General features: G+C 41.3%; 1 long non-coding RNA gene across 3 annotated transcripts; it reads right to left on the reverse strand.

Annotated features, from left to right (window-relative positions):
• Positions 1-26,628: 26,628 nt before the first annotated feature.
• Positions 26,629-33,210, reverse strand: LOC130167310 (uncharacterized). 3 transcript variants are annotated; one of them, XR_008827263.1, is made up of 9 exons: positions 32,923-33,210; positions 31,877-32,023; positions 31,452-31,508; positions 31,208-31,368; positions 30,896-31,045; positions 30,424-30,807; positions 30,034-30,321; positions 29,837-29,937; positions 26,629-29,277 (listed from the first exon to the last, which is right to left on the reverse strand). It is a non-coding gene; the product is annotated as an uncharacterized LOC130167310 (long non-coding RNA). The 3 variants fall into 3 exon arrangements; XR_008827262.1 differs by having other exon boundaries at positions 30,039-30,321; positions 30,896-31,368; XR_008827261.1 differs by having other exon boundaries at positions 30,896-31,368.
• Between the last annotated feature and the right edge of the window lie 38,879 nt (positions 33,211-72,089).

Consider the following 72,089-nt stretch of genomic DNA (forward strand, 5'->3'; position numbering starts at 1 on the left):
CCAACACAAGTGCTAGTGTGCTCGATGACACGCTGCCTGCTCTGCGTGTGTGTGGTGGCTACCATGGTTGACCTGCTGCGAAGAAGCACGCATGTGTGTTCACACCGGTTGTGTCTCTACTCTATCTCTCTTCACAGAGTTTGCAGGTTACTGGAATGGAACGCTGCTGACTATTTCACCCTCACGCGAAGCGTAGCCGCCGTATTTCTGGGTAAACAGCGCTGTGCCGGACAGGTGACAGGTCAGCTTACAGTGTCTGTGCTCTGAATGATGCTACTGCAGGAAAAGGAGCAAAAATCCACAAGTTCACCCGGGTGTTGTGTTTACATCAATGCTGACGGGAGCTAGAGTCATTTGACCCGGGTGTGAATGCCGATTGAAGCCTTTTCCATTGATGACAAAAGCCTGATGCTAGTGAGTCTTAGCAAGTTTTTTGACCAGTGGAAAGGGGGCTTCATAAACTTTTTACCTTTTATTCATGCAGATGTTTCTGGTAGAAACTTGTTCCTTACTTAAGCTTGTAATACATGACGAATGTCTTCGTAAACAGCTGTGTAATAAAGCAGCTAATGTACGGAGAGCAGGACATTACTGCAAAATCAGCCTTCAGGCCTCATGCCAGGTACTGAATCAACCTGTCACACCTTATTTAATCATAATGACCAACATGCTGCACATTTCCCACTACATATTAGTGAAGAGGTAGCATTCAGATATGTACCTGACTTTATCATCAGTTGCGGAACAACTTCATTATTTGCTTATTTATTTTGCTTATTTATTTAATAGTTGAGAGGACAGAGCAGCCCCAAGTCTGAGCTCAGTAACTAAGATGCAACACACTTTGGTAACCCCCGTGAGACCATGTAAGTGAAAAGTAAATAAAAACTCATGAGAGTTTTTGTCCGTGCTTGTAACAGTATGAGTAAAGAGTTGAATTATTGAGCCTGACAGTACAGGAACATTCGGGGATGACTTCAGTAAGGAGGAAGCCTCGCAGGAGCTTTTAGAGTCATCAGACTTTTTATAAAATCCCCCGTGTGAAGGACTCACAGATCTGGCTCTAAACCACAGCAGGGTTCAGAGAAGCGCACAGGAACCAGAATTCAGCCTGACAGCACTGGGACGGCCCAGTAATGTACAGCAGCAGTTCTTAAAATACTCCAGCTGTGATGCATTTTGCTGCATCAGGACTCTTGAGAGCAAAACATACAAACAAACTTATTCAGCTCTCTCTTTGTTCACTCCGAACATGCTCATTCACACTGCAACTCAAACCATGTCTGAGGGCTGATGGGTAGCCCTGACAGCTAAAGGAAAGTTCCATTATTTTTGTTTTGTATTTGTATTTTTGACGTCGCGATAACTGTTGAGATCCCATCCATTTCTCTTGCTGAAGTACGACAGATATGTGGATTCAGAGGGCTGAATGTGGGGTGTGGAATGCCCCTTACTTTGTGGAGAGGATAAAACAAGAAACAGCCAAGCCATGGAGGAAACATTGGCAGACATGCCTCCAGTGGAAACCAACCCCATCAATGATCAAGGCTGCAAAATCAGCCACCAGCACTTACAACAGAGCTCATGAGAATTTTAAAGTTTTAGTGGGCTTTGAAATTGACTGTTATTGGTTATATCAACAATGGCAATAAGTGATAATATGTTAAAATGGAAATAAATATCTGTTAATAAGTTCTGTTGCGTTTTCAAGCCACATGTTGTGACACACGTTCCTCCCCAACATTGAGGTAACTCTGGCATAAATGTCTGAAATTGATAATTTGACAGGGGATCCTCCTGAAATGAAAGTCAAAAACAAGCGCTCATACACCTGTAACCTTTCAAGATGTTATGCTGGCAGCTCTCCTCCTCACGGCCTTGACAGGTCTGCATGGAAATCAGTTCAGTCACACTCCAAAGCGCCAGACCGATCTGTTATTGGCCATGACATTCACAGGTTTTGTGCTGAGTGCTTGCCATGTCAAACATGGAGTTACCCCACTCCACATGAAGGAGCTCCACTACAGCCGATCCAAACTAAGAGGCCATTCCAGAAGGTTGTTCTGGCAGTGTGTCACTGTTTCACAGGCTTTGTCAACTTCTCTCCATTGTTTGCCAGAGTTTATTCACAATGACTGAGGCCAACAGTTTGAACCTCATTGAGCATCTTTAAAGCTCACCTGGCATGTTATGTGAGGTCACTGCAACCTTGACCTTTGACCACCAAATTCTAATTAGTTAATCCTTGTGTCCAAATTAATGTTGGCACCAAATTTTAACAAGTTCCCTCAAGGCATTACTGAGACACGATGTTAACGAGGATGGGATGGACAGACGGGAAAGCTGAAGACGTAATGCCTCTGGTTGTCGCTGGTGCAGAGGCATTAAAGGAAAAACAATGTAATGTGGTGAGAGAAAAAAAATTAAGAAATGTATTATTTGTTGTGTTTATTTTCTTGTGTATTGTAATATTTAATGACCAAAGCAGCAAGCACACGCACTGAAAATCTCTATAACTTTATAATTACACTGCTGTCGTGTCTTTATTATCGTGTGCTCCTTTAATTTTAGGCTGTAAGTCTAAAATTAAAGGATCAAGTGATCTCACTTCTATCAACTTGTGTTATAGATGAGTGGGACGCATCAACCAGTCTCCCCTCATCCCGATGAGAGACACAAGCCTACATTTACACTCCTATCAACTGAAAACATTTCAGTGACTATACCCATCAGTATACATCAAAATATTTGGCTGAAACACAAGTAAAATCATACATTGAAATGCATAGACCTGCACATTGGGGGAAAAAAAACAACCACTACACAAGCACATGACATAACACACAATACAGGAGTGTCATGAACCAGCTCAAAATTCACAACAATAGACCGCACAAATATCTAAGGTTTAAAGCCAAATCAAATTTATTTTGACTAACAATAATCAAAACACAGGTTTAAGGTGGAACATGTATGATGCGTATGATCAGTGGTGAGGTGATTGCATGAATGCATGGAAGTGTAATATATGTAGTCAGTGTAATTTAAACCAAGACCAGGCCACAACCAAACGGAGTCCTGCTTGCTGGAAAGAGAGACAAGAGCCCACTCCTTAGGTCAGGACTCTTCAGATGTACATCTGAAAAACAAGGGACACTCATTTGAGTGTCCCGCAATGTACAGCAATGTACAGCAATGTACAGCAATGTACAGCAATGTATAGCAATGTACAGCAATGTATAGCAATGTACAGCAATGTACACACTTTTGCCCGAGAAGGAGAAAACATTTCCTGCCATATTTGAAGGAGCCTTTGAAATGGGATGCGGCAAAAGGGATTTTTGGACATTTTCTTCACTTTTCTTTTTTGATTTGCTGATCATTTTTGCTGTGTTACAGCTGAAGGTATGGATTTCTGCAAGAAAGTGTCTTTTTTGACATATTTTTAAAATCTAATGTCAGTTACTGTTACAGGTCTATTATACACTGGTAACACATTTTGTACCCTCTGGGGTTCCTCGCGTCCAAAAAAGGACACACAAAGAAAATGATATAAAATCATCATATATCAATATTTTTTTCTGCTTTTTTTTGCATACGTCTCTTAAACCACTTCAGTTCTGCTCAAACCTACCAAATGTTTATTAGTTTTCAGGATTTTAACCCTTTAAATGCCAGTTTGAAGACATGTCGCCTCTTGTTTTATTAAAAAAAACAACACAGAATATGAGATATTTCCCACATAATACATGATGGAGGGATGTGACATTGTTTTATATCAGAGTCTTTTATATCAAGACATTTCTCAAAACCAGAATATGATCAGGGTGACTTTTGAACACTGGAAATAAATCATGTACTCATCCCGGCAATAGCCCCCGTGGCACTCAAAATTTTCCTGGAATTTTCTAGTTATTATTGTTATTTCATTTAATGTTTTGTGGTCATGGTGGAAGATGGATGTGTGAGTTTATAAGTAAACTCTAGAATTGAACTATTCAAAAGTTCAGTGGAAAATTACTCTCTTCTCCAGTTTGAAACACAAGAGAAGAAGGGTGACGCCCCTGAAACATGCGCCAGCCCCCAGGGGATAAAACAGTCGTGATCAATTCACACACGGCTCTAAGTCATCAGTTCAAAGCTCAAAGTCCCGGCTCTGTAGCTCTGTAGGTCCAAACTCTTAGTCACAGCTCTAAGCCATTTTTGCACTTGTTCATTTTGTCCGCGTCCTTTATTCTTTCTTTGCCACAAGCTACAAGTGACATCATTTTTGTCTACAAGCGCAATCTTTTATTTTTATAAGCCAAGTCAAGACCAACTGAACCAAAACAATAAAAGTGCCTCAGAGTCATTCTGTAACTTTCAATCATCATCAAGTTTTCCTTCTTGAAGCTTTTTGACAACTTTAGAGTCATCTGGTCAACGCCAGTCTCCTCTAAAGTTATCCAGCCAAAGTGAAGTGTATTTATTTCGCATCAACCCACAAGAGACACCAGCAGATAACGTCTGCACGACCTCCTGCAGAGAAGCCGAGCAGAAATCAAGAGTGCCCGAGACAGAAAGTCTCCTGGCAAACTCCACCAGAGCTGAACCGCTGAGACACCGGCAGAATCCGTCACCGTGATAACGGGACACGGCCTCCAGGAGAATCCACCTAGATCCGGCATCTCTGGGGTTACCACGGCAACCACAGCCACCTGGGTTCCAGCCGAGGGTCTCCAGCTACAGCGCAACTCAGAGTAGGCCGGTCTTAACACTCTGCTCATGGCTGGGTTGATGTTTAAATATAGTAATATTTAATCATCAAACCTAATTCGTAGACGTAGCATCATTAGCTGTATAGCCATAGTGTATAGCATAACACATTCTCTCCCACCATTGCCGTACCTACCGCATCAGCACCTTCAGCTCCACCTCGGGCTCTCAGCTGCATCTCATCACTAATCAAGCCAGTGTATATGATCCTGATCCTTCATCTAGCTGTAATTACCTGCCTGCTCCTCCGCCGACGTGTCCAGCCTGCTCACTAACGGTACCGTTGCTTTCCTTCCAACTCTTACCTGTGTGTGTGTGAGCTTCGCCAACCCGCTCCACTCACCTGCTCCGCAGCGTGGTACCGCCTCCAGGTCCACCCCAAGAGACTACTTACCTGAGTTTAAACCTGAACTATACTGCTGCTCACCTGCTCATCCTCGTTCCTGCAAATAAGTGAAACAAGTCTTACCTGTGGTGTTTTGTGCTGCAACTGGGTCCTACCAACACCAGTTACACCAAAAGTGAAAAGTCAAGGGGACTGAATACTCTCTGAATGCACAGTTGTATATGCCGCTTTTTTCAGATGCACTGTTTTAGATATACTCCCGACCACTTTAAATGAAAACCTCAGGTGTGGCACATTATGATTAAGTGTAAAATGTGACCTCTCTCAATCACATGACCCTTCCCTTGTACGTCATACTGGTCCCTTGAGACTTTCACTCCTTGATAACCACAACAAGGTCATTGTCAATCACTCCCACTGCCATGCTGCCAGACAATAGTGTAAATATATTCCCAAATCACTAAGACACTGAGGTTATATGAGAAATTTAATTTCCTATTTGTTATTAGAAAAAGTTGCACAGTGCAGATGTAAACTCTCGTCTATTTCTACTCCCCCACCCACCCCTTCATCTTCTGCGTCGCCTCTTCACAAACTTCTCTGTGGTTGACTTCTGAAGAGGCAGAACAACAGGAAATAGTACAGACGAGTTAGCAGCGTTCACAGTCAAGTGTGAAAATGAGATTAAGTTTTCTGAGGTGGCAGATAAGAGCGCTTCTCCCAAGACAGGCTTTTTTTTTTTTTTTCATTTTAATTTTTTCTGTTTGTTGCTGCAATGAAAAGGAACTATCTCACATCCTCGCTCAGGAAACCTTCCTCACAGCGGAGGCTTACTGGGTTGCCGACGCCCCCCAAAAGCTGAGGCACTCTAAACAGGGAGGTGTGCTGCCAGGAACTGTGAATTGGGCTGTTTTGTTTCATTGTGCAGATGTAGAGGCTGGAAGACAAATTTATTTATTTATGCTTTTTCTGCGGTTCAGGGTAATTTTCACATCTGAGAGGGTAAATTATTTTAAACAACTTAAAATTTTCGGAGACTCATGGAGCGACACAGAGCCATTGAAGAATATCCATGTTCCCTGCAGAGTCCGGACCTCTGCCATGGGACAGTCTGCAGGTTTTTCTCTCCAACCAAACATTTCATCGGCTGAGTTCACTAATTAGAAGCCTCCCTCCTTTGACTGATAATTAGAGAAATCGGCTGCTGCTGTGTTTGGCTTTGATAAAATTCTGGAAATACTTTGACAGCACAGGACTGAAGAGCAGCAGCTAAACTGAGATAACAAAAATATTTAGCTCAAATCAAAGCCTGGAACATTTAGTTTGTGAATTTGCTGGATTTAGTCAGGTGACAACAAAAGCTTTGAAAGTCAAACTGAGGTTCTGTTCCGAGAGAAGTTTGCTGCATTTGGACAAAGTAGCTTATACATCAAACCTACAATAAAAAGCAGCATTTAACCACCATGTAGTTTAATTAGAATAATCTAAATTTACAAATCCATCAGCCAAATACGAGAGACTGCAATTGAACCACCAACTGAAAAACAGTTGAAAACTAAAATCACCACCTCGCTGTTGTATGTCTACACCAACCAGCCAAGCTGCAGGAAATACAGTCACAATCTCTCCTTCCTGAGTTACAGTGTTGATAAATGGTCAGAAATGTTTTTGCAGAACATTAGTATTATTTCAAAATGTCACATAAGCCCACACAATAACATAACTACATACCAAAGCCTATGAAATAATGGAGCGGCCTTTTTTTCTGGGTTTCTGCCGCCCCCCCAGCCCCCCTCCCTGGCTTAAGCTTTCAGAGTGAATATCCCTTTGTAATTATGCAGGGCCAGCCCAAAACCTACAACATCTGACCGTTACATGTCTCAAAACTGATACTGATATAGTGATGCAGAGCAAAACTAGAGAGATTTTAGTTTTCTCTGTGAAATCTCCAAATTTTCCACCCCAACCCTAAATAAAAAGTTCTAAACACACACATATTAATAAAATTCAAACATATCTGATATACAAGTTACATATATACACGCTGTGAATACAGCTGTTTCACTGAGTTTAGTAAATCTGTGTCAGTACTAGATTCACCTACCAAATGCAGACAAAGACGGTGTAATCACCTGATCGCTTGGCACGCTAAAATCTGCCAAGGGCACAAAATTGTTCAGGGCAGGCACTGTTCACAAGGTCTAAACCGTGTTTTGTGAGGTCACCATGACTGACTGTCTATCTGTCTGTCTGTGTCTGTCAAAAGCCCAAACTAACACAGCCACTATGAATACTTTCTGATATACATCTATACAACTGTCCTCAATCCAAGGCTCAGCTTTGTGTCTTTTAGGTGAATAAAAAGCTTTCAGAAGATAAAAACATCTTTTGTGTTTTCCAGATGTAACACAAGATAAAATAGTCCCTTTCATTTATACTTCAGTTATACTGCAATACACTGCTGCAAGCACATTGGCAGGTGTGTGAGTGTATCTCAGGTATCTGAGAGGGGGGGTGTTTGTTTTTTTTTTTTTTGTTAGAATATTCAGTACTTTGTGGTAAATTAGGCCAGAGTGATCTGGGGAAGTTTTTCAGTAACTTTGATTTATCCATAAACCTGCTACTTCAGTTCATTTTTCACAGGCTGCTGTCTGACAGGCCTTCCAGATGGTTTATGTGCTCATCAAGTGTGAAACTGACACCCACTCAAAACAGCACAGAAACATAGATGGATGGCTGGTTTGCCCTAACAGGACTATTTCTGTTGATTCTTAATATTTGGACCTCTGTTAGAGTTCCTGTTTTATTTTGTAATTACTTCCTTTGTGCATCTTGTGTTTATTTTACTTTCTGTCTCTGTCCTGTTTCCCTCCTTTGTGATTGTCTGCCCCACCCAAATGTGTCTCACCCTTGCCACCCTTTTGTGTATTTATTCCTGTGCTCCCTGTTGTCTGTCAGTTTGTGTATTGTACTCCTTAGATCTGTACTACGAAGCAGGATTTGAGGTTGTCGAGGTAACTTCAGTTTTAACTCTGGATTTTCAGTCCTATGACAGTGGTTCACTTGTTACTGGGGTAAATCACCATGGTAACTTACGCTGAACTCCTAACCTGCTCCGACGCAGGTTAACTTCAGGTTCAGGATCAGATCAAAACCTGTCAACAGCCAAACTACTGACCAATCAGATACCTGGCAAAATGGAGTCATCATTCCTACAGGATCCTGACAGGGACAACAGAGTTTACAATAAAGTGATCAATAATAACAAGCAGTAGCTATAAAAACAATCAGTGGAAATATTTTTTCTGTTTGGGTCTTTGCATCTCCTCCACACCCAACCACTGCAGAGTCAGAGGACTTCTGTTGTACTGAAAGTCTGAGGTGTATAAAGTCAACAGGAATGGAGCCAGCACAGTTCCCTGTGGAGCTCCTGTACCACTCTCCACAAACTCAGATAGAGCATCAGTCAGTCTGTCTGTCAGGTAGTTGGTAATCCTGGAGATGGTGGACATTTCTACCCTAAGCTTTCTCCCTCAGTAGCAGTGGCCGGATGGCGATGAATGCAATGGAGAAATCTAAGAAAGTAGTGGTATCAAGGTGGTGCACTCACAGAACTGAATGTGTTCTGTGATGCCGTCCGTAATACTGTTGATGCCCTTCCCCTCTGCCACTGGACAAGGGCATACTTTGGTGTTAGCAGCACCAGGTTGTGATAAGATCTGCAAAGTGGCTTATTGGATGTAAAACCATGATATTTCACTGAAACATGCAAAAATATTGAAAGATTTTTACAACTAATACTAGAACTAAAGTACCAAATACTATATTAGCCTTGTACATTAACAACTGCTAATATATATTGTGTACACTATAGGTTTTAATTGTATACTTGAATGGTTTTTCTAGTGAGTCCTGCCTTTTGGCCACTCTAGTGCTAATGCAGTGCAACACTACATAATTATTTTCAGGGTTCTTGTCAAGGCAAGATGTTTTATATGTTAGAAACAACATAGTTAAACTAGTACTACTACTTAATTACCTTCTCGTGGTTGTCTGCCTCCTCCATTCAGACTAGTTTCAGGTTACATCCCTGTTTATCCAGAGTCATAGAAAATATGAACCACATGTGTGAGGTTTTATGATGATTGGTGTGTAAAGTCTTGAGTAATGGCTAAAAAGTGTTTTATGAGGTCATAATGACCTCTGACCACAAAATTCTAATCAGTTCATTCTTGAGTCCAAGTGAATGTTCCAAATATGAAGATTTCTCAAGATATTGTGTTCACAAGACCAAAACCGCATTATGTGAGGTCACCGTGACCTTGACCTTTGAGTTACAGTGTTGAATAATGGCCAGAAGTGTTTTTCTAGAACATTATGATGTCACAGTGAAGTTGACATTTGACCATTTGGATATAAAATGTAATTTGTGTTAAATTGTGTCATAATTAGTGTATGAATTTGTGAGATATGGACAAAAACATGTTTTGTGAGGTCACCTTTGACCTTTGACCAACGATATATCTAATTTGTTTGTCCTTGAGTCCGAGTTGACATTGGTGCCTAATTTGAAGAAGTTCCTTCATGGTGTTATGGAGATACTGCGTTCACAAGGCCATACCCGTGGTTTGTGAGGTCACCGCGACCTCGAACTTTGACCTTTGACCATCAAAATCTATTCACTTCATCCTTGAGTCCAACTGAATGTTTGTGCATCAAGGCGTCACTGAGATATCATGTCCACGAGAATGTGACGTACGTTTGTATGGACAACCGGCGTGTTGGTATAATGATCACATCCCAGACGGTTCCACTGCAGACTATGGAGAGCCCCTTGACCTTGGTTAAAAAGTGTATGTATTTCTTGTCATGGCTCAGCACTACAGATGTGACTCAGCTGACAACAGAACATTAGAGAGCAGGTCAGATAAAGCTTCACCGCCTTCTGCTCGGCAAAAACATTCGGCTCAGAAATACATCAAGTAGCACAGGACAGAACAAGTGCTGCAAAATGTGTGTATGTTCTGTCAAGAGTGGCACTTCAATGGCTGTAAAGACTGCGACTGTGTTCTGCTGGTTGGTTTATTCTGATCTCTGCTGCACACATCATTGCTACTTGTCTACACTGGCAATGTCTTCATCACTCTTTTCATCTCTTCATGCACTCTCTGCTGATTCCTCCTTTCTGTCTTGGTTGTTTACAATGTCAGTGATGTAAGACTTCACAGCTACAAAATGCAACTTTTGTTCTTTAGTGCATTGTTAGTCCTGCTCTCCTCCTCCTTGTGGGCTGAGCAAGTTTTCTGTATCAAGACTTGTCACTTATCTTCATTCGCTGTCTCTGTGAGATCATCTAGCACCGTTTATATGCTATGCAGGAAAACACAGCAAATTACCTACAATTTGAGCTGCGCAGCATTACACAGCCAAGGTCCTCTGTCACCGCTCAGCCAACCCTTTCTTCTCCATCAGATAGCCCCAGCCCGCTGAAATATTTACTGTGATGGTGATGGTGGTTGTGAGCAGGATTTTGTTTGCCACACGTTAAGCTTTGTTGTATTTCTTTTAGATATCTCCCACGGTGTTGTTATTGCCATGCCATCTTAAAAGACACATCAATAGTAGTAATAGTTTTATTATTGTATCGTATTACAAGATGCAGATAATGTGAGTAAAAGTGGGTTTAAAAATAATGGAGCTCAAATTAAGAAAAGATAAATGACTATGTAATCTCCTCTGGCTGCTCATTTCAAAGTGGAGAGACCATGGTGGTCTAATACTGAGTCAGGGAAACCATTACAGACCCTACTGGAGGATCTCAGACTAGCATCAAGCTGGTATGAGGTGAAGTGTTCAGTCTATAGGCATTAAAAATGATCATGAAAAAGACTTTGAAAGATCAAATACTGAAAAACAGCAGGTTAAATACTACAGCACACACACTGAAGAGTGACACTGAAAAGCAAAAGGTGTATCTGTTTAAAGAGCAACTTAAAGAAAGTAGTAAAGAAGTCAGTCAATATTAATAACAGCTGTGATCTGATTTCATGTTGCAACTACTTTTCTCCTACTTCCTCTTTTATCCTCTTATTTCAGAGCCTCCTCTTTTTCCCCCTTTCCATGTCTTCTTTCTTTCCTTGTTCTTTCTCATCCACCTGTTTTCACTCTTTATTTTTGTTGTCGCACTTTGTTGTCTCTCCTGTCTCCTCTGATTTCCTCCTGATGCCCATCCTCACTCCATTTACCTAAATATTTCAGAGATGAGTGCTGTTGAAACACTGCAGCCACTCTGGTGACGTGTGTGTGTGTGTGTGTGTGTGTGTGTGTCTGTTCCCTCACCTGCCAGTCCAAGCTGAGCACCTAGAAGCAATATATTCCCAGAGTCCTCAGTCTAAAAAGTCTGCATTTGTAATCTTTGGCAAAACTGTCTCAACATTCCTCCAACAAACATCATTCAGTCTTCACCCCATGTGGCACATTATACATTTCATTTATCCTCAAAATGTTTTTAACTTACTGTTACACTTTCCTATAATCAGTTACCAGTCTTGACATAAACTTACACATTTGAATACTGTGAGCAGTTACAACCAAATCTACATGATACAGACACACATGCACGTCATCTCTGTCTGGTCGTCACGGTAACTTGATAAATTGTGAATAGTTCAGTGGCTGTGAATCTGATGTGTTGAAAAGGTTTGTCTCAATGTTCCAGGACAGGGCTGCACAGATTCAATTTTTTTACAAATAAAAAACTGAATAGTGTGGCGTGCAAAAGTATTCAGCCCCCTTTACTCTAATACCCCTAAATAGAATCCAGTGCAACCAACTGACTTCAGAAGTCACCTAATTAGTAAATCGAGTCCACCTGTGTGTAATCTAATCTCAGTATAAATACAGCTGTTCTGCGAAGGCCTCGGAGGTTTGTCAGAGAACATTAGTGAACAAGAACAGAAGTTTAAAGCAAGGTTAGGTTATAAAAAAATATCCCAAGATTGGGGGGGGGGGGGGCAAACATGTGGAGGAAGGTGCTCTGCTCAGATGAGACCAAAATTGAAGTTTTTGGCCTAAATGCAAAACGCTATGTGTGGCGGAAAACTAACACTGCACATCACCCTGAACACACCATCCCCCACCAGGGACAGGAGAGCTGGTAAGAGTTGATGGGAAGATGGATGGAGCCAAATACAGGGCAATCTTGGAAGAAAACCTGTTAGAGTCTGCAAAAGACTTGAGACTGGGGCGGAGGTTCACCTTCCAGCAGCACAACGACCCTAAACATACAGCCAGAGCTACAGTGGAATGGTTTAGATCAAAGCATATTCATGTGTTAGAATGGCCCAGTCAAAGTCCAGACCTGAATCCAATTGAGAATCTCTGGCAAGACTTGAAAATTGCTGTTCACAGACGCTCTCCATCCAGTCTGACTGAGCTTGAGCTATTTTGCAAAGAAGAATGGGCAAAAATTTCAGTCTCTAGATGTGCAGAGCTGGTAGAGACATACCCCAAAAGACTTGCAGCTGTAACTGCAGCGAAAGGTTGTTCTACAAAGTATTGACTCAGGGGGGCTGAATACTTCAGCACGCCACACTTTTCAGTTTTTTATTTGTAAAAAAATCTGAAAACCATGTATCATTGTCCTTCCACTTCACAATTATGCGCAATATCCCAATAAAAAACATTTACGTTTGTGGTTGTAACGTGACAAAATGTGGAAAAGTTCAAGGGGTATGAATACTTTTGCAAGCCACTGTATAATATGTGCTTTGCACCATTTTTCTCTATTTTCTATAAAAGTATGTGCAATGTAATTGTAAACGATACTACAATACTATAGCAACGTTTAAGTGTTTCCTTCTGAAAAACAGCTAATAATGGGAAATAAATAATTAATGGAAAATAAGTACAAAAATAAATATTGAAGATAAAAAAATACAGTAACATTTAAGTTCATAAAGAACTGGTAAACTGAAGTTTAAAGTGAAATCAAGAAGGCTACTATCACTTTTTTCTTTTGGGTTGTAAACAAAGAAATTGTGAGGGAAAGATCATTTTCAGCAATGAACGTGCACACATGTATTTTCTGACACGGTCAGTCACTGATGACTGAGTGTCAACCGTAACTGTTGCTCCTGGTAACGTAGTTGTATGAGTGCTCAAAGAGCAGCTTTATGACCGGGATCCATGACAAGAGAGCACTTTTTTTTTTCTTTTTTTTTTTACCGCTGGTGGCAGATCTTAGCTTCCTCCAGCACACCGTGCAGAAACAAGCGCCAGGCGTCCATCGTGTGATGGTAGAGACCTTCCACCAGTGTCGGCAGGAGCAAAGAACACGGGATGAAGAGGAGGAGGGAGGAAGGACATTGTAAGTCAGGGGTAAGGAGAAAGAGTTGTATCATGTGTCATGTATGTGTTTGAGTTTACACACATAAATGATTATGAATTGTGAATGTCTGCATGTTTGTGCATGTTCACAGACACGGAGGTTGAGCAGGCGCCATATTACACCAACTACTCCCCCGTCTGTTGGTTCATCTGCAGCGTGTGTGTCAGCAACGGCCTGGATCTCATCATGAACCTCACAATCCTGCGTCCTCATCTTCATGGCTTTCAAACATTATGGTCAGTCTCTGGTAATGCGCGCACACACACACACACACACACACTCTGTGTAGAGGATTTTCAAACACTGACTGAGCATGGACTGTGTGAGGGGACAGAGGTAAACTCGTGTTTGTCGGTGTGTGCAGTACATAGAGAATCTGAAAGAGATCACCTTCTATGTGTTTACCGCCATTCTGATCATCGAAGTCCTGTTAGAGCTTGTGGCCGTTGGCGTCAGGTAACACCAACCAACAGGTAACACACTATAATTAGCTGGAATTCAACTTCTTTATTCACATTTGTGTGTTAGGTGTTGTTACCATGGCATGTGTGTGTTTACATGGCTATCTTTGTGAGGCCAAGCGCGAATTTTTAACCCTTGGAGTGACCATTTTACAAAGTGATATATCCTCACTGTAATGGCCACCAGAGGCGGTTTCTCTCAAAGTTTCAGAGAGGTCCACAGAAAAATACTAAAACAAACAAAAAAATTCAGAAAAATGGTGTGTGTACTTACACACACTTTCTGCTCTCTATCACCCCCTATTGTCTTTCTGCAGTCACTGCACCACAGCTACTACAGTTATAGCCTAGTTATGAGAAATGTTTGTGGTGTTATGGTCAGTCCAACTGCATATTAATGAAGTTTCAGGCCCTGTTTTACTCCTCTGCATTTAGTCAATGTACAAGAGAAGTGTAAACTGTTTCCATGAGCTTACTTGGTGGTTGATGTGGCAGTGTTAGTGTAACGGGTATGGAGAAAACCCAAAAGCAGCACAAGTGAACCAGGTTTTAGTCTTGAAACAGTCTTTATTCAGCAGATTAAAACAGGTACACAGCTAACCCGAGGATGGCAGCAGAGAACTGGATTCAGGTGAGTAGGGCGGAGTGTGGATCCGGACCTTGAGACGGACTCGGTGGGGCTGACGTCACCAGAGGAGGTGAGCTGGTGAGGTGAAGCTGACAAAGGTGGGTCTCTTGGTGGAGCAGGAACAGGCTGAGTGCCAACCAGCCACAGGCAGACGAGGAACAGAAAACAGGCAGGCAATACTCGTAGCGGGGGACAGAAGGCTGGTGGATTTACCGGGGCTGAAACGTGAGGCGAAGGTCATAGGCGGGTCGGGTCGGGTCGATACCAGGTAAGTAGTTCGGGAACAAGTGGTGGCGAGTCAGGCATGAGAGCGAAGACAATCTGGCAAAGCGCAAGTGAACCGGGGATGCAGATATACTGGCTAGATTAGAGATGGAGTGCAGCTGGGGGCCACAGGTGAGGACTGTGAGGCTGATGAGGAGGTGTGGCAGAGTGGAGAGTGAGACAGAGGCAGGGTGAGTGGAAAAACACTGGCTGTGACAGTTAATTACTTTGGTTCAGACTGAAATACAGTACCTAAACAACTATCAAAGCATTCAAGGTCATATGAAAGTAACTTTTTCAAGAAGCAGAGCAGGTCTTGGCAACACTGGCAGTGTAGGATCCAGCGGCTTGAAGGAGCCAGATGCTTGTTTCTGCACAGTGTGCTCGTGGACGCTATCTGCCACCAGCGGTAAAAAAAAAAAAGTGCTCTCTTGTCGTGAACTGGACCCCGGTCATAAAGCTGCTGTCCGCGCACTCCAACATACAACTACGTCACCGGGAGCGACAGTTACGGTTGACACTCAGTCATCAATGACTGACCATGTCTGCGATTAAAAATACGTGTGTGCACGTTCGTTCATCATCCCTCACAATTTCTTTGTTCACAACCCAAAATGAATAAAGAAAAAAGTGATAGTAGCCTTCTTGATTTCACTTTAAATTTCAGTTTACCAGTTCTTTAAGCACTTCATTGTTACTGTATTTTTTATCTTCAATATTTATTTATTTTCTGTTTCTCAGAAGGAAATACTTGAACTTTGCTATATTATTGCAGTATTGTTTGCAGTTGTCTTTTACATTGCACTTACTTACTGAAGCAAAGCACATATTATATATGTGCAAATCTTTTTTTTTTCTTTTCTTTTGACAAGTTGACATATAGTATTTTTAAATAAATGGTGCCCCCCCCCCCCGCCGGCTTAGGATGTTTTTCACTTTAAGCCCCTGCAAATATCACGATGTCTTTTGAGCCTCATAACTCTGCGATCCTTTGAGCTACAGACGTGCCGTTTCTTTTAAGAAGTTCTCAGTTCATTTTGCGCTAATCATAAGCACATAAATATGATTTATTAATGTCTACCAGCATGGTGGCTGCCTACCATTTAGACGTGTAGAACTCTGATTCTCTCTCCATTCCTCCATTATTTGTATTCCTTTAGTCCGTAAGGGTCCACAGATCACAATAATCTAAATAGTTCCTTTATAAAACTATTCCAGGTGGTGAATATCGTCATGAAAAGTCCAAAGGAGACGAACGAGCGATTTTTATCCGCTGCTCTTCCCTCACTGGCTCCATCTTTGCTGTGTTAGCAGCTCTGCTATCATTCGTTAGGTCTCTGGCTACAAAATGGAGGCCTCCCTGAAAGGATGAAATCAGATTTCACTTCAGGAGGGTCAAGGGGAAGAGAGCGAGTGTAACCGAGCTTAAGACGTAATGATGTGTTATAGATAGACGTCTCCCCTGACCAACTGCTGAACTGTCAGCTCTGTTTTAAATGGTTCCAAAAGGTTTTTTAGGCATCAAAATCTTCAGTATGTTTTCTATTATTTCATATTAAAGAGTTAAAGCTCATTTGTCCCACTTTTCCTTTTAGAGATATTAATGAGCGCCAGTGAAAAAATTTACTATAAAGTCCTCCTACTAGTATACTACTAAAAGACTGCCTACCCCCCCACCCCCCAGCCATCACAGTTTTATCATCTTTATCGTTGCCTTTATTTTTTAAACGTCTTTTCAATGCAGTTTTTAAGGAAAATTCCATGTCATATATTGTAAAGTCTTTTTGTGCAATTTTAAGTCAGTCATATAACTATTGAACACATCACAGTAAGTCGGACACTAAACAAAATCTTGACTGTGCATCATTCACAGCACTGCTTTTCATATCACTGCATGCATAAATCCTCTCCGTGCGCTCAGCAGGAAACAGATTTTTCCTCATTATGTGGCTGAGGGGCAAGGAAGGGCTGAGTGAATCAGTGCGCTGCACGCAGCTTTACAAAGGAGTAATGCCACAAATCACAACACTAGAAATATTTTATATTAGGCCAGTAAGTGTGAAATAAATCTTCAGTTCATTATGGAACTGTGGACATATTTGGGTGATTTACCGGGTAGTAAGAAAGAACGAAGAAGCTCTGACCTTCTGTGGGCTGTGCTCTGATGTTCCACCTGACTTATCCAAACATCTGAAGAACATTTTAAGCTCACTTGGCCTGTGCGTAACAAGCAGAGCATATTATTCCCTTGATAATGCACCTTAAAATACCAGTGAGATGCTGTGCCTTCAGACCAGAGTGCAAGTATGTTTGCTATCTAAACATGGGTGCTAGATGGGAAAATTACAACCGCACCTATCTGAAACTAGCAAAGACACTTACACCCAGTGCAAAGTGACACAAGGCACAACATAAGACAGAGCCCTGCGTCTTTATACCATCACTGGCTCTAAAGAGAAGAACAGCCAGGCAACATCAGGTGATCCGGTCCTGTGGAAAACATCATGTACCTGAAGTAGGGGGACTGGCTGAGATAAATGACTACAGACCGGTAGCCCTCACAACACACATCATGAAGACCCTGGAGCTGCTGCTTCTCCACCTTCTTTTTCCTCAGGAGGCTCAGGTCCTTTGACGTCTGCAGTGAAATGTTGCACATGTTTTATCATCAGTGGTGGACAGTGTACTCTTTTATGCTGCAGTCTGCTGGGGCAGCAGCATGTCAGACAGTAACACAAAGAGACTGGACACGCTGGTCAGAAAGGCTGGGTCTGTGCTTGGCAGGAGTCTGGGCTCACTTAGGACTGTTGTGGAGAGATGCATGCAATGTAAGATGGAGGCCATCTTGGACAATACCGACCATCCTCTCCACAACATTCTGGCAGGACAGAGAAGCAGCTGCAGAAGCAAACATCTCATCTCACTGCAGTGTTGAAACAGACTGTGTTACTAAACACCATTTGAAGCATGATTTGGACAGTATTGCACTGCAGAAAGTACTGCTGTCAGAAAGATGAGAAAAAGCTAGTAACAAAGGACGTCAGATGAGTTGGTCAGGGCTTGAATACAAACATTCTTATTTTACAGTTGAATATAGTGATAAATGTTAATTTTCTTTAATTCCCAACATTCTGGCCTGTAAAACAGGCCTGAGAGTCGGTGTTGAGAAGTGGATAATATTGTGGTGTCCTGTCCAGCCTGAATTGATGGCCCATCAAGCGGAGGGGCACTCCCCCCCTGCACCTGCACTGCTGCTAACCTCTGGAACACAGCTCTTGAAGCAGCTTACGCTGCCTATACAGTCATATGGAGCAGTGGAAAAGGCCTGTGTCACACCGCATTGAGGTCCAGTTGGGGTTTTTTCCTGTCTCCGTGTTTTGTCTTGTCATTTCCTGTTTTAGTTTGAAAAGTAACTCTCCTCTCGTTTCAGGTCACCTGCCCTTCCTCATGTGTCTCGGTCTGATTGCCCTCTGAGTGTTTTCACCTGTTCCCCTTGCCCAGTGTTTAAATAGTCTGTGTCTCCCTTTGTCTTAGGATTAAGACAGAATGCATTGATGGCCATGATTGTATGTGGCATTCCCAGCCTTTATTTAGAGGAATAATGGAATGCAATGTTTCTGTCCCTGTTGCTGTATTTGTCACTGGAAACGAGCGCAGTCCATTCATGGAGGTGTGTGACACTATTAATCTGGAAACCATCTCAAAAAGACAGTGGTTCAACATACAGAAGGCCTATGTCATCCCAGAGGTCAGCAGTGCCTGGACAGTACGCAATGAGGCTGTACTGAGTGCCTTATGCGATGAGCCGCTAATAGTGTCAGGAGACTCCAGATGTGATAGCCCGGGTCACAATGCTTCATATGGAACCTACTCGCTCATGGACATCAAGTCAAAGTCGGTGGTGGCACAGGAAACTGTAAAAGTCACAGAGGTGAAGAACAGCTATTGGCTTGAGGTGGATGGTCTGGAGAGGTGCCTTTCCAAGTTGGGAGAGTATGATATGACCATATCTGTTCTGGCAACCGACTGCCACCAATCTGTGCAGAAAGTCATGCGTCTGGAACATAAAAGCATACAGCATGAGTATGACCTCTGGCACATCGTGAAGTCCGTCAAAAAAACGACTGCTGCAGTGCCACAACGAGGACTTGTTTGAGCGGATCAGAATGATCGCAAATCACCTCTGGTTTTGTGTCACAACATGTGAGGGAAGTGTGACAAAGTTAAAAGAGAAGTGGATCTCAATCCTGCATCACATTACAAATGTGCACCACTGGGTGTCTGGTGAGACAATGACCAAGTGTGAGCACCCTACGTACACCGCTGAAGAGTCAGCGTCCATGGCTCCTCCCTAGCTCTGCTGCCTTTCAGCACCTGCAGAAGATGCTTGACAAACAGCTCCTGAAGAAACTGGAAAAGACTACACTGGGCATTCACACGGGACAGCTGGAAAGTCTCCACTCCCTGTACACAAAGTACGCCACAAAAAGGAAAACATTTTCTGAGGGAGAGTTTGGAGGCACGTACTCCCTACATTAATTATGTCAATACAAGGACCTGATACTGATTATGGATCACATCGGTCCCATTTCTACTTTGAACATAGGTTAAATGAACTGAAGTATTCCACATTTCTGTGTTGTATCCTGTCTGTATGGAAAAATGAAAAAAAAAGGTTTTGTTGGCATTTCCAAAAGGGCCATGGAAGCTGCAGTGTTGTGCTATTATACTGAATCTCTTGCTTCAATACATGCAGAATTTAAAGGCAGTAAACTAGAACATCCTTTTACCACATTTAACTTCCAAATTGTGGGTCATGTTGCATGACAAAAGTCACGGTGCTAGTTCATTTTGTTGAAATTGGGTTGTGTGATGTACTTACGCTTTACTGGTGTGTTACCTGCACTAGATAGCTCACAGCACTTTCAGTTCAAGGGAACAGCACAGAGAGCATGGGCCGGGCCCCCCTCCAAAAAAATAAGAAGTTACAACTGGCTAAATTGCTGAAAAACACTGCAGATATTCACTGTACTTGCATACCAATGCATTTATTCAAGAGGGACCTCTTTTAGGAGGCTAAAATACCTCTTATAGCTGTCCCCATCACAACTGGGAGAGTGCAGAGCATTGACTGCAGGTAATACATCGACTAAACGCAAGTGTCGCGTACAAACCCACTTTACAAAAACCTGTAACATCTCTTTTAGACTGCCCAGAATTAAGTGTTTTCTTTATTATAGATATAATATAGAGTGTTTGCCATGCAGCCCGTTGAACCAGGGGACTTTGTCTTGGAGTACATGGGTAAACTCCTCACACAGGAAGAATGCCAGTCACGACCGTACTCAGAGATTGAAAGCACATTTCTCTTTGACTTTGAGTGGCAGAACCGTCGCTTGTGGTAAGCATGTAAAGATAAATGTTTTGTATAGATTAGAGAAATTCTAAGTTAACCCTGAAACAAACTTTTAATAGTTAATGATTGAACTAAAGCACAAATACTCTTGTAAATACTTAACTGTTAAAAAAAAAAAAATCTCTTCCAATAACCCTGTTTAAAATTATTACACTATTACAATTTTTCTTCTACTTTTCAGCCTTGATGCATCTAAAGAAGATGGATTTCTTGGAAGATTAGTCAATGACAACCATAAAAATCCAAATTGTGTCATAAAAAAATCATAGTTAACAACGGGCCACACTTGTGCCTTTTTGCCCTGAAGAAAATAGAAATAGGATCTGAAATTGAGTACAACTATGGTGATGCAAAATGGCCTTGGCGCAGAAAGGTGAGTTGGTTAGATTTAAGGCTGGAGTTTTTTTTTTGACAAATTAAAGTGTGTAAAAATGTGCCATCTTGTAAAAGCAAATTTTGTCCAATATTAATCATGTTTCCAGAATATACTCTGAGTGTATCTGTTACAGACCAGGTAGGTGGACTCAATAGGAAGACAGGAGGCAGATGGCGGTTATAAAGAGTTTTATTGTAAGAGCAGGTGCGGGGCAGATGAAGGGACAGATGATGAGGCGGATGATGGCTGGAGGAGTGTGGCAGGCAGGAGAGCTGAGCCGGGCAGGGGATCTGGAAGCTGGAGGCCAGGTGGGAGTGCAGGTGATCCTGGGCAGAAGAGCAACAGGTTAGAATGGGGACTACGGCAGACTGAATGGAGACAACTAGAATAAGTTTTCAGGAGCTGGAGAAGGAACTAACTCTGTAGCTGAGTCTAAAATCCAGCGCTGGCTGACTGACGCAGGGAGCTTAAGTAGGCTGAGGCAGCAGACAGCAATCAGCGACACCTGGGCACTCCAGCACAGCCGACCGGCATCAGCAATTAGCAACCTGCACAGAGAGAGGGAGAGGACGAGGAGGCAGAGGGCATGACAGTATCTATGGAAATGCATGGGATCTTTGATCTGTGTGATGTGATTTAACATCAGTTCTTGTTTAATTGAAATCCAGGTGAAAGACCCTCAGATTCCTGCAGAAGCAGTAGAGACAGAGACCAGCCCTGTACATCAGATGTTCCACGAGGAATCAAAGCCAGATGAGACTAACGCACAAGTAAAATGACATTGTAGACACAGTCATCACCAATATCTGTGGTGACTTGTGTGTGATGTTGTTCTACTACCAAAATGGGCCAATGTTCACATTGCTTTTCTAGATGCAGCTTTTTAGTCAGATCATGTCATGTTTATACTAACTTTTCTAGTTAGCAGATACCGCCATACATGAACTTTTCAAGTAACAGATTTTTGCTGTTTATCTATGTTTAGGTGTTTACTGTCCAAGGGTTTTCACTTGTTGATTATTGAGATAGTGATGAAACTGATGAGGATTGTATGGTGAACAAAACTCCCACTCCACACCGTGATGTTCTAAGGAAGAATACAGAAAACATTCTGGTATGCCTCCGATGCTTTGAATTACATTAAAATGTTTTTAGTCAAGTAATTGTATAAACCTTCCTGTTACTGGTTTTAATAGATTGTGCATTTATGTATGAATGTATGCATGTCTTGACATAAATTTTGTTTTTGCAGATGGATAGTGGACCGGATGTGTACGATTCAGATGAAACTGTTGTGGAAGAAACCTGTGATGAGGCTTCTCCAAACAACCATCCCAACGAGCAATCAGATGATGAACTTGTTCCATCACTGAGCCATCACCCACCATGACATGTGGCACATCACCCAAGTGAGCAGCGCCAGGCAGAGAGGTACTGGGTGGGACATGAAGTGACTTGGTCTCCATTCCTCTCCCCAGAGCTGACCCAGCATATACACCACTATCACTGGTCCTTCCGAAGTCCCCCACTTGAATGACCCTGAACTTGTAGTTCGAGTCCACAAGTGCCAACAGCACTATGGAGAAGGTTTTCTTATAATTGAAATACTGACTCCCGGTCTGTGGTGGGGCTTGGATGGTCACGTGTTTCCCATCTACTGCTCCCAGACAGTTTGGAAAGTTCCATTTCTTTTAGAAGCCGTCAGCCACTTCCTCCCATGTGTCTTGTGTTGGCCTGGGCAGGAACCTCTCCATCATGGTTTTTCGCAATGGCAGCGCACACCATGTGGACTGACTTCATTACTGTTGTGTGCCCCGGGCGGTAGCTATATGCCAGACTCAGTAGGGAATCCCCGGAAGCCATGTACCTGTGAGGGAAGAAGCAAATAAATATAAGTTATATGTGAACATTTGATATTCACCTGTGTCTCTCCATTGTTTCAGCTGATACGTGCAAAGCTAGATGGAAGGTTTTATGGGATGCCTTTGTAAAAAAAAAAAAAAGAACAAGAAAAAAAGCCTTCCAAGTGGATCGGCAGGTGGCACACAAAAGGAGTGGAAATACACAGACATCATGTCCTTCCTTTTGCCCTACATCAAACCAAGAAGGTCTGTATCATTACTTAAACAAAAGTAAATTTCATTAAATTATTAAAGCTTCAAACAATACTGATAACAGTAGGGTTGTAAAAAATGTTACTTCAAAGTGCACTATTACAGTGGTGAGAACTTGTATATATAACTTGTACATAAAACTGTTATGTTCATATGCGAATTGTTCCTATGTCTAATTTTTTATTTTTTTTAATATATAGCTCAAAAAGCAACTTGAGCCAGTCACAAACAGATGAGGAATGGTCAGGTACCTCTCAGTCATTGTCAGGGTCTGAGGATCAGTCCAGCACCCCTGGCATTTCATTACAACAACCCTCTACATCTGTGGCTCCATCAACCCCAGCACCATCTATCTCTAGGTCCCATAGCCCCAGGGACAGGACATCAACACCGGCTGTTGCAGCGCCGGTGCCCTGTGAAACCAGAAGAGGCCAAAGACCAGACACAGACATTGGGTAGCGACTGATGTCTTTGCTGGTGCAGCCGGTGCCGAAACCTCACATGCCTGATGGGGACCTGGATGAGTACCATTTTGCCTTGAGCATTGTGCCAATGTTACACAGTCTAAATAAGGACAGTCGACAACAGGCAAAAATGGAGATGCTGTCTCTTTTGCACAACCTTGAAAGAGGCCAGGATCAACAAGCCACTTTCCCTGCTCTGAGACAAAGATCTCACCCCTCACAAATTCAACCTCCTCCTCCTCCTAGAGCACCGTTGCCTCCCCCCACTCCAGGACATTTTCGGCCCATTAACCAACCCCCACAAACAGGGGCATTCACAGAAATGCTGCATTCTGACTGGGAAGATCCAAACGCTACAGGGCCATACTACACAGACATGTAGTAAATGTAAAAAGAGAAAAATTGTTTGTTTGCCTGAGGATTGAACATTTTTTTTAATGTTACTATTTTACAATAAGTTTTTATTCTGTTTTTTAAAAGCTTTTTAATCTTTTTCACTTTTGCTATTTTTTAAACACTTTAAATACTTATTACGTGTATATGTTCACATTTTTATTTGAAAAGTATTAAAAATGTTTCTTCAGCTTGTGGTCTGTGATTTCATTTGTTTGTGGTTTACCTTAGTGCTACAGCAGGTCTCTGCTTAGGTTCTATGGCAGCTCTGTAGTTCGTGCTTCGCCTGGTCACTTCAGGGCCAATGAAGGATAGAAGTTCGTCCATTTGCTCGGCACTCATCCTGAAATACTGGTGGTGGCGTTGGCTGTCCAGCCTCAGTTCAGCCACCAGATGGTAAAAATCGCCTTGTTGTCTTCTTTGCTGGTTGAGGGGATGAACCCAAAATCTGCTCCTTCTCCCTCTACGCCTCCTCTGCAGTCCTTCAAGTAGGAGAACTAATGCCAGTGTTCTCCCTCTGCTTACAGGCATTGTATGTGAACAATACACATGAAATAATAATAATTAGGCTGCTAGTGGGGATGAGAAGGGTGCAAATCACACCCTGATTATACTATATATACTTATATTTTACTAATTATTATTAATTTATTGTTTTATAAACACACACACGAAAAAAGCCACAAATCATTGATCCGTGTCCTGTAACCGGACGTTTAACAGTAGCCGTTATGTAACCGTTTTGTAATCACAGTGTCAATTCAGCACAAAAAAGCAGGACATAATGAAACTACATAAAACCAGACAACTATATTCTCGCGTGAATACGGCTGGCTCGCAAGGCAGCGCTGCGCTGCCGTCACACGTCCGTGGGGATTTACACCGGGCAGAGGACGGAGCAAAACTGCGACGCTGACGTTCCACGGCGCTGACGGCCCCCGTGGAAATCCGGAGTTAGAGTAGAAGTAGGAAGATTTCACAATTTAGCCAAAATAAGACTTAGGCAATTATGCTATTAGGCTAACGTTATGCAATGTGAAAAACTGTGCTTACAGTTAACTCCAGGGTGGAATAAAAAGAAAAAAAAAACAGTGTTAACTCAAAATTAGATCTTGGGGCTCATTCATTTAAAATGGTTAAGTGCTGAAGATCATTATTTGATTACCATGCTACTACCCTGTCTTCCTGTTGATGATCTTTTGTTAATATGATAGCACATACAGTAGTTAATGAGCTAACAAGGCATGTGAATTTGCAGGTGTAAAGGGAAAAGAGATGGAATGAAGGAAGAAGAGAATTTAATTTGAAATATAGATCCTTAATGCAGTCAGTGTCTATGTGCAATAGAAATGCTTAATGGGCCCCAGATAGTAACTTAACACCCTGCAAAGATATAAAAACAAGAAATGTGTGTGTGTGTGTATGACACTGGACCTCACAAGTACTGTATGTTAGAAACAGGCACCACAAGTGACCAAAAATCTGGCATGGACACAAAAGTTTAAAATTTTGTTAAATTGAAGTGATTTTTGTGTTTGGGATTTTTTTTTTTTTTTTTTATCTTACCCGATTTTTTTTACAGCAGTGTAGAACCACTGGAAAGGGAAGACCCTATACATGAGTAAAAAACTGGTGGGCCCCCTGAGGGGCAAAAACAAGTATGTGTGTGTGTGTGGAATCAGTTGGATGTCACTGTGGTCTTGGTCTCCATCATTGTTCTCAGGATGAAAATGATGAACACAGTTCCCATCAATCCTAGCATTCTGAGAGTCTGTAGAGCACTAAGACATGCAAAAGGTGTACACACACACACACACACACACACGATACATACCTGCGCACACACAACAAACTGAAATCATATTAGTTTTGGAATGTGTGTGAGTGTTGGGTGTGAACAGCTCCTATGTCTCTCTTCAGTGCTGAAGGCCAAGCATATCCGAGTCATCCTGAAAACCACCATCAAGACGCTGTCACAGGTAACACACACACACACGCACACAGTGGGGTCGATTCATTACGAATGTAAAGTGAGTGTGAATGGTTTTGTTTTGCTCCTGCCGCCTGAGTCCATGAGTTTCTTTGATTCCAGGCTGGAAATATCTGCATTCATGTTATTCTTTTTCATCTGCGCTGTGTTTGGAGTTGAGCTCATTGACAACCTAGGTCAGTCACACACACACACACACACACACACATACCTCTCTGCTCTTCTTCACCTTGTTTGTGATCATGGCCCAGTTTATGCTGGTGAACTGTACCGACTCTCTCCAGAGGAGGGCGTCGGCTCTGAGCCGGTCCCACCGTCTCCAGGGCAGATTCAGATCAGATCCAGCTCCGCGGACTGATCCTCAGAGTAATCAATCAATCAATTTGTGTTCTTGAGATAATTCATTATAATTGTTACTTTGCGTAAATTATTGAAAATAATTGCGTATATTTGTAAATTACTTTGAATGCCACATTCCTATGCCTATTTTTAATTTTCATCTTTATTTTATTGTTTTAAATAGTAATAAGTAATGCCTTTTACATTTCAGTGTTTTATCTTTAAATTGGTAATAAATGTTATATTTTATTTTCCTGTTTTTTGTAAATATATTTGATCCTAAAAACTGAACAAACTTGATTTACTGTTGTTTGAAGCAGTGACATAAACTGGCTTTAATGTGTATTGGAGCTGAAGAGTGAACAATGATATGAGTGGCGTTACACTTTTACAAAACATGTTACCATTTCATAAGTTGCAGTGTTGTGCACCATCACATTAAAAATAGAGGGGTGAAGTTGGAGTGAATGCCCTTTAGTACCGACCAAATTATCAATGAATGTTGACATAAGCATTCAGCTCATGTAGTTTATAGCAAAGTTTTGTTTTGTTACAGCTGATATCAGTTTGGATGTTCAGCATGGACACCGATGGGTCTTTAAAGGGACAATGATGTCACTTTTAAAATTCACTCCTCATTAACATAAATACACATACCTGACAGCACACAGCATTAATGGGACAGATGTTTATTATAAATAATGCACTATTAGAATTTTAATACTGCACAAAATGCTAAGCATAATTAAAACAGTGTATATAACTAAATATGTATATATGTTACTAAAAACAAGTGTGTGAAAAGAAAAGAATAAAAGTTAAGTACAATTAATCACTAACAGAACCACAATGTAAACAAAATAAAAATAATTAACTGTCACACTTGAGGGAAAAATTTAACCCAAATGCACACTACAAAAAAAGGGGGTTGGTGGAAAAAGGTCTTTTAATAACAAGAAATTAATAACAGAACTCAAAATCCAAAATGGAGGCAAAACCCAGGAACAAAACTGAAACACTGGGGAAACTAATCAGGAGAGAAAAGCAGGAGCAAAACACAAGCAAAAACTGAAAATCCAAATACACCAGAAACACAGGAGCATGAGCCATGAAAACAAGACGAACTGACCAAGACAAAGGGGAGCACAGAGACTAATAGTGCGTTCCAGCTGTACTCGGATGTTGGGATTTCTGAGCTCCGAGTCGGCTTGACGTAAGGCGACCAGAGGTGCTTGGGCCTCCAGCTGTCACGGCACCTCCAGCAGAGGCTGCTTCTTGCTCCAGCACCCACACAGCACCAACACACACACGGCCTCATAAGCGTCGGCGGGAACATGAGGACGTCCTCCAGTTCCTCCGGGAGTCGGAGGAAGCCAGTCAGAGGCGCCATGAGGAGGCACAGAGGTGCCACAAAGACTTACTGGCTCAGCTCAAGTCAGCCCAGCGAGGGTTTGAGGGCCTGATGTGTCGATTCTTAGACAAACTGTGATTCCGTTATTCTTGTTAGCATTGCTGTTATTGTTGACTCTTTTGGGCAAGATGACAAAAGGGAATGCCTGTCCGATGTATGCGCTGTCTCCCAGCAAGCTGTTGTCACCCATCTTCTCCTGCCATGTCGTGTAGAAGTCAGAGGCCCTCAACATCCTGGCATCATGGACCTCTCTCACAGTGTTATGCCGGAGATCCGGCACAGTGCCGGAATACTTTAACAGGGTTCTTGCACCATTTTAAGACTCAAATTTAATGCTGACTAGAAAGACTAAAAAATGTCATAACAATTTCTTTGGTAGAAAATACTCAAATTTAATTTTAAACACAATCAAAGCAAACAGTTGCATTCTATTTTCCTTTCCATTGTGACACAGAACAGAGCCAACAATCATTTTCCAAATAAGGACAGAATAACACTGAATATCCCAAATAACACTTAAAGCAGTCTCCATTGTAAATAACTTCAATAATCAAACTCCTCAAAACAGCCTCTCCAAAGCCAAAATGTTGAAAATCATTTACATAACTGTTTGAAAAACAAGACCAATGTTATCATCTTCTTGATGAATGAAGCTATGCCATATTTGGCGAGATATACCGTTTTATTTTCACCACAGGTGAATGACTTTGCACGCTGGGAATCGGGGAACATGGCAGCAAAGACGCCACTTATATCCTCATTAGATTTAAATGAATTATGCCTCATCACAGTGTGGAGAACCCACAGTACCTCTGCCTTTTGGGTCTCTGGTGGTAAAATGAAGCTTTTTAAAGCAGATTGAGAGGTGGCGTCTGAATTTGTATCTTTAGCTCGTGTTCCGAACAACGCAGGGATTAGCCTGGCCCCGCTGTGGCCCAGCTGCGGCTAGCTGCCGCCGCATACCGCTGGTGCTTAACTCCTCTCATATGCGCCTCAACTGCTTTAAGACCTGTGGTCCCTAAGGAAAAAGTCTTTTTAAAAAATGTGCACGTTGCCTTATTGTTATTTTCAGCGGGGGCCAACCACTTCCTAAATGAATCCTCCTCCATCCATTTGTAATTGAATTTGCACTTTCCCATCTTTGCTTTTCGAACCGCACTTTGACAACAACCGTGCGTACTGGCTGCACGCAGGCCGACGTCAGTCCGTCGCTGACGTACCGTAAAACGGCTATTAATCGCGGATCAACAATTTAAGACCTTAATTACCCGGATTTTAATTTAAGACTTTTTAAGGACCCGCAGGAACCCTGTTTAAGCCCTGCGATTCATCAACATTATTTGCCTTTATGCTTAACGATTCCCTTATTGATGCTTTCCACCTGGTTCCGCGTGCCCTGCGAAACAATGACGTCACACCTTCGCGAGATGCAGTCAGCGTGAACGACAGCGAAGGATTCAAGGAAGTGTGGCTTAATTTCAAAACAAACATGTGTTATGCCCCAGTCTGGGGGGGGGGGGGGGGGCTAGGACACAACATAAACTGGCCCCATCTTCTCCAAGTCCCAAGTAGCCACAACAAAGATTGGTTTAAATATAACCAAAGTGATTTATTTGCTTAAAGGTTTTAAGTGAACATATAGAAAATAAATACTGAGTTTAGGCTTCAAGGTGGACTAAGGCCAACAAAATAAACATAATAACCCTGTCTGGAAAGTAAACAACTAATCTAACCAAAGGAAAACAAATGACAACAAACTCACCTTCCTAATTAAATAAACAGGAGAAAACAAGAGAAACGAAACTAGCAGCCCACCCTTACTACTCAAATGAATCTTGGCACTTTATATATCAGGTGACCAGGGGCTGCAGCCAATCACCGACCAGGGCGCAGAGCCTTTCCACCAATGACGGCGCGGCTGCGGCACACACCTATTTGCATACAATAAGAAAACACAGGAAATCAGGGCACACACACATACACAACAGACCAACTACAATAATATGACCGCGATCATAACACATGAAACATTTGTTGACACAGCAGGGCATTAAATATCAGAAGTGCCATGTGTTTGACGCTCCACGCTGCCAGAAAATGAATGTGTCCCAGTCTCAGCCGAGCAGTGAAGGTATGTATTAGTGATGTGTCCGTCGCGAACTCCTCGAGGGATTGAACCACTATAGAGCAGATATTTATCTTGTTCAGTGTTCATAACTTCATAATACAATTTGCATTGTTGACACTGACAACTTAGGCCTACTTTTTTTCCACAGAGAAAATCCACAGGAATCAAAGAACTGGATCGATAAGCAGAATCGATAATTGCATTGATATCAATTAAGTCTTATCAATTCCCATCCCTAGGTGTGGTACACCAGCAAAATGTTGCTCAGAATAAAGCCAACGTTGTTTTTTTTTTTTAAATCCCAAAGTGGCTTTGATCACATTTCTTGCTGCCGCATGCAACTCTTGCTCTTAGGAACTCACGTCGTGGTCGTTGGTATCTGTAGGTGCAGAGCTTGTCATGGTGGGGCTGCTGGATTCACATGGAGAGAGAGAGGGCAGCCTTCATTGGGTCTTGAGGAACCCTGGAACAACATGAAGTGGAGTTGAACAGATTGATCATTATCTCAGAGACGTCTCAGTAGATTCTGAAACCAGAACACGGAAGTTGTGACTCTTACAGAACTTAAATTTGTCTCGTGGTTTTCACTCAATGAAAACTCGCTTTCAGAAGTCTGGCTGGATGAAGTCTTCGTCATCTGAATCTGAGGAGTGCTAAAACAAAGAGTTTGGGATAGGTGTGTATGCAAGTGTTTGAATGTGCTTTCCTCAAAAACTCTAGACTAATACGCCCATGAGAACATTGAGCAGAACGTGTTTTTCGACCACGATGATGGTGCAAAAGTAGAAGGGCAAGTGGCAGCCACAGCATCATACAGCACCAGATTCTAGTCCTCCTCAGTCAGGCTCTAGATTGATAGATTTAATCAAAGAGAGCAAGAAAGACAGATTCAATAGCATGCTGATGGACTGCAATTATGATGGCACAGATTAGGATGTCAAAAACTGACCTGGAACACAGTGACCATGGACCACAGTAGCGAGTCAAAATTCATCCGGTCTTTGATGGTGCTTCCGCTCTGGGTCTCTGAGGCAAATCTACCACCCAAGAACTGAGACACAATCACTCAAATGTGGTGATTATTATAGCATTAAAACAGCATTGTGACAGGACAGATATCCTGAAACAGACACATGGGGAGGAAGAATATGGTGCGTGCCTGGAAATGATGGTGAAAAACAGCAGCAGCTGGCAGAGCAGGGCTGCCTCCTCAGCAGCTGTCTCTTCAAGTAAGGCAGGGTTAGGGCTGTGAAGCAGCCGCTCAAACCGCAGCAGATGAAGCGCACATGGGGCAGCCAACCTGCTATCAGCTTTGGCAAGTATCTCTCACAAGCTGAAAACCAAAAAAAAAAAAAACAAACACATTTTAATACGCTGTTCAGAACGACTGTATCCATGAGTTTAATTTAGGATCATATTACCTGATGATAATGACGGCAAAATCAAAGAGATTGTTTCGGTCCCTTGAAGTAGGCCCACTTGAGGACCGGCAGCTTTAATGTCAGCTCCACAACAGACACGAGAGTGAAGATGATGTTACTGATCTTAAGTATCTCTACCACTTGCTTAGGCTGGTGGAAAAGAGAGAGAGAGAGCAAGAGAGGGAGGGAGTAACAGGTCGCCAGAGAACGGGGAAATGCAGGGAGGGAAGAGTGAGAACATAAACAATCAATACAAAATAAGCAAGAAAGAAAAGAATGAACAGAAAAAAGAGTAGTGAACTCCTCCTTTACGTTGTGAATGAGACAGCAGCACTTTGTTCCTCCCCTGCGTGCTGTTCTATGGCCATGGTGAGAATACAGAGGAAGACGGCTAACATGATCACTCGGTCAAAGAGATTGCTGATGATCAGCCTCCCAAGTTTTCTCCTCGATGGCTCCCAGGTATGTCGTCCCTGGAAGACGGGGAGACAGCGAGTCAAAGGCGCTGCTGGTTTCTTTCAACAACAACAAAAAAAAACTGGTCGACTACTCTCACCATTGCGCGACTGGTCTTACTCCTGCTGCCGAGGGGCTTTCACCCGTTTTACGAGGTCTATTGGTCGAAGGACAAGACATGTTGTTTTCAAGTTAAATTGTCCAGGTAGTGTGTGGTGAGAAAATTGTACTTTTTACTTTAACTTTTTTCCTGAAAATATGTTTCTGAAAACACATACGAGTCAATCTAAAGGCATGTTTGATTTTAAACTCAGGTTAAACTAGAAGTACCGTTAAACTGACACCAGACGAAAACATTTATGTTTGCATTCATCCTAAGAACTGCGCATATTCTGGGGGATTTATTCAAGAAGGAAGAAAGCATCTGATATAATCTTACATAATTATACCACCAGATATCACTGCAGACTACAAATCTGACCTGCACATGTCTGAGTTGCATATACAACCTTTACACTATCTGACCTGATGCAGTTGCGGGCGATGATCCACAGCCAGCGGAGGAACTGGAAACAGAGCTGTTCGACAGGGTTTGGCTTGCTTCTCTCTCCTCTGCCACGCCATGCTCTCAGAGACGGCCATGCACCGCTTCATAATAATGAGGGAGCCCATCTGGTCGGGAAAGAAAAGATCTTCACGGACACTGCACCAGCAACATGAGCACATAGTGAACTTAAATGTGACTGGTCTCAACAGAAAAATAGGGAGCTCCTAAGGGGACGAGGGGGGGGGGGGTCTTTGAGTTCCTGGTGCGCACCAGAAAGTTCCGTGTGAGCACGCAAAGGTTTTGCGTGCTCATGAGAAAACAGGCTTATTTATGGGAGGTTGATTAGGGTGAAACAGCATGAAAGTGCGCATATACACATCTACATTAATCACATACACAATGAAAACTTCACATACACAATGAAAACATGCATATACACACTGCGCATTTACACACCCCACCTCTCCAAACGCATCAAAAAGTATGATAAATGTATGTGACACAACACTTGGAGCTTCAAATAAAGGTGTTAGAGAACTGCAGTTCAAACAATATGTTTTCATACATCATTTACCAACATTTTAATGAGGACTTCTCAGTATGTTTTTGTTTTTTTTATGTAAACTTGACAACCTGGAAGATTTTATATTGTGGTATATTGAAGTACTCCTGTCTGTTATTGAGTACAGAATTACATTTGAATCTACCTGTTTATATTTTCAGGTTGTGGTTGGAGACTTAGGAACATGGTCAAACACTAATGCTGCTCACTAACAAAAATTAAGACAAGTTGCTTCTTACAATGGTGACGGATAAAAGAAAAATGAAGCTCCAGACGGAATGAGCATCCATGACATAAAACATGATGTCTGTCTGACCTTCCAGCGTGAGGAGAAGGGAGACAGAACGTGTTACCCCCATCACTGACTGTTAACCCAGGCTGCCACAATAAACTGTCAAAGTACAGCCTCAATTTTAACTCCCACATCTATTTCTGCATACAGTACGTCAGAGCCGCTCTCACCTGTAATATGACGATCAAGGTGTGGCCGATGTTATCGAAACTGGTGACTCCCATGTTGGGGTAGTATGAGTTCCAGTTCACACAGGCGTTAGCCGCGGCCCCGGGGACCAATGAACAGGTTTCCCCATCCTGGATGTGAGGCGGCACGTCATGGCAGCGGCGCATCCCGTTGTTGTGGTCATTTGAACAATTTGAACATTTTTAACCGGCTCCTTTCACCAAACTAGAACACATAGTATGGATTTAAGGACACACTGGAGTTTCTGGACAGAGAAAGAATAACAGCTTATACACACTGCTGCACTGAAGACGTCATTACGTAGCTTTCACACTTCACATGAGCCTGTTACAGTATCTTTTTATACTGAGCCAAATTACACACAGTGGATCATGTTAGTGACACTAATCCATTCCACACCAACTCTGGACCACACAGTCATCACTTCTGCTGTTGTCCAATTACCTTTGTATTTAATACTAGTCCCCCTGCTGCCCCGGACTTCAACCCATGTTAAAGATCTGGGTGTAATCATGAATAGGGATCTTAGTTTTCAGTGACCACGTCAAAGCCATAACAAAATTTGTGTTTTGGCATCTCAAAAACATAGTTTGGGTCAGAGACCATGGCCCTCATTTATCAATCTTGCGTGAAAACAGGCGCAGATCTGAGCGCAGAATTGGTCTTACAATAGGATACACGTGTGATTCATGAAACATTCGTATCTGACCAATCCCAGCGTACGAATGATCGGGTCTTGATAAATGCGGCGGCTGAATTCGATCGTCATTAACATGTTACGCCCTTAAATATTCCTGGTTCGGAGGCCTCGCCCACTAAGGTCAAACATGGAGAGAAGAGTTACTGGCAAAAAACGAAATTTTTCAGAGATGGAGATCGACATCCTGAGAACCGAGGTGGCGCAAAATAAGGATGTGCTTTTTGGCAGTCTGAAGAGCGGGATCACAGGAGCTCATAAAACCGCTGTGTGGAAGAGGGTAACGGAGGCAGTCAACAGCGTTGCCATAGAGGAACGGACTCCGGCTGAGGTTTGAATACAAGTCAATAACTTAACCTATGCTTAACGATTTAAGTGAATCTTTTATTCATCCGCAGCCTAAAAGCTTATGCCTGCTAATTGATTAAGGCAATTTACATTTAGGTCAAGAAAAAGTGGTCTGATTTAAAGCTGGCCACCAAAAAGCGAGTTGCTGCACTAAAGCGCAACATCAGGCAGACTGGAGGAGGCCAACCAGACTCCAGCCTGATCTTGACGGGGACAGAGGAGAAAATTGCCTCGTTAATTGGGTCCGAGTCGATCTCGGGCGTAAGTGGTAGCGGAGACACAGCATTCGCGTCAGAGCCAGAGCAGAATGGTAACTACCCCCTTTTGCTTGCATTGTAAAATCTATCGAACTCTGACTGTACACCACATCTTACAAATAATTAGGCTTACGCATGTTACATGGGTATATATGTTTATTGTATTTTTTAAATGTTTCAGAGCCAGGCACCAGCAGTGTGTCGGCCAGGTCTCCTCCCCAGACTGGTTCCACTGCTGCCGAGAGTGAGCGCGTGCCCTCTGCCCCCCCGTGCTGCGCCAAGACCAAACATCGTCACGGCGTTGGTCCTGGAGAGACAAAAAGAAATATGCAGTTTATTGACCTCAGTTGTCGGCGCACTTGAGGCAATAAATAACACATTAAAAGAAATTAATGACACTCTAAAAAAGCCATAATAAAATGTTTAAATGACTAAATGTTGTCCATTGTCTGTGTTTAGTATGGCTTTAGCCAATTTCACCTAGAATACTTTACATTACTGATTAAATACTGCAGAGCATTTGCAAGAGTTTAAGGTATACTTTATGTTTTAAAAGCGATGAATGAGGTCCTGTCTCCCGCCCCCAGTGGACTCTGCACTGGCCAAGGTTCCATGGGCACTGGCTCATCTGGCTGCACCGGCACATCAAAAGGCAAACCGTTCACTAATGCAATGTTGTGCAAAACTGAACAGGCCAAAATAATGTCGCACACTTTTTCTGGGGTATACAACAGCGTTCCTTCCTGCTGGTCCAAGACAGAGCCACCTGCCCTTCAGCAACCCGAAGCAGCGCTCCACAGAGACCCGTGTGCGTGTGTGCGCACTATTAAATCTGCGTTCCTGCTCTGTAGCAGAGGTTAGCCAGCGGGGTTATAAGGTATTCCGTGAGAGGATAACCCTTGTCACCTAGAAGAACCATACCAAAATGTTAATTATCTGACACCTTGTGTAGTTAAAGCAATTTATCTAGGGTAGTTACTTACCGAGGAGATGACTTTGGCTCTGCAGTGCGCCCTCCTGCAGCCGCGCGCCAACACAGCTGTTTTGAAAAATAAAAGAATCGTGTGTGTCCCGGTCACCTGGCCACCACGTTTAAAAGTGCTAGCTTGGCATCACAAATCACCTGTACATTTATAGAGTGGTAGTTTTTGCGATTGAGCCAGTATGTCTTCAGAGACATGGCGGCTGGAAATATTGCCCTTCCAGCCTCAGCGTTCCAAAGGCTTGTTGTTGCTTCACCTTTTGATTTGTAAACTCCTGTCAAAATGAGCAAGTCAATGTGGGCTTCCAAGTCAACTACATCCAAGTCTTTCCAACTGTCCCCATACACATGCTTTCCCTCTAAATTTGTCATCCCAAGAACAATATTTTCAATCGATGGTGTTATGAAGAGCTCTAATGATGACTTGATGTCTTCAACATGGCTGATTGCATATCTGTGGGGCCTGGAACCATTTTGATAATATTAGTAGCGCTAAGTCTACCCTGCTGTTGAAGTGGGGAAAGGGACCATATTATCTTTCCGTTTTTGGAAGGGATCGTGTCTGCTGGTGGTTGAGAGACAACAGGAGGGTCAACACTGTCATTCTCATCAGATGAGAATGCCTCAAAATCAGGGTCCTCCTCAACACAATCCTCTGTCTCAGACACATTCTCCTCTTTGTCACTTTCACTGTCAAAGAGCTGTTCCAAAACATCATTGACAGTAAACCTTTTCCCAGAGGACATATTCAAGTGAGAGAGCATGCAGATTGCAGTATACACAGAGCACAAAGAGGAATGATTTGGATAGAGGGCTGCTGTGCAAGCTTTTATATGTTTGCTCCTCCTTTATTTTGCATGAACTACCAATGTCCTTGCGGGAATACCCCGCCCTCCACAGAGCGGGAAATATCAGTTCTACTTCAAACACCTTCATGCCCAATGTGCGGGAAACTTCTCATGAGAATATTGCCCCTCCCCCCCATGTCACATTAGCACCAAAAATGGAAAATTATGGTCCCTCTACTCACTTCAACAACAAGGTAGACGTGCTGCTAAGAGTGTGTCCTACCACACACACAGTCAGCCATGTTGAAGACATAAATTCATTATTTGAGCTCTTCATATAACCATCAATTGAAAATATTGTACTTGAGATGATAATTTTAGAGGGGAGGCATGTGTAGTTGGAAAGACTTGGATGTGATCAACTCGCAAGCCTACATTGGCAGGAGTTCACAGGTCAAGTTGTTTCCAGCATACCCACACCACGAGAAGTATCAAAGTTCTCGTGGGATAGTTGCGCCCCCCCCCCCCCCCCCCCCCCGTTATGTATCAACTCAAAAGTATCAACTCTGCACCTGCAGGTGTGGGGATGTTAGGTCACACACACAGACAGACAAGTTTTACACAGCTAAAACAGTGGACCACCAATGCGTGCAATATGTGTTCAGCACATTAATGCAAATATGATTAATCAGTTGTTCCCATCAAATTAGGAAAAGTCATGAAATATAAAGCAAAAAAAAAAAAAAAGCCAACTATTGTTTTTTGAATGATAAACATTGAATGGGGTCAAATTGACCCCAAGGACAATAGGAGGGTTAAGCTGTTTATTGGAAATGATACACGGGTATACTGCCTGTATTGTAAGGCTGATCTCTACACCAAACTTTGTGATATAAAAAAAAAACACAACTCAAAAGCATATTCAAAAGGCAAAGCGTTATAACAATTCCACCGAAAGCAAGCTGCCATTAATGAGTAAAAATATTGACTGCAAAAAAGGCTGAAGGCACCATGGCATTAGCTATTGCTGAACACTGTTCCATGCTGGCATGTGATCACATTGGGGAAGCATCTTTCTCAGACTCCACTGCTGCTACTCACTTTAAAATGCACAGGACAAAGTGCACAGAAATGATCAATGGTGTTCTAGCAACATACTTTTTTTAAAAGGTTGGTGGCAGATGTGGGTGACCAGAGTTTCAGCCTCCTCCTCCATGAGTCCACACATATGTGTTTCTGAGTACCTGGGGGTTGTGATAAGGTACTTAAGTGACACCAGATCTATAGCCCGAGCTGTTGTGGCTTTCCTGGAGAAGTGTCTGAAAAAAAGGGAAACTCCTGGGGATAGGGACTGACAATGCCTCCGTTATAACGTTGATTAACAATGGGGTTCATAAAGTGCTGAAGGAGGAGTATCTCAAAGATCTGGTTCTTGTTTCGCTGTGTGTGTCACTCCCTGCAGCTTGCTGTAAGTCATGCTTCCAATGACACCATCACCCGTAGTGTTGCGTACTTGGTACAGGAGACTTGTAACTGGTTTTCAGTGTCTCCAAAGCGCAGGGAGGAATACAAGGCCATATATGAGACCATAGACTGTGGGGAGAAACCCTTACAAATAACCAAGGTGTGTGCCACACGTTGGCTCTCCATTGAACAAGCACGCATTTCACGCATTTCACGCATTTCGCATTCACCAAGTCCAGTGAACACTGCTACATGGCTGAGGTTTTATGCTCCATGTACAGTGATCCTCAAAACATCTTGTATCTGACTTTTTTGAAGTCAGTACAGGTTGAGGTACATTTGGCCATGAAGGCTTTTGAGGGAGAGCAGGTAGATCCTCTTAAACTTCTTGACCGCTTGGTTAGCCTGATAAAGTCTGTCCTCATTGTGTATTTAGTGGCATTCATTATCATTTAAATTAAATCTTTTTTTTTTTTTCTTTTTGACTCATTTTATCTTTCTCAAATCAAATATCTGGGACCGTAATGTACTTAATGAAAATACCTGGGTTCTGTGACAGCTACATCTGTGGACATTGAAATTCTGCAGTGGTGTGGAAATGATGTATTGTATTTAACTATTTCATTAAAAAAAGAGTCACACCATGCAGCCTGGCAGAGAGTAGTCACAAATAAAAGAGCTTCGCTTTCACTTTTTTTGCACAAATCTTACATATATAATATGAAATAACTGACTTCTTTGATAATAAATATATTCAAATACAAGTAAAACTGAAAAGGCTTTGGTGGATCAAAGTGGTAAGAAGATGAAAAACAAATCATCATGGACAAAATCTCAGTGTAAAAAAATGACACATTTACACATTTTATTTGATATGCTCCACCATAAATAAGTAGTAGGCCTATAAGAATACATAGAATATGCTTTAATATAAAAAGGTAAGAAAGTAAATCCTTCATGATAATTTTATCTGACAAGTTGCAATATCTGTCACATACAGTATCAATTTTTTATTAAAATGCTCAAAAAACAGGTCAAACTAAATATTTTTTGTTATTATTGTTTATTGTGTTGAATCTAAAATGATTTTAAATTCTAAAGCTTTTAACTGAATGACTCATTTTCCCTTTGGCATCACAGTTAACTGTCAACACGAATCAGCCGTGATATCAACGATTGTAGGTTTAACACCATCTTACTTTTCAGAACATTATCTTCATTGTTTGTTGCTGTTGTCATTTGTATAAATTGATGTTTTCAAGCCCCGAGCAAGTCCTGTAGAAGTCTTATTACTCCTGACACTACTGCATATATTCAGTGGGCAACATAACGCGGAAGTAACGAGCAGAGCCTGCAGTCGCATGTGACATCATCCACTAGACTTGCGAGAGGACAGACCCAGCACCCTGATGTATTCATTGCAATATTGGGGGATATTAACCATGTCACTCTCACCTCTCACCTGACTGGCTTCACTCAGTATGTTGACTGTCCCACAAGGGAAAATAAGACACTTGATGTGTTGTATGCAAATATCAAGGAGGCCTACACTGCCTCAGCTCTACCACCACTTGGCAGATCAGATCATAATCTGGTTTTTCTTCAGCCTTCCTACAAGTCCTGTGTACTGAGACAGGCTGCAACCACCTGCTCATTCAGGAACTGGACCCCGGAGGCCAGTGAGTCTCTAAAAGACTGTTTTGAGTGAACAGATTGGAAAGTCCTGTTGGAGTCACAGGAAAATGATAACAGCAAGGACCCTGACCTTGATAGAATGGTTGAATGTACCACAGACTACATTAACTTCTGTATGGACACTGTAATACCAACAAGGACTGTACACTGCTTTCCAAACAACAAACCCTGGATCACCAGTAACATCAAGACCCTCCTCAAGCAGAAAGAGGAGGCCTTCAGGGATGGAGACAGGGAGAAGCTCAGGTGTCTGCAACATGAGCTGAAGAGGAGATTAAAGCAGGAGAAGGAGGTCTGACCTGACAATCAATAATCAGCCAATGTCATGAAATATCATCCACAGTGTTTGGCTGCACGTTCACTGGGGTTGTAACAATATGTTGCACCACAATATTCTGCCATACAAAACTATGACAATATGCACGAAGGAGCTGAAACAGTAATATGAATCAATGTGGTCAGTTATGACTCCAAAAAGCTCCAGATTTGTCTTCATACACATTAGATGTCAGAGTGAGTATATGTGTATATGTCATCATGACACTGTGAACTGTCAGCAGTGTGAAGTAAGGACTTAAAGAAACCATTGAAACAAACTTGAAAAGACTAATAGTATAATCAGAAAGAAAACAACTATAGGAGGGACGCTTCACTGCTGGATACATAACTGATGACACACACACATAATGAATACCAGCCTGGCCTCAGCAAAGTTTGTGTTGTCACCATGACGTCATAATGGAACACCTGATAAACCCTTATCCAAATACAGCAGCTGTACCGACAAACCTTATATCCACCTCACCAACATATAACTGATCAAAGTTCATATTTGATGTATATGTCATGATCATTTTCAATACACACGTTTTAGAGCATTGCAGTAGAAGTTACCCATAATTCCAAGGGTCACTCTTATGACTTGGTGACATCACAGGTGATGTCTCCAGTTCTCCTGAACCGACATTGTAAATAGGACCTGGGGTTGCATTCAGTGGGATTCCACTCTCCCACAGAGGTGACGTGGAAAGCTCTGGTGGTCGGGGAACGCTGGGATCAGGGAAGGAAGCCCTAGACTCCCGGTCCATTGACAGCTGTGGACGTTTGTACTTGGGGGCCCTCGTGCTGAGCAGCTTAATCAGTTGCTTCATTTTTGTGAGGAAGCATTGACAGCCCATTGACCCCTGACTGTCAGTGGGGGCCTCAGCACGAGCCTGAAGCTAATGTCTGGAGGCTTGTCCGTTCCATCTGACCTCTGGCTCGCTTTTCAGCATTACCCCGTCTCAGACTTGGTCCAGACCAGAGCCTTCATGAGTCCTCTGTGGGAGCCTGTGGTGGGCAGCCCGTCGGGTGCACTGGCACATCCCCTGGTGTCCTCAGGGTTCCTTTGGCCTGTGCCAAAGCAGGGGCTTGAGGCTTGTGCTCCATGCTGAGGTCCAGTGTCATCTCCTGGTGGTCTGAGGGTCCTTTTGGCCTGAACAGTCAACTTGACCAGACATAATATAACAACCTGTGTGTGTGTGTGTGTGTGTGTGTGTGTGTGTGTGTGTGTGTGTGTGTGTGTGTGTGTGTCCAGGTATAAGTATTGTTGTTGGGACCTAAATTTCAATTCCCCATAATGTAAATCATTACATTTCAAGGTGAAACGTAACATTAGGGTAAGGTTAGGGTTAAGCTAGTAGTTATGGTTAAGGTTAGAGTAAGTCTCCAGGATGAGACAAGAATGCATGTGTGTCTTTTTCCTTCTTTTTTTTTGTATTGATTTTGTGTTCAAATATTTTATGAGAGCAGCGATTGATTGGAGCAGGTATTTAAGAAGAATGTCAGTGCCCTTTCTTCCTCTCTGTTGCCTCCGTGTCTGAGACCTTTAGAAACGGCTGCAGGTAGAGTGAATAACCTATTATGATACTTTTGATATTTCATGAAATTGTGGTGTTAAATTATTCCACTGGGTGCCTGTGATATTCCATGCTCCTCTCATGTGTGTTCTGAAGCAGCAACTTCAATAATATGGTCTCAAATCCCAATATGCTGTTCACCTCAGCACACTAAGCTCCGCTGAAACACAGACCTAAAAAGGTCTAAACACAAGAGATAAGAATATAGAATAACTGTAAATAGGTAGAGATGGGGAGAAAGAGCAAAGGCGAGGGAATGAAGAGGGGAAGAATGAAATGTGAAGGATGCAGAGGACATGGGGTCATACTGAAGAAGAAGAGGAAAACAAGCAGAGAGAAGAAAATGCATAGAAGAAAAGAAGGGGATAAAAGAGTGGAAGAAAAGGACAGGGAAAGAGGTGGGACAGAGAAGAGTGGGATCGTGGAATAGAGAATTAGAATAAATGATTGAAATTGAGAGGGGATGTTGTAGTGAAAGAAGGAAAAGGGAGGAACAAATAAATCTGTTTTACAATGGCTCTGATGTGTGCATCTACAGTTTCTTTACAACAGCTTCATTTCTAATTTTAGAGTCTGAATTCAAGAAAATCTGAATGCATAGTTTAAAGAGGACCTATTATGGCCATTTTCAGTGTTAATCATTTAATTCTTGGTGTCTACTAAAATAGATTTTCATGCTTTAATGTTCTGAAAAGACTTTTTCTTCTTCTGAACATCTTTTACTGTCCTCTATTCACCCTCTGTCTGAAATGCTGTGTTCCCTCTGAAGCTGACTAATCAGAGCCCAGTGTGCTTATTAGTTTGCTGGCAACTACCGTAGCAATGATATGTTCTGCACGTCTTGTGTAAACAAACGGTTGTGGCAGCTTCGTTCCTGTTTATAGATTTGAGCAAGAGTCCAATTCTGGACCAGAAAATGAAAGACCTGATCCACCTTTACAAGCTGGACTGGAGCAGAAAACAAGCACCACTGTCAGGCAGCTGGAAGGAGGGAGAAATATGAACAACACTGCGACCCAAGACGCCGGACAGTCTGAAAAGACTTCGGATGACAAGTCTCCACCGCTTCACCTCACCTCACCTCACCTCCGGTAAATCTGAATGAATTAAACTTTTGTGTGTATAGTTACTGAAAAACGAACTCAGCGGTTAAACTGTGGATAATTTATCTGAGCTAACGAGGTACGACATGCCAATACTGACAAACCTGTCATTACTATAATAATGATTTAGTCAAAAAACTTTATTTTAGCAGTGATTTGGACCAAAGAATAACACAGTTAATATTTGAAATGTTTATTTGTCACTTTGTCACACTCACACATAGCATACACCATACAACCAATAACACTGGTTTTGAACTGTTAGTGCACCTGAAGTGTTACTGCAGTGAACTGTGGTGAATTCTGAACATATAAAATGAATGAATAAAAGAAAAGAAAACTGATCAAATAAACTCATATGAGTAAGATGCAATCTAGCGCCTACATGCCTCACAAACGACAACGACATGTTTGTGCCCCTCGCACACAGGGCTGGTTCGATCTTTGCTAGCTGGGCACATCTTGCACCTCTTCCTCTTCACTTGACCCTCCTGTGGCTGGGTGATGGCTGCCCTGGTTAACCCACATCTTCCCATTGCCTCTGTGATATGGGTTTGGAGGTGGGGCTTGCCCTCCATGCGCCTCCTCACGTGTGGCATGACCAGCTCTTTGCCCAGCTCCTTTATGAAGAGCCGCCGTGCATTAGTCACACCACCCATGTAACCAGGGTGTTGTGCAGTGTAGTTGGTGAAGACTTTGAGGGTGGCAACATCCAGCATATTGTGCCAGAGCACCATGGGCCACCTCCGTGTTCTCCGCTTGCAGGTGTACGTGCGAACTATTTGATCCATTGTGTCCACTCCAGATTTGTGGTTGTAGTACTGGATCACTTCTGGCTTCCTCTTGACACTATGGTCATCCACTGCTGTGTCATCATGCATGGTGCTTAGCAGCACAACAGCCTTCCCCTTTTTCGGGACATAGCTCACCATCGTCATGTTGCCACAGAATCCAAATTCGGCGCTGTACTTCTCTCTCAATTTGTGTGGCTTCATGACAGGTGACATATCCGGCCTGTTCTGGCGAAGAGTCCCCACAAACGTAAGGTTCTTCTCCAGGAGCTTCTCAGCCAAAGGAATGCTGGTAAAGAAGTTATCCATGGTTATGTTGCGACCTATGAACAGAACAAAAACATTGAATGGTCAATTTAGTCAACATGTAATTTTCTAAATTCTAACACTAAAATAAACCTGATGGATTATTGATTGTTATTATGGAGTACATGTATTTTATTTCATTCTCCGCTTATAAATTAATCAATTTCTCCCAATGGCAATACAAAATGAAATAGACACTATGAAAGAGTGGAAAAGTCATCTAGGTATTGTGCTAGAACTTCAAGAGTATATTCACTGTATATATACTCTGTATTCTATATTCACCTGTGTGTCTTATTCCGCTGGTCAACTGTTGGACAATATTGTCGCCAAGGTTCCTCTGAACATCCTCTCCTGGCTGTCTACCTGTGTAGATGATGCTATCGAACGCATAAGGGACCCTTGCATCGCACATCCAAAAGATTTTTATTCCATACTTTGCTGGCTTGCTGGGCATGTATTGTAAGAACTTGCACCTTCCACGGAATGGCACAAGCTGCTCATCTATGGTGAGACAGTCACTGGGGACGAACACTCTCTTGCAATTGGCCAGGAAACAGTCCCACACATATCTGAATGCAGCCATGTGGTCTGTTTCCAGTCTAACAGCTCTAGTCCTCTTATCATCAAACCGTATAAGGCGGCGGATATCCTCATATCTGTGTACCCCCATGGTAGCCTTGTACATCGGATTTTGCAGGGGATCCAGAAAGAGCTCTCGCAAGGCCACATCCCAGCTCTTGTCCCCCCCTGCAAGGAGGGTCAAACCAATAAACGCCATGAATTCCACTTTGTCGAGGCTTCTCCACTCTTTTCCTTTTGCTGCTGCCGCTCTCCGTCCCTCTAAGTTAGTGCATCTTAAAACCTCCTCTATGATGTTATCACTAATGAACAACTCCCAGGCATCTTTTGGTGAAATGGTTGTTGAACCAGATGCGGGTAATATAACTGTGTTTATTAGCAAAACAAATGTATTTATTTATTATTATGTATGTATTGACAGATTGACAAATTTAAAAATTTGAGTTGAATAAAGTTGAAAATAGTATACTGTATTTATTGTGTAAGACATGATTACATTTCATACATGATATGGTATACATTAGCTAATATTAGCTAGCTAACACAAGCTAGCATTAGCTAGCTAGAATGGAATATGCTAATGTAATACTGGGCATATTTATCTTTCCCACCAGGTAGGGATAATGTTCAAACGTTATGTGCAGTTATATTTTAGATATAGAAGATATTTAGAAGATATTTTTCTTAGGTAAAACAATTGTAAAAAAAAAATACTTACATGAATCAGATGTGAAAAAGCAGCCTGTTGTCCAGTTTAGTTCTGACAAGTGAAAAGTTGTCCACAGTAACCGTTCCTAACTATTTTATAAATAAAAGGTTTTGACCCATGTGTGTAAACTTGATGTAGTGATACAAAACCTATTTTAGTTCCAACGTGGTATATGGTAATCAAAAACAAGATATGTAATGAATACTTTGAAATATTAAATGATTAAATTAATATATTTTAAATGATATAGCAAAGAAACACAGCCATGCATGAAATCACATAGGAAATGAATACGGGTCATTTTTGACCCATGTTGTGCTTTAGAAGGGTAGTCGTACAAAAATTATATTTATTAAAAAAGTAAAAATGAAAATAAGAATTCCTGGAATTCTGAATTGTGAAATGAATTTATTGCAAAGATATTTACAATTAAAACTCTGTCGGGTCACTTTTGACCCATGTTATGCATCAAAGGGTAAATCCTAAACAGGTGGCTGCTGTTGAGGAGAAGAGTGTCTGCTGGTAGCAGGCCGGCAAGCGAGCTGGTTTCTCAGGTAGCAGGGCTGACCTGGGCCGGGGCCCTGGAGCTCCTTGAAGAGCCGAGAGGGGAAACTGTGAGATAGTGAGTTCCTTTGTCCGTGGAACAAAGATACGACAAAGACAACAATATCTTCGTGTTGCTGCTTCTTACTTACGTCATCAGGTCGCAGTAAGTGTGAATCACATTAAGTGTGAATTACAGAAATAACCGTTGTGAAAATTCTTTTTTTTTGTTGTTGTTGTTGTTGGGTACTACTGGTCAGTGCAGTTGTCATTGATTGTTACCATGGTAACACTGGTCTTAGGCCTGAGTTAGCCTGGGGGTAAGGTGTTCGATGTTTTTGTCTTAAAATGAGTGAGTCTTTATTTTTGTGAAACAGTCTGACTAACATCAGACCGAAGACTGGACTAACATCACAGACCAGTGTGAAATATCAGTGTGAAACCAGCCCCTGAAGTGTCATTGATTGTGACACAATGTAGACATAATGTTATTCTTTGTCTGGGCTTTGTGAGAAGCCAAAGACACAGGATAGAGGTCAGGATAAGAAAATCTTGTGATATTCATTTAGTTGATGCCCCTGAATATGTTTTTGTAGCAACTTTCAATTTACCACAATTAATATAAGTATGACAAAATCTAATCCAAACCTAAGCTTCCCATGTGAGCTATGCTGCGATCTCAGCAGACTCACAGGCAACACAGGCAGGATTTATGGACAAGTTAACATTTTATTATGTTCATCATGGGGCAATGAAAATGATCAGTGCTGTAGAAAAGACACACGAATGTCTGCACACCCACATGAATGAAACGTCTGTGTATCAGGAGCAGTAAAAAGCCATTGCAATGATTAGTGTGACAGACAAAAGGACACATTACGCACAAATGTACTGATGCTTTGACCTTATTCTGCTTATCAGTGGTTATGAAAGCTCCTGCTCTAAATAAAGGACACATTCAACACAAATGATACATTAACATAAAAATGTGCACAACTCATAAGCGTATTTGAAAACAATAAGACAGAAGGACACACAGACACACACATATATACACAACATCCTTCAAGCAGCGTGAAGAGGGTGAAGATGGTGAAGCTGAGATGCTGATAGCGCTGGAAGAAATTAATAACCTGAGATCTAATTATCTCTGTATTGTCAGAGAGCTCATGATGAAGAGAGGATTGTTCTGGCATCTGAAGTTGAGAAAAATTAAAAATTCCTCATGAAAAAATAGTTGGTTAAGAGCCCAGACTGAAACTGGGAAACCTGGCTTCTTATGTGACATGATGTGGAAATGGTTGGCCACAATAAGCAGGTGCATCAAATCGATTTATTGAGTTCACACATGTATTTCAAATATTGAAATTATACCACCTTCTGTTTGGTGTAATTAACAACAGTTGAAACATTCTGTGGCAATCCTACACTCTTCAGAGATTTCCTTTTGATCTCTGTAGCTTAATGTTTATGGGCCAGTCTTGATGGTAAAATGTTAATGTTCAGATGTTTCCCAGTGTGGGGAAGTATTCCTGTAACAGTTGTCCCCAACCACCGGGGCCATGGACTGGTACCAGGCCGTGTTATATTCGCTACTGGGCCGCACAGAAAGGACAAATTACTCATTTATCTATTTATTTTTGTATCTGTAAAATTCAACAGTTGCCTGATAAGGGATAAGGGATTCAGGGCTGCTGCGGTTAGTCGCCATACAGCCAGTCACTATTAACCAGCATATATTTATTTTCTATTTATCATTAAAGGTTGCACTGCTTCTCTGTCCTCAGCTCTGTTGGCGAGGCGGGGGCTGCAGTACACCAGCGCGCGCGCACACACACACACACACACACACACACACACACACACACACACACACACACAGAGTGAACAGCAGAGCAGAGGCTACACAGAACCAGGTGAAATGAAGATAACTGAAGATTACTGTAGTTGATGCCAGCTACAGTATTACCGAACTCTACTGTAACTGCAATAAAAAGTAAAAGGCCCATAAGAACTTTATCCAACCACGTGTTAAACGAGCAACAAATAGAAAAGAGATATTTTCATCTATTTTGTCCAGTGTCTCCTGGTGTCTTTAAACACAACAACAACATTGTGCTGGTTAAGCTAATAGCGAGTTGTTAGGAAACGCTACAATGAAAGCTGACTGTATGTGAGTCTAACTGATTATCTTAGTTCACCATGAATCTTAAAATGTGGCAGATTGTTGTAAACTGAGCAACTGGCTGAGACAAACCAGAACAATCAATTCACATCCTGTTTAAAGAAGAAAAAAAAATCTTCAGTAATGATAAAGAAGTAATAGTATGACCCAGATCAATACGTGTATGGATAAGATAAAGATAAAATCGTAACAATAGCCATCTACAGCTGGTTAGTGACTGACTCTGGGAGGATGAGCAAATCACAGTTCAAACCATGGTTTAAAAAAAATGAAAGGTGGTATGTGCTACACACATATCCACCACCACAATCAGAGACAGTTTAGAAAGGAGATGACGCACTTGCAATCCTTTATTGTAGCTGTACCACATGGTTTGTCCACCTCCCCGCCCCTTTAGGAGACCAGCAGCAGCTCTGAGTCTGTTCACTCCAATGGGGGAAGTGAACCTGATCACAGTTATGATTATTTCATTTTATTAAATATTGGATCCATTTTTCACAAGCCACAGATCGTCAGAACATTCTTCAGATTAGGAGAAAATTAACTTTATTAGCGACCTATCTCTGTCTCAGCAACAAAGTCTGAGATCTCACAACACAGATCTGTTCTCCATGTTGCTTCTGGTTTCACTGCTGCAAACACAGAGGTTTAGAGAGACCTGTACGTGCAACTGTGAATTAAAAGTTAAATTGAAATAAAACTTTATTTGTGTAATAATACTATTATTGTTATCATTATTGAACTGCTGTTGGAGGGAAAACAGAGTATTAGACTGATATGATCTTGTTCTGGGTTGATCCGATATAAGCTAGTAGATAAAAACAGGTGACAAAATCAGGCCTAAATTCAAACTGTATCTAGTGTAGTGCTGTATTTTTGTTATGTTTTGACATGAACAGGCAATCATGACCACGCCCACTTAGGAGACAGGAAGTGTTTACCATTTCTTAACATTGGCGCTGCTTGTGATGCATCATGTTTTGTTATAGAGGATCACTGACATAAATCTGGAATTACAGTATGTGCAGTGTGAATGTAATTTTTTGGGATACTGGGCTGCCTGTATAGCTAACGTACATTTATCATGAAGAAATAATCTTTTTGGCGTGACATTTGGTTGGGTAGTGTGAGAGTTCTCAGCTGTGAATGACACAAGTACACATGAATTACATGAACTGTACCAAACACATGAACAGACACCTATACAGACATAATGTACACTGACTCACTGAAGCGAGCTCTCACCTCCTGCAGGATAAACAAGCACAGATGTGCTGCAAACACCCACACCATCATAAGTACTCGCACTGTACATTGCCTAGACACGACGTTTAATCCAGGCTCTCTGTGCTGATTCTGTGTTGATTCAGATATACTGTAGGAAGTGATCTGAATGAACATTTAATCAAAGCAGAAGATGCCTTTCTTCCACAGATGTGAAGTGCTAAGTGGAGGAAAAACATGTCGCGGCTTCCAGTCAGTGGATGTAAAGTGTGAAATGAGCTTTAAAATAGACTGCGTGATAAGAGTTGTTATGTGACACATACAGCTTCTTTTTTTTTTTTTTTAACCCTGAACAGGGACACAGTGAACAGAAGAAAACTGTCATGTATTCTTTCTTTCCAAGAGGGATGTAAGAGTCAAGAGAGGAACCAGTATTGTGCAACTATACTATTGTGTTGGTGTCAATAGAGGGTCAAAACAGCTGTGGTCAGCAATGATTAATGAAGACTTGTCCACTGAAATGTATCTAAGTGGAATAAAATGATGAATTGATAAAAAGGAAAACTGGAACGAGCCTCGCAGTTATAGACTAGTTTCAGGTCACATCCCTGTTTATCCAGTCATATAAAATATGAACCATTTGTATGAAATTTTGTCATAATTGCTGTGTGAAGTCTTTCACCTTGACCTTTGACCACCAAAATCTAGTCTGTTTGTCTTTGAGTCCCAGTGGATATTTGTGCCAAATTTGAAGGGATTCACTTGAGGAGCTCCTGAGATGTTGGGTTCACCAGGCCATAATCATGTTCTGTGAGGCCACTGTGAGCTTGATGTAGCCCAGACTTATAATATTATCAGAAGTGAAAGTATTGTGTTGTATGTAGAGGGTTAAGACTGTTCGCTTGATTCAAACCCGAGAGAGCCAATCAGGTGGTCTACTCATTTGCAGAGGAGAGATTTGAAACATATTTCTGAGTTGAATTCGAGGTTTCTATTAACGCTTTGTGATATTTCACACCGAGCTATGAGTTTGATATAACCTATGACTAAGTGTGTGAATGAAATTGTGTGGATGTGTGACCCTATCTATAGGTCAGGTTTCGGGTAAGGCTTGGTGACAGTCCGATGCTGGGACTGAAGACCAGAGATTCCAGTTAACTGGATGCGAGCCAACCCACTGGTCCTTAAAGAGGGACACAGGTTGCTACTTTCTGAAGATGGATTTCCTTCATCGCTTCCTGGTGTGGTAGGATGGACTAAAGCACTCAAACTCAACTATCGATCTATTGACTAAAAAAAAAACTGAACTCACAACTTAAAAAGGGTTTTTTATTCTTAAGCGCACTAAATTATTTTAGTTTCTTATTTTGAATAAGCTGCAGCATGTCTGTAAAATATCTGAAAGGCTGATATAAAAAACATTGAAAAGTTGACAACAGCATTTGCCCCGTCAATGTGAAACTCCACGCAGCCATGAATATCCATTCAGACCATGTGGGTGTTGATGGGAATAGAGTGCTTTTTTGAGTAATGGTTTGAAATCGGTGTGTGTGTGTGTGTGTGTGTGTGAATAATAGCACAATCATGATGCATATTGTCAGGCACAAGATTTGTTTGCTGCAAAGATTTTCTTACAAACACCCCTGTCACCAACACCTGACATCTCCTGCAGGGATATTTCATCCTTCAATGACCAAACTAACCCAAACTCATTTGTTAAAATCAACATTTTTGCGTGGCAACTGATTTCCATTATTTCCATAATTAATTGTAGCAGATGTAGCAAACACTGAAAGCCCATGGTGACATTTTCGAGTTGCTTTTTTTTTCAACCAAGCATCCAAGACACAAGGGTGAGGGTTAGAGTTGATATTCAGTTTACAATGAAATAAAACAAAGAAAAGCAACAAAACCTCACATTAAATTAACTATCTAATAATTTCAGCAGGAAACTAAATATGATATTTACTCATTTGTCTTTACTCAAATCTTTGCTTGGTGTGGCTGATTTTTTTTACCAGCTGGACAAACAACAGATCAGAATAATGTTTTTTCTTTATTACTGTATCCAAGGCATCGAAGGTAACTGGACTGTAGATACTTCACCTGTCATGCAAGCGGCTTATTCAGATCTGGTTTCTTCTTGTTTCTGTAATTTCTGTATGAACAGATGTGCATATTTTGATGTACTTTACTTTGCAGGAGTAGTACTTCATAGTATGTGTGCATTTACTGTACGTCATATGGGAATACATATGTGCTTGCAGGAAGGTTCTGGATTGCTTTAAGTGTGTCTCCAGGGACTCATTTAACATCCTGCATATTCCCTAAGGTTCAGTTACATGTGTGTGTATAATGAAAGATTTCATAGCAGTAGACAGTGTGTACGTCTGTGCACGTTTGCATACATTCAGTGTATGTTCTATTCCCAGGAAGCACATATAATATTAAAAGTGATGGTTTTAGAAGAAGAATGTGGAGAGATTATGATGAAATTAAAATTAAATAATGACGAAATTAGAATAAAATCTAAAAACAGAACAGACAAGAGCTGCAGTATTTTGATCATATCTTTCCCTTATCTGCACACACTTTCTTCTTGCTGTATTGCTCTGGATCAACAAGCTTCACCAAATCTATGAGCTGCTCATTTTTGGCTGAACTGCACCAGCAGGACCAGGCCTATAGTCGTGAATGTCCCTGACTCACTGACTGATGATATTTCCACCACTGGTCGACCAAGTGCCTCATCACTAACTGGAGTTTCTGGTGCAAACAGGTTCCGGGGGGTAGATCTACCGAGCCGCTCTACCGAGCCGCTCTGGTTTCCCGGCTGCTCGGGGTCTGCAGGGGGGTGGAGGGGTGCTTCCAATACACTGAGCCTCACCTCTATTACAGTAAATACACTACTACTTACTTAGTCCTTGTCGCAGGGGGCCAGATTCGACTCGTGCCCCCCCCCCCCAATTTCCTGGCGACATTTTGGTTATAAAATCAGGATTTGACCAGAGGCGGTCCAGACATATACAAGGTTTTGATTTTGTCTTGTTTATTTTATTTTGCAAATATGTGGTGGTGTGGAGGACTATATTGTCTGGTTGAAGATATTCAAATAAAGATAAGTCTGCCCTCTGGTCAATATATGTTCTGTTCTGGGTCTATAAGAGCCTCTGAATCCCAAAGAGGGATCTGAAATAAAACCCCTCATGCAATCTAAAAGGACAGTGTCTGGTTGAGATGGGGAAAAGGGGCTTTTCAACAATTCCGCCAACCCACTATGTCCTCTGCTGCACCTACAAGGTTGTCTGAATCCCTGAGGCCCCACACTGAAACACAAAGTTCCTGAATGTCTTCTCTCATACTCGCAACATAATTTTGAATCACAGGACCGGTGTGCTGAGAGCTGTGGCTGTTGGTTGATGATTTGATGCCCTAATCCATAAGAGTACTCCACGGATTTTGCATTCTGCTCCATTAATGTTGTCAGACTCATAATGGACAGTTTGAAAAAAATCGGTGCAGCAGAGATATATACATTTTTTATTCAACATTTTCTACTTTGTCAAAACCTGGTCTATGAATTGACAGTTCTGTTTAAGATTCATGCGTATTATGCTAGTAGCAGCTAATAAGTGTCATACCAGTATCTACTAAATGTCTGGCTAAATTTCAGCTAAATACCAACACTGTGTCAAGGCAGTGACAACCAAATATTTAATCTTCAAACACACAAGTGACCTTTAGTGAACTTGTTAATAAGGAAAAAGTTCCACAATACTACAACCAGATGCTGTTTATGATGCATTATTTATTTGTGTTTTATTGTTTTTGTGATGTATTAATCCCAGTGGAGGGTTTTATATTATGGGTTCAGGTCATAAACACACACACACACACACACACACACACACGCACACACACACACACACACACACACACACAGCTATAACTTCTCATGATGAAGACCTAAAAGATAATGGAAATATGAAATAATTTATAGAAGTTAGTGCAGTCACTTATAAGTTTATATATAAATGTAATAAAAACTTTTTGCACCTCTGTGTAAAAAGTAGAAAGCAACACTTTAAAAAGCTAAGCAGAACGTACACGCATTAACACAGCATGCATACAGGGACATCATTTATTTACCAGCTTTGCAGCACTTTTTCACCCACCACTGTTATACATGGATTTGCTTCTCCTTTCTTTTTGTCTTCTCTTGTGTTAGATGTTTGCCAAAAACACACTTGTCAGTCATGTCAGACCACCTCACCCACAACTGTGTGTCAGTGTGACCAACACCTCTTCTAACAATCAGGAAGAAAGCAGGATTGTACTGCACATTTTAAAAGAGTGTGGCAATCAGGCCTGTTGACAGTGAAAGCACTCAAACATAGATCTGACAAGTCAGTCTTGACTGAACAGGTGCTCTGGTGCCCTAGTAGAGCCAGATGAAATGTTGTGCTTGTTTCTATAAAAAACCTTGACTTTACATTCTGGGTAATGCAATCAAAAATATGGAGTCAGCTTTTATGGCTCCAGTTATTAAGTATAACAACATTCAAATGCAATGCAGTCCTGTGGCATAGCAGATTCTCAATAATAGATTCATTCAATTTATTCATGAAATTCACAATAAATCTAATATCTAGTCACAATTTCTAATGCAGGAGGAAATGAGATTTGTTAAGACAGTTAAGTCACTTTAGAAACCAAATACTCTAAATACGCCAATGTCAAGGTGTAGGAGAGACATTTCTTATTCTCACAATAAAATCAGACTCAGTTATCCCCTACAAAAAACTATATATAGACATTTCTGGTACTGAGATGGATGTAAATGTATGTCTGTCATCGAAAAAAGGAAAAGATCCCATTGATCCTGCTAATTACAGGCACATTTCCCTGCTTAACTTTGATCACAAACTTTTAACAAACGTATTGGTCACTGGTTTAAGTTAGCATATAGCAACAATTAGGCAGGCCTTCCTTCTTCAATGTGTGTCGACAGTCGAATCTATTGTACTTTGACTGGGGTAAAAAAACCACAGTAGCTGTCATGACATCGGATGCTCAGACAGCTTTCAACTCTATCAAATGGTTATTTGAAGCTGTGAGCAGGTTTAGCTTGGGAAACTTTTTCATGGAGTGGATTAAAATGATTTATCACTAAATCCTCTGTCGTAACAAATAATATCTCATCAGAGCCATTTAGTCTACACCGGGGAGTGAGTTAGGGAGATTGCTTGTCCCCTTTGTTATTTAATATAACATGAGCTCCTCTGGAAATTGGGACGAGTAATTTTCACATCAAGGCTATTCCAGCTACCACATCAGAATGTCTTGTTACGCTGTATGCAGATGATCTACTTGTCAACTTAATGAATCCTGATCTTTTGCAAAATATAAATTCATTCAGAAAAAATTCTGGTTATAAAATAACTTGAACTAAAAGTGAATTTATGTTTACTGGAGATAACATAATTTTACAGGATTGCCCCGTTAAGGTTGTTCAGGATTACAAAAAACACTGATTATCAACAAATATTCATTTAGCGCCCACTCAAGATGGGGGTCTACATCTTCTGGTATTTAAAGATTACTACTAGTGCAGCTAATGCTAGGACACTGACATACTGGCAATGGGGTTCTTCAGACCAGGAATCACTTCATTCCTTAATGTTCCTAGTATTTTGATTTACACACCATTTTGTCATAATCTTGCATAATCAGGCTTCAACACATAAAGGATTTCTACTTAGACAATATGTTTGCATATTTTGATCAACTAAGCTCAAAGAACAATTTGCCTCACTCTAATGTTTTTCATTTCATGCAATTTAGGCATTAATGAGGGAGAGCCTCCCCCATTTTGAGTGTGAGAGGCTTACTCCTTTGGAATGAATTTCTCTTCCACCAGAGAGCAAAAAGCTCATCACTGAATGTGTGAATTTCTTTTCTAATGATTCTGTATCTGTTAAATGTATGAAGAAAGCGTGGGAAAGGGAAATTCATGGTGTACTGCCTGATAAAATATAGAGGACTGCACTTTCCCATATTCATAGTTGTAAAATAAACAGCACACGCAGGTTAATTCAGTTTAAAGAGATTCACAATTTTCATTATTCTAAGGTCATGTTACATAAATTTTCTCCCTGTGTCCGTCTGTGGTAAATGTAAATCAAATGATGGTACATTGTTGTATTTGTCTTGTGACTGTCCACTAATTCATCCATTCTGGTCTAATAGTTTCTTTTTTGTCCGGGGTTAAACAGAGGACTCTCTCTCCTGACAGGGACTTGGCTCTCTTTGGAAGCTCAGTGGACTCTTTAATTCTCCCTTCACACATTCAAACAGTGTTGTTGACGGGCATGGTCCTAGCAAAAAAACATATTCTCAAAGACTAGAAGACACCACGTTCAACACTTCAAGTAAAACAAAGGAAAAGTGTAAAATATGAGACCCTTATGATAGAAATAAAATCACAATTCCCCTATAGCCTACTTCTTAGTAAGATGCGTGTTTTTGTTTTGTTTTTTTTTACAAAAAAAACTAAGAAAGAAGCTGCCTTGTTGCAGCTCAGTCTGTTTCTCCTCTAATACAGGATGACAAAGCTGAAGCAAAGCAAATGGAGGTGATAATTTGTCCTCATTTCGGGGGAATGCTGGCATCAGCAAAGAAACCATCCAGTTGCTGTGATAACCCTCGTGCTCGGCCTTTCTGATCCCTTTTCCTCCAGAAATCTCCAACATGTCATGCAGAAAAGACCCTGCCCCGTCCGTTCATGCCCTCTTGCTCCGTGGGTCACTGGCGCTCTCTCTACCTTGTGTCTAATCTCCAGCAACAGCAGCAGGCCTGTCCATCAGATCCATGCTAAGTATTGTTCTTGCACGTTTGCTTGACATCCTTATCAAAGTAGCGCTTGTTGTTTCTTCCGTAGCGATGATGTGATGATGAGGAAGGAATCTCTGCAGACACCGGCTCAGTTGTATATAAAAAAGTTTATTACGAAAAGGCACAGCATCGTTTAACAAGCATCAAAACTGCCTGTGAGAGGACCCAAAGCCGAAAAGGATCTTCTCCTGTTTTTCCCCAAAACCAAACAATTTATAGGCTGAATAACCTCTAGTTACATATTCATGACCTAGCTGATTCCTAATAACCTATAGAGGTACAGAGCCAACATTTATGTCCAAACATGGTCATTCTATATGAAGTTAAAACATACCGTAAATTTTATTATGAAAAACAAAAGTCAGCTCTTAGGAATGTTTTGGAGACAGGAACTGAGGGGGTGCTCACCCTCTTCTGGCGCCTGATCTTTCTCTAGGGTGTCTCCTTAAACATTCCTATCCTTAACTCACAAAACAGCTAAGACACCACACGCTCCTTATACCCGGGTTCCAGCGGGACTGCTCTGCAGAAAACGGGATCTGACACGATTCGATCAAAGTGTTTGTAAACAGCATCTAATATAATGCGGCCTTTGTTGTTCTGACACCATGCAAACAGAGAAAATAAGGTTGTTGACAATGTTGATAATATTTTCAACTGATCCCTACTGGTGCACAGCGGGGGTTCTAGGGAGGTCTAAGGTAAGGAGTCTGCAGCATATGTGGCAAGTGTGTGCTTTTCTTCCAGAAAGTGTTCTGGCATGTTACAGCAAGATGTTGCCGCCTTTTTGGTTTCATCCACAATTGAATGTGCACAGCCTGCAGGCGTGAGTAAGCTTATAATGTCAAACAATCTTTCGGCCTATTACCACCACATCTGAGATGCTGCGCTGGCTCAGAACACCAGCTGCAGGATGTTTGCCATGCAGCCAAAATGAGCCAGACCACTATCTGTCATAGTTTTTTGCTATGGTGTTATTTCTCACCACATGTACTTTCCTTACATTTTCTCAAATCTCCTGGGAGTGTGACACTGCTTTTTGTCAAGTTATAATCTTTGCTGAGGCTAGCGTCTGAACTCCATCTATCAGTTGTAAAAACTGATTGCAGGGATGTCACAAACCAGTAGGTCATGAATGTGTGTGGTCACAATGTCTCACACAGATGTCAGCCAAATGACAAATTGGAAACACTGGTCATCCAGTGCAATGAACTCCATGTGTTGAAGCTAATAAGGTTAGCGATCCCTTTAGCTTTAACACTGTCTGTATGGAATTTTTTCCTGTTCTCAAATGCTGTGGTTGTTGGTGGAGGAGGTATGTGCCGTGTTGGTTTCCAGTTGATTTCTCTGTTTTTTTCAGCTTTCAAGTAACTGTTGTAAATGTCTGCTCATTGTCAAGGTTTGTGGTAAGTAGGGGGGAACCCAAAATGCAGCCAACACTTGGGAGACGGTGCAGACAGGTTTATTAAACAAAAGAACTCAAAAAACAAGCACAGGGAACCACAAGGAACAGCAGGCCAAAACAGGAGAAGCACAGGGGATGACAACAGGCAACATGAACAGACTGAGGACGAACCGGACATGAACAGGCAACATAACCAGATGATGACGAACCCAGAGATCAACAGACGAACCGACACAGACAAAGGGAAGCACAGAGACTATATAGACAAGGGAGGCAAGGGTGATTGAACACAGGTGAAACACATTAGGGTGGAGCAGACAATCACCACACAGAAAACAGGGCCAAGACAGGAAGCAAAACACTGAGGAAACCAATTACAAAATAAATCAGGAAGTGCACGGGGAAACAGAGCACAAGACAGGTAAGACTAAACTAGACACTAGAAACACCAAAACCAGAAATACTCAAACCCCAGAACAGAAACCCAAAACACAGAAAACTAAATCATCAAGAAAGTCCCCAAAAAGTCCAAAAACCAAAACCCTGGAGCCTCCAGGCTGAGACCATGACACTCATGTCTGCTCTGAGATACAGAGTAATGAGTCTCTCTCTACAGATACATAGGAAATAAACAGTCTGGTGATATTTATATAGGAAATATTTATCTTCACACAGCCCATTCAAGTGTCTTTTCAAGCAATAATACACTAATACAAATTGCAAATGAAGATGATGACTAGGATGCAACAGTGTTTTAATGCCTTGATAGTAGGAAAAATGATAAATAAGTGAAATCCATCAGAAATTGAAGCTGCATTCTATTTGCTTATAATAAGAAAAAAAAATTGGTGGTGTCACCAGCTCTGCAGAGCTGTTTAGCCTCTTAGCTAATAATTTGGATTTTCCAGCAGCAGCTGTTTTCAGGAAATAAGCTCTGATAAATCCCTCCTACACTACCTGCCCTCACTGACGAGCAATCAGACAGAGCTAGAGACTAGCTGGCAAAGAAAGTGGAACATTCTGGTGGAGACCAAAGCAGAGCTGAAACTTCTCCTAACTGCTGCTGTTTGCTGGATGTGTAGTGGTCAGTTCTTTTGCCCCCCAGTGGCCTTAAACATTTCACCAATACAGTTGTATGGGATTATGATGATGATTACAGATTGTTTTCTCGTCATATTCCTTGTGTGTCGCTGCACATTGGTTTACTGCATTACTTACTGAGACTTTGACAAGTGTGTCAGCTGTTGGGGCATCAAACCAGCACCTTTTAAGTTACGCAGCACAGTTTCTAAGCATTAAGCCTCCTATCCACCTGTTGAAATGAGCCACAATCCAATGTGTATGTATAGACATTTTGTTTTTGTACTATTTGAGTTTTTAAAAACTACTTCCCTGAAATAAACTGTTGCTCTTTTGCTTTCACATTAAGGGGTAACATGTTGCTCCAAATAAAATCAAGACTAGTTAAGTATTTGGACAAATTATATCAATTACACAATATCTACATGACATTTGTAAGAATCCATTCCACTTCTCTCTTTAACTTCTGCATTTATTTTCTCCTCTTTCTTACTGAGTGATGATAATGATAAACTCACACTAAGATTGAAAATCAATGAACCACCAACAGAAAGCTCCAAACAGCATCCTACTGTTGCTCTCACTGTAACACATTCACTTCAGCAGCATCAGCTAAAAATCCCAAACATTTAAATGTGTAACAGCCATAAAAAAAAACCCTTCACTCTCCTGAGACACACAGCTGCTTGTCTCTGCTCGTGGACGCCACAGTGACTTATAAAATAAACATTAGTCACAGCCTTAGCTACATGAAGATGTATTGGCCTACATACAATATGATGAATGCACTTTCCTCCCAGACATGAAAATTTAGTCCTTCTAAAAAGTTTTGGAAGAACGCTAGGGGCTGCACACACGCACACACGCACACACACACACACACACACACACACACACACACACACACACACACACACACACACACACACACACACAGATATTTATTCACTTTTTGTCTTCCTAACCTAGTTACTTACAACCCCTTCTCTATACTTTGTAACATACTATTGGATTTTCCCATTAGCAGCTATTTTATACTTTATTCCGCAGGGTTAAGTTCATAAATCCCAGTTATGCTGATATCCCGACTGAGCCGCTCTGGATTTTCAGCATGATGCGGTGCTTCACGCCAAACAGCCATCTTAGAGTGCTTCCCCTCTGAAACCCCCGGAATCAAACACATTCAAATATGTGAGATAAAGTGGCAGCAAAACCTCTAGGACATCAGTTTAACGCAGTGTGAGCCTGAACTCTAACAAAGCAGATGTGACATGTGAAGGGGCTGTCCGCTTGTTTAATGATCAGACAAATCAGAATTGAATTGAGCAAAGGCTTCTGATGGTAATAGAGGAGGATATTCTAGAGGCTCCTAATGAGGCTTTCCCCCTAATGACATTTTGCTGGGAGTTTTTTCTTCATCTGACTCAGGGTCTAAAGTTGAGCTTCCTTTTTATTTCATGAGGATGTTTTTTTTAGCCTTGAATTTTAATGGCTGTTGAAGTGATAGTCCTGCCATAATCTGTCTTAAGTATCAAACACCTTCAGGCTTAAAAGGCGAGTATAAAATATTTGCGTAGTTGGTGTCGTAATGGACATTGTGACCCAGCTTCAACAAAACAAGTATCTAAACAGACATAGAAACTTCTCAAACCATTCTCGGAACATTCTCTTTTGTCCATTTTCATGATCAGTATTTTCAAAATAGTCCTATTTACGGCCATATATGACAAACATACACTGCCTTTCTCTCAGCCCTCACACAAAACCCTGATGAAGAAGTGCTTGCATAATGGCACATAATGACCACATTGCCTTCCTGAGAGGGAATCTCTTCTGGCTGTTTCTATTTGGGGAACATGAGTAAGGAGAGAGGGAGGCAAATATCATAAATGAGAGCATGCTTCATATTCACCTGAAGGACAATGTAGCTGAGAAAAAGCAAGCAGTTACTGATACTAACACTGCAGTGGGCAGGTTTAGACCAGTGGTCTTACTGGGGCCAGGAAGCACAACTACAAACACTTCATTGTTCCAATTAAGGTCCAGTCTAAAAAGGGCCATAAAATCGAAATTTGGGAGTCCAAGGGAGTTCAGCATTGTTCTGTAGTACAGGTCTGATGAATAGCCTGCAGAACCAAGATTCTCCTACACACTATGTGCCACAAAAAGATCATGGGAATTTGAATTGTGTCAGATTTAAAGGTAACTGGCAAGGACAGTGACCTCAACTGTGGATTGCCAGATGTGTTTACACAATAGAAAAAGGCCTTTGAGCCGAACCAATATACTGCAACAGCAGGATCTGTTCAGATGATCATACCTGCATCTACACAAAATTGATTTGGATGTTGAGCTTTTGATTGGCGTGAGAACACTTAGCGCTCATGAAACCATAAACATGCACACAATACCAGTGGCGAGCTGCTGCTAAAAGCAGCGCAGGCTCAACGGAGAAGCGCCCGCATTCCATCCACCAAATGGGCTTTAGCCGAGCTACTCGAATCCCAGCTACGGGACCGATGCGTTTCTCCTGCCCCAAGGCTGGATGTAGCTCAACTGCACGAGCTGGCAAGCCTAATCGCTGTCAGCTATTCAGACGATGCCTCGCCACCTCCAGAGCCTCCAGTTCCTGACGAAACCCAGCGCAGCCGCGAACGCACCAGGAAGTCAGCTACTTCCCAACAAAAGAGAAGGCTGTCAAGTTTGTCTCCTTCGTTTTAACCTGGGCGTTTCTGTTTCTCCTGCTGCTCCTCCGTCTTCCGATGGCCTACTGCTCACTTTGCAATCAGCTCCCTCGAGGCTTCTCATCACTCTCTGGCCTCCATCATCCCTGCACCTCTGCCAGGTAGGCCATACATCCCTCCTACAGCAAATACGAGAGAAACATTTACCAGTAGCACAAAGCTTTTTCTAGCAAGGCAGCTCTATATATCTCTCAATCCAACATCGCCTAAATTGGTCAATCCTAGACACAGAGACACTTCTCATGCTCATCGGAGGTTCTCAAGCCGTCTCCCCTCAGACTCCCTCTGCCCACAGCTGCCTTTTTGACAGCTTCACCCCTGCCTTCACAAGCCCCTCCTCTTCATCCCATGACTGACAGCCGCCGCAGAAAGGTGGAATCGTTTAATAACAGGCCCATCTGCAATAACTTGAATGAAAATGTCTGTACTTAACCAAACTGCATCTTTTCTCCACATTTGCAGCGCGTGCAAAGAAGCCCGTCCTTGCTCAGTGGTAGAATCTTGTCTAATAGACGGACAGCTGGCTGGAAGGACAAATGATTGTTTGAGCCACACAAATGATATTAATACTTCATAACTGCGTTTGATACAAAACAAACCTGCTTTTGCTTGTAAAAGCAAACTAATACTAATACTTTGTCCACCTTAAACAAAAATCTGTCTAGAGGAAAAATCAAAAGTGTCTCGTGAGCATTCATTAGATTTTGGCTCAGATGTTGCTCTTGTCAGGTAACTTTTTCAGATTCCAATAATCCAACTACTGGAAACGTTGCAATTTTTGTAGTTGCAAGTGGGTAAATATTTCAGAATGTCTTGCAGAAACTCGGCCTGCGAAGCCTGTGGTTTCTTTTTTCAGAAGATGCACATCAATCAATCGCATTATTCTTCTTAATGATGAAAAAAAAAAAAAATTTGCCCTTTCCCCTCTGTTTTTCCAAAATCACCGCATCATTACTTGCAAAAGAACATTTCAAATGATGGAAAAAAAGTGACAAACAGGTAAGGAGAATTGAAAGAAAAAGGGGAGATAACTTAAACTGTGGAGAAAGGGGGAACTGGGGGGGGGGGGGGGGGGGGGTTTGAAGCATCTGAGAGTTGAGGGACGGCTAATTAATTTCCCAGTAGTGCAGCACATTTGCTGGAGGCCATGTAAACACTCTCCTCCTCTCCGTAGCATGGCTTTTAAAGGGATCAGCTGTCTATTTAGCTACAGATTATCAGTCTGTGGGTTTATCTCATACCCTGAGAGCAGAGGAGAAGGAAGGCTGGGACAATGGTGCACAGGGAAAAAAGGAAGATAAGAAGTAGGTAGAAAAGGAGCAAATGTGAGGAGGGGGAGATATGAAAGAATTAAGTATTACAAAAAAGAAAGAGAGAAACTAGAATTACCATCTCGCAGTATATATATACACACACACACACACACATACACTCAAGTATTTGCAAATAGAACAATAAGATCTGTATAAAAACTCAATGTGTTCAACATGTTCTGTAAGGTCAGGTATGAATTGTATTTGCTGTGGACCACATGATAGATAGAAATAAAATATAAAGATAAATAAATAGATGAAATACTAATTTTGTTCTTTCATAAACTTTGGAGTCTTTGTGGATTATTTGGCTTTCTGCAGTTTAATAGTGTTTTAACCTCATCATAACTTTCAGTTGTTGCTGTTCTACAGAGAAATAAGAAATAAATTGCATTGTTAAATATTAATTTAATGTAAATTGATAATAAATATAGGAATTTATATACATTCACAAGTGAAGTTCATCTTTACCTTTACTTTACCTGTATCTCCGTACACATTTAAGATTTGAAGAAAGATGAACAGGACCACTACACTTGCCAAAGGCGACTGTTTAACCCTCAGGTTGTGTTCATTTCATGTTAAACAATTTTGTGTTCCCGGTCAGAAATGACCATTCCACTAAGACTCACCATAAAAACTGTATTAATACACATTATCACCACTTGTTGATTTTTTAATTAACTTAAGTTTTAGTGAATATTACAAGTTTTGAACTTCTATATGTTTTTAGTGGCCTGTGTGCCTCAATGATCTGATCTTATACACTTGAAAGCAAGTTCTAAAAAAAAAGAAATAATCAGATGACACATGGTACACTGTTTATTACAGAGTACTTTGGGTCAAAGTTATCTAGGACATTTGCTTTGAAACCATTAAAATTTTTTATACAGTGACACAAAAAGTAACACCTGCTGTGTTCCCGGTCAAAAGTGACCATGAATATTTGAATTGTGTACAAAGGAAATTTTCCCAAAACTGCACTTGACATTTTCACAATATTCCAAGATCAATGTCTTCATACATTACCGAACAACTAACAAGAACAATAACATGTTAACCAGTCTATCAGATGTGTTTTTGCCTGATAACAGAAAAAAACAGTCAACCGACAAAATCAGGCTTCTAAATGTGGTGGAGTGTTTTTTTTTTCTCATGCACATGTTGGACAATATGCACAGGTTGTTGCGTTTATGGCACGTTATGCTTGTTTTGACATCTCTTGGTGCACACTGACTGCACCTCTTCCTCTTATCACCTCTCTTTCTTGTAGCAAGCGATCTTGCCTCTTGCTCCTGGATCTCTGTTACCAATGCGGCCGAGGCCGAGGCGTTCGGGGAAGGCGTTGGCGGTGAGTGGCAGACGCTCCACCCACTTGTCCCAAACTTCTCTGATCGCTGCCAGTTTGTCTTGTTGACGACGGCCTGGTCTTGTATCCCGGTTGTCAAAGCGAATCACCAGTGACAACATGTGGAATTTTTGTGACATGGTGGCCCGAAAAATTGTCCGACCAGACTCTGCATCCCATAAACTGCTGGTAGATTCGTTTCTGGATCTGTACACACCAGCCAAAATCAAAAGACCCATGTATGCGTTGATGTCTGTCTGAGTTAGCAACTTTCAATTGTCTTTGTAAATTCGTTTCCTCTCCAAGTTGGTCATGTTTACCACAGTGGTTACACTGGACTCAGTCAGGAACAGTTCAAAGCAGGATTTGATGTCATCAGTCCTGGGGTCATCCTGATGATGTCTTCAGCTGAAAGCCTACCATGATTCTCAGGTGGGGATGAAGACCAGGATGAGTTCCCATTCTTTGACTTGAATGTGACAGCAACCTCAGCATGGCCGTCCTCTTCATCACTGGATTCCTCCTCATCAGTTATTTCTTGGTCTGGATTATATTCAGTGTCATCTTCAGTTTCTGACACTTCCTCCTCAAATCCATCCTCACTGTCATTTTCCTGGCCTCTCCCCTCCTCATCAGTGTGGTGACCATCAAATATGTAATCAAGAACCTCACTTACGGTATACCGACCTGCCATGGAGCTGCCGCACAATGAACTGTGAGCAAAGCCTCAAAAAGTATCATATACTTAAGCTACGGGAAAAGTTCAGTGTTATTGAAACAATGTTGCAATTTTCTGTGAGAGCTGTCAACACAGGTGTTGTTCCCGGAGCAGAGAGACTCTACTGGGCAAAGGGTCCCGCAGTGGTTGCCGGGGGACCCAGGGTGTGTGTGTGTGTGTGTGCATGTGTGCTTGCATGCGTGCGTGTGTGTGTCCATCTAACAAATAAGGATGTACCTGAGCACAGTTTTTACACTAATTGTTGTCTCCCCCATTCATTTCTAATGACCCGTCATTTTTGACCTGGAACATTAAGAGTGGACAAAAGTTGAATAAAACTCAAAAAATTGTATGCAAATCAATACAATATATTTTGTGTGTCCAAATCCTCTTTGTGGACAAAGTCATGGAATCTTAGGTCAACCTGAACTAATTAACTACAATTTTCAGAGATAAAACTTTTAAATCGGTCAAATTGGCCGGAACACAACATAAGGGTTTTAAGCTGTCAGGTAAATGCCAGAAATATAACTGTAAGAGTAAGGTGAGGTGAAGGAGGATGTGGTGCGAATTTGAACTAGAGCTCCAGCCTCAATAACTTGGTGAGACGAGACTTCAGCGTGTCAGATCTATCTCTCAGAGATGTGATCCCATCATGCCGAGGGGTTCTGGGGTCAAATACCTAATGCAGTGCGTTCAGCACTTTCATATGGAGGATGTCTGTGGCCAGTGTGTTCCATGAAAGAGCGAGAATGAGAAAAGCTCAAAGGCGTACGCAATGCAGCACACACACACACACACACACACACACACACACACACACACACACACACGTACACGCCCTACAGGTTCTCATCTGCAGTAAACACCAAAGAGAGTCTATATTGTGTGGTCCTGGTGTGTGTATTCCAATTTAATCCCTGTTTTGTGGCCTCATGGGTAAACCTACCAAAAGTTGAAACATACTGAGAAACACAGAAAGAAAGGGAAAGAGGGACCAAGTGGAAGGAAAGAGTGAAGGACAGAAAGCAGTTATGTGAGAAATAAATAAAGCAGAGGAAAGTAAAGAAGCAACCTGCAAAGGCAGGAAGCTTGAAGCGAGGAGAGAAGTAGACAATGAAAAGATTAAACAAAATAAAAACAAAAAAGATTAAAGTTTTGGTGGGAGAAAATATGAGAGGTAGATATAGAAGATTAAAAAGATTTATTCAGCCAGATGGAAGAAGGAACAGACAGATTTTGAGGACAATGGGAAGAAGAGAAGGAGAAAAGAACGAAAAAAAGAAATTATGTTTTCAGGTTGTCCGTCCATCTGTCCAGTGAATAAAGGGTGTCTTTCATAACAAAAATGGAAACTTACAAAAAAAAAACAATCTAAACAATCAGACCAGAACAAAAATGAGAGAATCCGAACACTCAGCTCGACAAACGGAAATTTCACTGAGGCAACAGGAACAAAACTGGAGAACAACAGGATTTCAACAGGTTGACAACAGACGGACTTACAAAGACAAGTAAGTGCACAGAGACTAAATACACACAAAATACACACAAGGGAAAGGTGTTGATTTTCATTTCAGTGCACATGTTAACGCATTAGTGTGGACACACTGGCTGGTGATCGAGCCTCTCGCCACACGTGTCCCAGTAGAAATAGAGAAAAGACCTGTTGATAATCATATCATATAATAATATATAATAAATAATATAATCATATAATCACAAAAATTGAATATGTTTTTATCCGTTTCAACTGCTGCATGCGGAAACAATGACATTTTAGTCACGTCGAAAATAAATCAGAAATGAATTAATAATGAAGAGAAATCCAGCATTCCAGTATCCTGCAAACTCACTCTATCTAAACAGGTAGAGCTGCAGCGGCAGCTTCAACGCAGCCAGTGTTGAGGACACACGTGTGCTTCTCGGCAGCAGTTCAGTAACGTCAGCATAGTATTACCTGCTATAGATTTGTAACAACGCACTCCCAGTTTGGAGATGCAGCCAGGAGCACTGGCACATTTGCAATTAAAAAAAAAAAAGAAGTCCATAGAAAGAAGCCAATATCAGTAGAAAAGTACAGTTTATTTTGAATATTTTCACCTTTTTCGCTTAACCATTGAAGAACCATATTCCTATGCGTAAGCATAGTCTGCATAAAACCTAACACAGTAATATGCAGATTAGCTGTCTGAGCGGTTTCTGTAAGAGATAACGAATAAAAGAAAAGAAAAATGAGTGATTGTGACAGTGATGACAAAATGCAGACTAGAGATAGCATCTAGATACTCCCTCTGATTTGTACCATTCTTTGCCATCATTCATTTTCTGAAGTCGTTCCTTCGAAGGTTGAGTTGTGTTTCCTGGGGTGGCAAGTCTGGGCCTGCATGTGGTTCAGAGAGGAAGATGCTGAGAGATCCCCAGTTTGGTTCATGTCCTGCCTTCATCCCAACAGCTCTCTGTGCACTGCAGATTTACCATCCCATTATATGGTTCTGCTTAATAAGTTAAACAATGTTAGTAATGTAATTTTATAAAGATGTATTTCTTTAAAAAGTATGTAGAATGAAGGAAATAGGAAGCAAAAGTAAATAAATAAAAATAAATCATGATGTAGGCTAATAGGCCTAAATCTAGACAAGAACCGCTCTCTGCTTCCCCGCAACTTCAGAGCAGCTGATTGGGCGACTGCCTGTAACAAAAGATGTAGCCCTAAGCTCACGGTTGACATCCATACACGGTCCAGCCATATGGCGTTTAGCTGATCAATTGTGGAAATATGATCACTCAGTCAGTCAGGGACAATCGCCATTATAGGGCTGGCCCCACTGTTGGGGTCCTACATTATATCTCATTGTATAATTTTTAACAGTAAATATTTGTATGATTAAAAATTGACTTAAAGTATAGTGCACTTTAACAAATGCAATAAAATACAAAGTATTGAAAAATATTCATACATTTCACTCAGGATTGTGTCTGTGAATTTCTGTTGACATATCCCTACAGGTATATTTCACCCTGAAATGTTAAGTATGACTAGCAGTCATCAAGAGTCGTCTGCTGGAAGCTGCAGTGGATCACCATGACATGCAGAAAATACAAATGCCATCACAAAGTTCCAAAACCTCATCTTCAGATGTATGTCAGTTCCCTAGAAATTTTCTCAGGACTGAGCAGTATACAGTGTAATTAAAAAAAAAACTCCAAAAGAACATGCATAATAAATAAATAATAATTATTATAATAAATAAAGAAGTTTTAATTTCATTTCCTGTGTAGCTCTGTGCTTCTGTGTGTTATCTGCAGGCTCAGCAGAGCCACTGAAAGAAACATGAGAAACATGAGGATGCACAGCACTCACACATCTGACAGATTGTGATGAAAAGCACATATATATGTATATTTTGTATATTGTTGTATACATACAACAAATCCAACCACGCCTGATTAGTAGTTTTATTTCATACTTACAAAACCACACACACAGGACACCATACAGTCCTGTCAGCAGGGAATATCAACTAATCTCTGCACACATATAGCATCTGCCTTGTGTGTAAACATATCCACACACACAGTGTGGCTGCCTGAGAAAACCCCATGAGATATTCCTACTGCTCAGTGTGAAACTGTGGTTTCCTTTGACTTGTTGCATCCATGGGGAATAACTCTACACATGGGAAATACTCCACTTCCCTTGTTGTCTGTATTCTGTGTAGACCATTAAAACAGGTCTGTGCTTGGTATTTGAGTTAAGTTTTAATTTCCTCCATATTTTGCATATAATACAATAATTGTATAATACAATATACAGTAATACATATGATATTGTACAATACAATAAACTGAATCCTGTAAATATCCTCTAAATGTTAAAACATTTGCAGGGGTCCAAATTACAGTTACATAAAGCCAAACTAGTAAAAGCATTTATACAGTTCAAACTATAAACACACAAAAAACACACATCATTTGACTAGTCCTCTCTCAATCAAAACAGGAGTTTGGCAGGAGTTGTTGTTTTTATCACCTTTGCATTGCAGTCAGCTACTTGTGATTCCTTCAGTGTCTGTCTTTCAGGTGTTTTTTTTTACCAGCACTGGAATTATCCATAGAGACCTCCTCCTCTCCGAAACAAACGGACCCGGTGTTTAAATCTGGTAACAACGCTGAATAAAGCAGTTTCAACGTTAAAAAGAATCTGTGTTTCTCCAAATACTGTGTATAAATACATATATGTGTACGTATATTATATATTTGGTCCACTCATACATACATAGTTACGGGAAATGGTCAAAGAATATAGGATAAACTAGAATTTACTGCCTCACAGTTGTATGCCTCCACCAACCAGCCAAGTCACAGGAAATATGGTCACAGTCTCTCCTTCCGGAGTTACAGCTTGTTACTACAACTACAACATGTTATCATCCTTATAGATATTTGAGTTACATTGTGTTATAAATAGTGTATGAATTTGAGTTATGGCCAAAAACGTGTTTTGTGAGGTCACAGTGACCTTGACCTTTGACCTTTGACCACCAAAATCTAATGAGTTCATCCTTGGGTCCTAGTGAATGCCAAATTTGAAGAAGTTCCATCAAGGCGTACGTACGCACGTACGGCCACACGGAGAAACCCGAAAACAATATGCCCCCTGCTCTGGCTGTCACCGGAGCGGAGGCACCACCATGAATATGTCGCCCTAATTTCACAACATTCTGGCGTGTGGGGGTCAGCAGGGGCAAACAGGGTCTAAACTTGAAAGGCGTGCAGGATCTGAGGGAGCTCTACAGTATGGCACTGATAGGATGATACGCATACACACAGACACAAACTTCAAAAGTTTCTGGTATTTTTAACTTTAACTTGAAAAGGCATGAAAATGAACCATTTCCAAACATTTAAAAAAAAAACTTTTTAAGCACTTCAGCGCCTACATTTGTGATTCAAGCAGAAAGCCTTGCTAATTATTCAGAGAGATTAAGAGGGATTTACACTATGAAATTTGTAATTCTGATAGCAGAGACAGAGACAAGTGCGCACACACACACACACACACACACACACACACACACACACAAACGCACACAGACTCCTAGAGCTGCGTTTAAATCTCCTCTGGGGATTCTTCACCGAGACATTATGTGATTTTTATTGGTGTTTCAGGAATCCACAGAGAACGCTTCTCTTCCACTTTTTCGTTGGACATTTATAATAAACCGTCCAAAGAATGTGCTGATGCTCTGATATTCAAATCAAGTTCACTATACCCGACCCCCTTATCTTGCTTTTCTTTTCTCAAATATCTCCACAATTTTACTCTTTCTGCCGCTCTAATTTGTTGTTTTACCCTTTAAGATATTTCCCTTCCCTTTCCTTTTTTAAATAATTTTATTTCTTCTATTCTTTCCTGTATTCCACAACACTCTCGGCCCTTTTTCTCATTTTGTACCACCACCTCCCTGCCTTCAATTCTTATTCTCCTCTTGTATCTTCTTGTAGAAGCAGCCTTTGTAAACTATTAAAAAACAGGTTTTTAATTAAGATCTGTGAGGTGAAGCTCTTATCTGTGAGTGACTACAGCCTGCAGCAGTCTGAGACAATTCCACGTAAATCATTTTGTATGAGATTAAGGCCAGTTAAGTTCACTTCTGTTTGCCTCAATAAATGGCCATTTTATCTGTCAGTCAAGATACGTTGTTCTTCCACATCATTTCAAGGTTTCTAACTTTTATAACATTTAACAAAAGTCATTCACGGGACAGTGGGGGGGGGGATTCTGATTCAAAAAAACAAACAAAAAAACAGTGGACATTGTATCTGTTGATGTGAGAACAACATCAGTTATGTAGGCCAGGTTTTTTTCTCTTGGTGAATCGTGTGCACGCACTGCAAGCTGTTCTGGATAAGGGCAAAGCTTAAAGACAATAAATGGAACAAAGCAAAAACATCTCCAATCTTCATCCAAACTATAGAAATCTGTAAGTTGTTGACATGTCTCTGCATTTTACTGTTTACTCTGCAATGTTTGAATGTTAATGGTCCCATCATGCCAAGACTTTTAAGTGACGCTCTTGACTCAATTTCACTCGTCTCAGCTGTGGCAGTGAAACACATGTTCTGTAGGCTGAACTGGACTCGAAATACTCATTATTTATGGACAAAAGGAAGCTGATGGGCTTACTTCAGGCACAGTCACATAGAGCCAAGGATATAGTTAGTTGCATTTCAGAGTAAAATATATAACAAACTAGAATTATCACCTCGCGCTTGTATGCCTCCATCCCTGTTTATCCAGAGTCATAGAAACGGATGGACAACCTGAAAACTAAACCTTCCTCAGGGCCTGCATGGAAAGAAAAGTAAAACCAGAGTGGAGCGTTGTGATGCCTTATATAGACAGATCTCACCTGCATTAAGAGTAGGCCATATAGACAAGAAGATATTAGTTGCTACATGATTATGTTCAATAGAAATAAGCTATAAAAGAATACCAACCATTTTTAAACAATAAAGAGAGGGGGTAAGTCAGTTTACAAGAAAGGTCTGAATCTATTTACTCATTAAGACCTGGAAAAAACAAAGCATCAAATTTAAAAATCCAATAAGTCTCTCTCTAAACACATACTAATTATGGACTACAAACAAACAATCCCCCAATTGGAGCCTGGCTTCAGCCACCCTAGTCGAGTATTGAACGACCTGACAGATAGTCACATAAAAGCTACCTAAAAACAAGTAATTCTACTACCAGACAATAGACATTTTTGTCTCCGCCTCTTCTCTGATATCTGATATCTATTTCTGCATCATTGTTGAATATCAGTGTTATGTCTTGTTGCTGAAGTGTTTTGTTTTCTTCATTTGCTGGCAGCTTGATACCACAGTCATTCACCACTCCTTCCCAAAGCAACAACTTCATGATCAAACTGTTTTTTTCCTCACCCAGAAAACACTGGAAGGAATTCCCCAATGATAGACTGCAGCAAATCTAATGAACACTGCTTTTCACTAGCTTTCAGGGGCATTTCTGCCTTGAGCTTCAGTTTATTTGTGACCTTAGTTCAGAAAAGAGACACTGGTTGAGGTCATTTGCCAAGTCGTTTATTTTTACATTTCTACAATTCAATGTCTTTAATTGTTGTGATAAGAGACATTTTCTTTAACCAGGTGTTTGCTGAGTATCTGCTGACCTCAGTGGGACAAGATTGAAAAAATTCCAAACTCCTTCTGTGAAGACTCGTTAAAGGATTTCACATACAGGTAAATTTACTTGATCTCTCAGAACAGGCAACCAAGCCCATAAACAGACTGAGATTCAAAAAAGTGGGCGGGGGTTGTAAAACAGAGGCGCAGGAATGACTGGGGTGGCTCTGACCGGAAATGGTCAGGTAAGATACTAGAAGGTTAAGTGGGGGATTAAAAAAAAGGTGTGCACCTTAACATTTGGTAAATTTAAGGGTCCAGACCTGGGGCCGGTTTCACAAAGATAGACTTTGACTATGGCCTAGATACAAGATGTCCTAAGCCGGACTCTGGTACAATGAATTCTGGGTAAATTAAGACTTTTTTCCAAATAATAAAAATGAAATAAGAGTGAAATAATAAAAAGAAAAAATGGCTGCAGTGCTTTCCTTTCTCTTTGCTTTCTCCAATTCAAAGTTGGCAAACATCAAATATTGACCCATGTTTTACTGTTTTTTGTTGTTGGGTGCTACTGGTCAGCAAAGGTGTCATCGATTGTTACCATGGTAACTTTGGTCTGAGGCCCAAGTTAGATAAAAGTTGAAGTTAAATAAAATAAAAATTTAGTGTAAAACAGTGGTGGGGAGGGGCTTAAAAAGATTTTTGTGATTCAGGCAGTTTGAGCTCCTTCCATACAGCACAGGACGAAGATGAAGAAAATCAATGTAAGTGTCTCCTGACATGATGAGTTTCATCAACATACAATTGTGAATTATACTTATATCAAAAGGGAAATTCCATTATGTGATGATTTATTTTATAGACACAGACTCTCAGTCAGCAGAACCTGCAGTGTTCTGGTTGGTATGTTTCCACTCTCACC

The sequence above is a fragment of the Seriola aureovittata genome, chromosome 4, assembly GCF_021018895.1.
Source record: "Seriola aureovittata isolate HTS-2021-v1 ecotype China chromosome 4, ASM2101889v1, whole genome shotgun sequence".
In the NCBI taxonomy this organism is placed as follows: Eukaryota; Metazoa; Chordata; class Actinopteri; order Carangiformes; family Carangidae; genus Seriola; species Seriola aureovittata.